This window comes from Ambystoma mexicanum, chromosome 5q, assembly GCF_040938575.1.
Source record: "Ambystoma mexicanum isolate Mex_15411 chromosome 5q, UKY_AmexF1_1, whole genome shotgun sequence".
In the NCBI taxonomy this organism is placed as follows: Eukaryota; Metazoa; Chordata; class Amphibia; order Caudata; family Ambystomatidae; genus Ambystoma; species Ambystoma mexicanum.
Genome location: NC_090933.1, coordinates 146,701,877 through 146,773,965, shown reverse-complemented (window position 1 = coordinate 146,773,965; position 72,089 = coordinate 146,701,877).

Here is a 72,089-nt window from a genome sequence, read left to right as displayed (position 1 = left end):
TAACCATATGGTCCCTTTAACAACGTTTTTTTCAGTGAATTTCATTGGCTTTTATTAGTGAAAATGTTTCATGATTGAACATCACTTTATATTAATTATTAATAATTCCTCTTTTTACATATATGAAAGAACTATATACCTCGTTTAACAAATATATGTTTTGCAAAGCATACTGATGTGTGTCATTATCAGCGCATGCTGGGTATGCAAGTCATGGTTGAATTGCCTGGGGCATGAGGCTCAACCATGATCCTAGCCCCACAAAACAACCCCCTTTTTCCATTGCACCTACCCTGCATCCTAGTTCTCTGTCCACTATACCCTCAGAATGTGAGCAATGGCCAGTGCTTCAGACATGGACAGTCTCTTAAATGCTTGGGGCATAGGCTTTGCCACCTTGCATGCCACAATAAGCAAATCAGAGTAGACATTTGTCCTTGCCGAGGGCCAAGCCCACCACCCAGATACCAATGTTATATCACTATTTTTTTGTGCTAACCTTTTGACACTTTCAAACAGGGTCGGACTGGGACATGAAATAGGCCCGGTCACACAAAAAAAGTGGCCCACCCCTATCTTCAAAAAAGTGCCCCACCCCTCGCCTCATGACACTTGACCTCTGATGACATCACTTGAAGTGATGTCATTTGACCCCACCACAAAGTGACATCCTGGGAAGCGATGAACCACGACCTTTAACCTCTTGACAATACAGAAAGTGGCATCACATAGCATTGTTCCTAAGTACACTAAATTACTGTGCATCCAAGCAGATGATCCAATGATAATATGTTATTGTATAGCACTTACGCCTAAGCTCTTTTTTATAGAACAAATATGCATACAATTCTACCAAACCTGTGAAGGTACTCATTTATCGACCTAAGAAGGTTGAAAGGCTTAAAAAAATTGGGAAAAAAATATATATTTGTTTTCAATTTTTTTTTTTCAAAACCGGACCAGGCATGTCCAGAAACTGGCCCCCTCCCCCGAGGGACGATTTCGGTCTGGCCATGGGCCGAAAGGTTGAAGGGCCAATCCGACCCTGCTTTCAAAAAAGTACAACACAAGACACTTTTGAAAAAATAAAACACAAGACAGATTTGCAAAAGCATGCTTTCAGGTCCTTGCTGATGTTCCTCAGGCAGGTTTGTTGCAATCCCGTCCACCTGTTTTGTTGTCTGTCTTGTCCCCGTGCTTCTATGCCTATGGGCTTTGGCCCAGCATGTTACAAATAAATACAAATAAATAAAAATAAAAAAAAATCTCCAGGATGTAGCCACAGGCAGAATTGTATTTATCATTCAAACATAGGGCTTCAGCCATGCCACATGCCCAAATAAGCAAATGAGAATACTCACCTGTCCTTGCTCAGAGCCAGGCTCACTGCCCAAAGCACCAACGTTTTATGACTATTTTATGTACTTACATTTTGACACTTTGGAAAAAATAAAACACAAGACAGAATTGTAAAAGCTTGCTTTCTGGTCCTTGCTGATGCTCCTCGTGCAGGTTTGCTGCAATCCCTTCCAGCACTTTGGGCTGAAGCCACCAGCAGAATTTATTTCCCCATTCAAAACTATCCTGATCTCGAAAATCTTTACCACAAAGCCTGTCTCTGGTGGCTATGCCCACTTTAGCCGCATTGGCAGTCCCTTGTGGTCATGACCAGTGGCCAGATTGCCTGTGGACAATCTCTCCACTGGCCATGGCCACAGGCTATACCTCAGTCTTCAAAGATACACCATGTTTTGTTCCTACATTATGACACTTTTCAAAAATAAAACACAGACACATTTGCAAAACCATGCTTTCGGGTGATTGCCATGCTCTTCGCACAAGTTTGCTGCAAATTCGTCCATGTTTTATTTGTTTTTAAGTGTGAAAATGTATGTGCAAACATTGTGATATAACTTAGCCCCACCTTAACAAAATTTATGCAAAATGTGCACAAACATTCAAGCTTGGGTCTATAATCTTTGTGCAAACAGTTGTGAAGATTCGTCAAACGACACCAAAGTTATAAGCCATCAAAAATGTTGATACCCCCCCTATAATTTTGCCCTCTCTTGACAAAATCCCACCAATCTTTGCAAAAACGTTCATTGTTGGTCTAAAATCTCTTTGCAAACTTGTATGCAGATTCATCAAACAGCACCAAATTTATCAGCCTTATCAATGCTGAGGGCTCATTGGACTTGTAGTCCAAAACATCTGGAGAGCCAAAGTTTGCAGACCCCTGATCTCGACTGAAGTCATTAAGGAAATGGCAGAAGATTTGGGTAAACATGAAAAAGGAGGTTAAGTGTTTTGTCAGTAGGATGAGGCTAGGAAGAATGCGGTCCAGTCTGTAGAGTCCATTTTGGCTGGCTTGGAATATAAGCATTCCATTATTGTATAGGATAATAGTTAGACTGGTACCAACAAGTGCAATATTCTTGAGTACCTAGATATTGTCTTCATTGCCAACATATCAATGATGGAGTAGGAAACCATGCGTTGGGTGCATTAGTGAGGGGTTAAGATTGTTAGTAAATAAAAATAAGTCAATCACTAAGTTCATAAAGCTCTCGGTAAAGGTTGGCTTACTTCCTCCAAAGTAACCCTGGGAATTCCACAGACTACAGAGCCAAATGTTTGGTGACTCATGAAAATTAGTGGGTCACTTTGGTGAGTGGCCCCCCCTAATACCCAAAATGCACCATATGGCCTTCATCCCACACTTTTTAGCAGCCACGCAGCATACCCCAGTACCCCATAAATAATTTTTCAATTTCCTCTTCCAGTGCCCTGGAAGTAGAAATAAAGTTGAAGATGCTTCCCTGCCCTGTAAGGGACTGCTAGGCTGCCTAACGGCATTGGGAAATATTATAGGGCCCTGTGAAACATGGCAGTAACCTGCCCTCCCTCACAGGGTCCTGATTCTGCACAGTTCAATGAAATCAAACACCTTCAGATCAACCTCCAGGGAAGTTTAAAATATTTGTGGGTGGGTTTAGTTTTGCACACACTGTTTCAATCAACCCTACTTTCGGCCACTGGAATATTTCTTTGGATAGTCAAGAGGCAATGTGTCTTACTTTTGCTTTAACTGTTGTTAGAAGTCAAAGTCAACAAGAGGGAAACATGATCTCGAAGCAATGCTAATAGGTAGTGGATTTAGTAAAGTGCATGCTACAATAGAAACTCATTTCAATAGATTTCTGGATATATGCTCTCAGGTTAACCATATGAAATGTGATGAGCTGTCCCCAACTGTGCTAGCACTCTCCGTTCTGGCTCATCCTTTAATATTACACACTCTTTTTGTAAGGTCTGGGATGGCTGATACTGGAATAGCAAGTGCATATTCTTTTCTCAACATGTCCTTCAATGACTGTGAGTGGTCCTGGAGTGACTGTGAAGTATTGGGGTCATTATTTCACAGATCATTATCTCTGCTCCTCTTTCTGCTCCGACCAGTCACTCTGTTACTGTTCGGAAGAAGTCGCTTGTCACTACTCCCTCCAACTGCACGGGCACAGCCCTGTGACACCCTTTTCCCGAAATGTGTATGCAAAATCATTTACCAGAGAACAATGTCTGGGTTTAAGTGATCTGCTCCTATTGCCAGTACCAGTTTGCCAGTCAACCTTCTGTTTCTGCTCAGGAATATATCCTCCAGCTTCTCTAGCTCTCAGTCATAAAATGTGGTTTTCCATTGTCACCATGTTCCATTTTCTTTGCAATGTGTAATTTGACGGTCATAGGTGTGCTTTCCCATTCGCACTTCATTGTCAGTGTTGTCTACTTATTATGCTATCTACATTACCACATAGGCCGTCACCACTTCCTCATCATGAATTCCCTTTTTTTCGGTCATACTGTAATAGGGACATGTTTACAGCTGGCCAAACATTTGTTGTTTATTTATTTACTCATGTTATCTGCAGCGTTATTTGTTTTTACTAAATCTTGTTCCAGAAACCAAAATGTCCCCCACAATTTTTACTAATCTACACCATTTTTCTTTCACTTTTTCCATTTCAGAAACACAATTCGTTTGCTAAAACAAGTAGCAAATCCGAGAAAACTAGCAATTTTTTAAATGAAATTCACCCTCTGATGACATAGAAAAAATGTCAATTTTGACTACATGCATCGTTTTCCCAGTAGATCTCCCCTTTCCCAAAAGTGCTCAGGTTTTCCCTGCTCCAGAAAAAGTTTGAACGCTTGAAATCTCAACAAACACTACAATGGACTGACTGAACTGAGATACACTAATAACTTACTTTAGAAAAAGACTGGGGTAAAGACTGGTGTATTTCAGAAAGCTACCTAGAAAAATAATGCAACACCAATCTGGTACCACAAAATAAAATAGAGTTGTCAAAGAAATACATTCCTTTGAAACTTCAGCTAAAGTATTTCAATTCACTGTTACCAGAGCAAGCAAAGGTTGATATCTGCAGTTTACCCAGGTCAGGAGGTTGGTCAATGTTTTTATTTTATATTCTGCTATTAAGTGTCCAAAGTGTAAAGTGAAAAGACAAGGAGTAGCACTGGATGGATTTAGCACACCTGACAATGCACGACTTTGTATTACTGACCACAGGTGAAATGCATAACGGCCTGTTCAGACGACAGGAAACCAGCTGGTGATATGTACTATGGTTTAGCAAAATATATAACACACCTTTAGAGAGGCAGATGTACACATCATCTATAGTGACCACCCTCACTCCTCCATCATATTGGAAGAACAGCAAGGGAACACTGTTCATGACACCTACCACATTGAAGGTATGAAAGACGTTATGCACTCAGACAACCATATTGAATATACCCTCAAACTGAGTCAGTAGACATGAGTCTACAGCCACCACTGGACAAAGAAGAAGTATAAGTAAAGTAACATCATGTAGAAGAGACAATATGTGGGCTCACTAAACCTGATGTATGGATGTCTGAAGAATGATGATGTAACTGAAGCAACAAAGTAAACATATATGCGAATACGAAGAAAACCATATACACTTAGAAGATGAGTAACAAGAGATGCAGTAGATGTATACACACAGAAATGCAAGGTAGATAAGGCAAAGTAGAAGCTTGCTAAAGTAGGAAATATAACACGAGTAAAGCAGCTATGTTAAGAAAATGGATGTCAGCATTGTATAATAGTAAGCGGGAGCCTTCCTGAGAAAGATCAAGACTGCACAGCTAACAGGTAATGGAATACAGATTTGCAAGAAGAGCAGGCATTTGCTTGGCTCAGGATCAAGGATGCCACAGCAAGAAGCAATTGCAAGGAACAGAAGGAGTTGAAGAGGATAAGACATGTACTTAAGAGATATTTCTCTTACATTAAATAAAGGAGTGACTCATTAAGAGTGCCAAGTATTGAAGAATAAAGGATGCAGAAAGAATATGCAGGAACCAAGTCTCCAGAGCCCAAGCGGAGTAATATCACTCAATATAATTAAATCAAATAGCACTGAAATAAAAGGACAGAATGAACAAAATCATGGTCTCTTCACACGTGGTTTAAGAACAGAAGACAAGGCCTATTTATCAAGCTCCAGATGAAGATAGCAATGCACGTTCACTCCCTTTAAAGATCAGAGGAAGAGAATGGCCAGCAAGGTCAAATACAAAGAAGAAGCCTTGGCTTAGGGCCTAACTGATGAGCGATGGTAGGCTAATTAGCTAAGAAAGGAAGCTGTCTGACGTTGTTCCCTTGCATTTGGGTTTCATTGCTTACACGCTGCTAACAAGCCAAATGTCCAAGGTTGGAAGAGAGGGCCAACCAATCATGAGGGCCTAAGTAAGGATGGACCATACATTGTTGCAGAAGCCTACCCGCTGCTGGTATTATGCTATTATCAGTATTATATGTGGTTAGAGGTTGTTCAAGGTGTTCCTACCAGATAAGGGGCAGCCAATGATGATACGAACATGTATATGAACTATATGTATATATGTTCCCTTAACCAATCCCTCCGTCCGATAGGTTTTTACTGTTTGTCTCATAGGATGATGTCATAGCTGATGTACATCGACATATAACACCTTTTGTGTAATTGAAATGCACTGAGAGTTTGTGAGATGCAATGTGTTTGTTCGCCAGGTTTCCCTACTTTATTGAACTGATAAAAAAGTTGTATTTTGCATATTTTTTTTTTTTAGTCTGTCTTGTAACTTGAGCCTGAGATCATTTATTTGGTAATCCCACTCGGTACTTAGAATGCTGCAGGTGCTACTGCACAATGGCACCATTGGCCAGTGAGTGTGGGGGTGCAAGAGCGACCTGAGAGGGTAGAGGAATTTAGTCCTTTGTGTGCCTGTTTATTTATTTATGTATTTATTTATTTATTTATTTTGAAGCTTATATAGCACACCAAGCCCAAAGGCATCTGGGCGCTTTCTTACAGAGTGTAAAAAGTGTTATTTTTTACACAGAACACATACACAAAGACATGCAGCCTGGAGGTGGCATTACAGAAGACACAAGTATGCACACAAAAGCAGTAGTTTTCAAAGTTGGAGGACAAGCAGGAGCAGGTGAGGGCAGGATGGTCTTGAAAGGGTAAGTTAGTTGCATAAGCTTTGCGAGAAAAGGTACATTTTGAGTTCCAGAGTTTGCTGGCGAACGTGGGGAAAGCTGCTACCACTTGCATTTTGCACCTCAACGTAGGTGCGTTGAGGCGGTGCAGGTAGGATGCTCTGGTGGGTCTGGTGAATTGTGTCACAGTGAGGTTATCAGCTGGGTAAGTGGGGGTCATCTGGTGAAGACACTTGTGAGTTAATGTGAGTGATTTGAACATGATACGTTTGGGTACTGGGAGCCAGTGATGCTGGTATCTGATGGCTGAAATGTGTGCTGATCTGGGGAGGTTGAGCACTGCTCTAAGGGCGTTGTTTTGGAGGACCTGTAGCTACCTGATATTCAGGATCTTAGTGCCGGCATATAAGGCGTTACAGTAGTCAAGGCGTGTAAAGACTAGAGCTCTGGCTAGAGTTAAGCAGCTGTCTGGTGAGAGGAATTTTCTACAGGCACTGATGAGTTTGCACGTGTATGAAGTAGATGAGGTGGTAGCATTGACTTGTTTGTGTAGATTGAGTGAGGAGTCTAAGTAGAAGCCAAGTGTTTTTACATTGTTGGTGGTTTTAATGTAGATGCCGTTAATGATAAATGAATTGAAGAGGTAATTTAGTTTGGAGATTCTGAGTTGGGAGCCAATGATGAGAATCTCAGTCTTTTCGTCATTGAGACAAAAGCCGTGCAGTGCCATCCAGGCTTGGAAGTTGAGGTATATGGCACTGAGGGTGGCTGTGTCGAAAGCATGGTCATGTGATGTTGGGATAAAGTTCTGGGTGTCATCTGCATAATTGGTGTAGGTGACACCCAGGTTGTATAAGTGGTCAAAGAGAGGCTTTGTGAAAATATTTTATAGGGTCAGGGTGTGTCTGGGACCAGCTACAGGCATGTATGTCCCGTGTGGACCCTAGCTTAATGCCATCCTCGCCACTAGAGGCTGCAGTGGAAGAGGGATCACAGGAAGCTGACCTGTCTTGATGATAACAAGTTAGACAATGCTTTTCTTCCATGTGCTTGTTCATTGTGGTGATCCCCAAATATAAAATATTAATTGATTAAAATGCTCTACTGGTGTGTTGGTGCAGATTGAACATCACAGTGCCTTCCTGCCCCCTCACTGTCTTCACTTCTTGCAACCTAATGTTCTCCCGGGTCCATGGTGAGGTGCCCACTCTCTGGGCCTGGGATTTCACATGTACTACCTGAGATTTGACAAGGAATACCTGTGCCTGCTTTGTGACTCTGTAGGAGCAGGCACAGGTGCCAAGGCCTCAGTATTTCCCACCTCATGACACATATGCGGGGTACCACCACTAACTCCTCCACTTCTTGCTCTTTCATCCTATCCTGCACCGTCCCCTGATTCCTTTCCTTTGTATAATTTTGAGCAGCCCAACTCCTTTATTGCACATTCTCCCTGGGTCACCAAAATCACATTGTAATATTATTTCAATGATGATCCTGCAAATGATAGGACTGTTTTTAGTATTTCCCAAAAATGTGACAAGATCAATATGCTGTCTCTCTAAAGCTGGATAAGACTGAAGTGTATATACAAAAACAGTATGCTGACATGTGTGCAACTTTATAGGCAACATAAAGTGCATGTGCAATCTTTGTATTTTATCTTCAAAGCTTTGCCTCTTTAGCTTCACTGGAATTGTTCAGTAGATACTTTGCAAAGTTAATTTGTTTTTCCTTTAAACTTGGAGATAGTCAATAGTCAACAGTTCAAATTGTGTTTAGTTCATCTGTTCTTTGTTTTGGCTCTTGGTAGCTATTCTCTTCTCTATGCATGGAACTGCTTCTCTTGCTTCACTGTCAGCGGGTGCAGGTGGGGTAAGGGTCTCTCATTTGCAAAGCTGTATGTCATTTAGGTGTAACCAAGCTCTTCTTCCCTCGATCCTCACTACTGTGGGAGTGCTCCCTCTGCTAGCTACAGTCCTTCAAAACAGGGCTTATTCCAAGCGCTGACAAAACTCTTTGCAAGCACTTGGGCACCAGGGTACAAACTAAGTTGTTTCGGCAAGTATATGGGATCAAATGTTTGGCTGTCTTCTTCAATCTTCTTTGACCCTTGCCTCCGATTTTAGATCTGTTGGGAAATAAAAGAAACACCAGCGGTCATATTTGTCAAATAATCGTGCATCTCATCCCTTAATGTATTTGCTACACTGTGGGCATCAGTTTCTATTTGAGTGGGAGGAGCAAAGAGTACTCTCATGCAGCGTCCAGTCACTAACTCATGAGGGCTCAGGTGGTGATCTGAGCCAGGCTAGTTCCACAGGGCAAATAATGCAAGGCAAAGTAGCCATCCCTTCTTCAATTCAAAGTAATTTCAATTTTAGCTATCCTCCTTTAAGGAATATGTTTAACCTCTCTCAGATACCATTCACCTGTGGGTGATAGGCAGAGGAAAATGTGTGCTTTATGCTTAATAAAAGAGTGATCTATTTGAACATTTCATTTTCAAAATGCTGCCCATTATCAGACTGCAGTACTTTGTGCACACCCTATCTAGGAAACAACTCACGTACGAGAAACTTGACAGCCCATGTGGCAACGGGGTGTGAACATGGACCTCCCTCAATCCGTCTAGAAAAGGGACATACTACCAACAACATGTATCTGTAATCATCATATGATTGTAATATAGCCACATAATCTATATGTATATGCTGAAAAGGGCCATTCTGTCTAGGGATTGCTCCTCTCACTGTTCACAAAGTGTGCCCCGCTGTGAACTTCGGACATACAATGCAGTTAAAAATAAACTGGGCCACATGTTCTTACAAATTTGGAAAAAAAAACAGCAATCTGTTATCATGGCAGCAAGACTCTTTCCTGTTGTGTGCGCGGGGTAGTGAAAGTACTCTGGCACCACTTAAAATTATGCTAGAGGCATAACTGGCTTTCCAGTGATATCATGTGTCCATATAGCCTATGTGGGGGATAAAAAACACCTGTGTATCTTCCATAAATCCTACTCTTCTTGTGGGGCTCAACCTTGTAGCTCAATTAACTGTACAATGTATAACATAATACAACCCTCCTTCACCATCATACATCGCTTTGACATTTGCTTAACACGTTCCTTTTCAAAATAAGAAATATTTGGAAAATATGCGCCCTTTTTCCTTTTACTTCCACAGCTTTGTTGCCGTGAGAAATCACATCTGTCCTTGTAGGCTGTGCATTTCACCACGGCGATAGCCAATGGGAGCTTTAGCACCTTAATGAGCTTGTCCAATAGAGACGCATATTACACTGGTGTGCCATCTGCATGGAGGAAGCCCCTTCTTTTCCAGCATGACAATCCTGCGTGTATGGTTGACGTCACATAGATAGAGTCAGAGTACACTCACACTTCCTCATCCTCATACCTTTTGAGTGTGGTGATAAGAACCACCAATTCTGCAGCCTGTGCTGAACAATATGAAGGCAATCTCACACTTGTCACTACTTCTCATTCATCATTCTTTTTTAGCTTCACTACTGGCGATCCCGAATTTCTCTCTCCTGTCATTTGGTCAATTTCTGAACAACCACCAATGAATAGAATTCCTCCCGAGAGCATTTTCTCTAACATGGGGAATAGCGTCATAAAATTCACTATACATTTTGCATTCATGTGCATAGTCATGCTTCCCTACTGGTTCTGCTATTAATGTTGCAGAATTCCCTACTCTACATCTAACAATTTTGATGGCTGGGTTCGAAATTATCACCTCATATCCTGATGCTATTTGTGTAGTCAATGTGCTATTGGGTTTCTCTAAAATGGAGAATAAGGAATGCTCGACGAATATCCTCCCTGAGCACTCCATGTAATACTCTGTGATTTTTCAGTCACGAAAGCAGCAGCAGCTAAAGCTTGTTCGCAAGGATAATATCCTTCTAATACTGGGTCTAAAATCCCACTATAGCCATCTAATGGTTTATGTCCATGTCCTAATGTTGCCTTCTGCATGAGGACTGCTGTCATCACTTCTCCATTTGAATGTTAGAATAAATAAATATCTTTGCTACAGTCTGGAATTCACAACACAGGGGCTGTACACATCACCCTTTTTTAATTCTTCAAATCCTTCAGTCATCTCATCTGTCCATATTATGTCATTTTTATCTATCTATGTTTCCTTGAGTCCTTTTCAATGTGGTTGTATGTATGTACTGTAATAAAAAAAAAATAGGCTCTTCAATAATTACATAGGCCTAAAAAGTGTTGAATTTCCCTTACTGGCTCATGTTTTTGAATATTCATGATGCCTTCTGTTCTCTCAGGTGTCACTTTTCTTCCTTCTTGAGAAATTAGCTGACCTATATACATGACCTCTTCCTGGCAATATTGTAATTTCTCGTTGTCTACTTTGTAAAATTTCACAGCTATTATGGTCATTAGTTGAACTGAATCTTTTCTGCTTTTTTCTTCTGTCTCACTGCACACTAATATATCATCTATGTACTGAATTATTGCACTCTCAAGTTGTATGTTTTCTAGGTCCATCTGAAGGACCCTATTAAAGGTCGATTGGGACTCAAAGTACCCCAGAAGTAATATTGTATGTTTCCAGTGCTGATTTCTACATACAAAAATGAGGTCAAATCTTGGGAGTACTCATGAGGGGGAATTGAAAATAAGGCATGTATAACTGTGAAATATTTGGCTTAGCTGGGATGTTACATAATATTGTAGCTGTATTTGGAACGAGAGGAAACTCTGCTTCAACAATATTGTTTAGGGGACTTAGATCCTGAATAAATCTTCACAAGTATACAGCCATGTTACTAAAGTGGAAATGGTTTCAAATATACATTCATCTGCTCTCTGGACACGGGATACTGCTTTGATCAATGCAAAATTGCTATGGCTTGAGATTAATTTCACCTGCTATTGCTCCACTCAATAGACCCACTTCATATGGACTGCTGGTCCATATGATGCTTGCCACCATTTCTAAATCTTCCTGGAAAAATGTGGGTTTCATTTTTACCAATACAGTTCTCTGTGGTATTTCTTTATTCTCAACTTTTATCCTATAAGTGAGACTTGTGAAAAATACAAATTTATCAGCTCCTCATCTGTCAAGTCTGTTTGTCTGTATCCTTCATCAAGGGCTGTTACTGTTCTCAATGCTCTTCCCTCATCATCTGTCCCATTAATAATCACCCTTTCATCTTTCACTATCATTTCCTCCAACTCTATTGGGATATTCTGTCCTTCCTCATCATTCTGTCCTTCCTCATCATCCTAAACAAAACATCATCAGGTATTCTCAGCAGTTTACCTGTCAATCCAGGAAGCCATGTCAACAAAATATTTACTCCATAAAAAAATATTTCTGGGTCTAAAGGAACTCCTCATCAGCCCTTTTGGACTGTAAAAGCTAATAGAAATTCTCTTACATTTACATAATGGTTCCCTGGAGTAGAACACACTATCCCTTTGTCAGTGAAATATATCCTTATGTTAAGTGTTGTCATCAAGTCATGTCCTAATATGTTAACTGGAGTCTGCTGAAAGTACATTAGTGGCATAGACATATCTTGATCTCCTATAGAGATTGGTAATTCGGCAGTAAAAGGAACTACGCTCATAGCCCCAGAGAATCCTTGTGCATACATGGTAATGGCAGACATTGAGTACTTTCCCTCCATAATACAGGAACAAGTAACTCCAGTGTCTACAAGAAACAAAATGTCCTGCCTCCTATCATTACCCTGACCCTTGGTTCCTCTTGCGGGCCTGGTGTCACTGATAGTACTGAACACATCAGGTCACTCGGTGGGCTTTCCTATTGTGGCTATAAATACATCCCTGTTCCTGTAAAAGTATTCCCTCCCACTACTGCCACACTCCTAATCCTGGCAGTGGATTGTTGATGGCTCCTATATTGGCATTCCATTTTGGCACCATTGCCTGTGTCTGTGCTTGCTGGATCTATATTTGTTGTGTTTGCATAGGCACTTGCTAAGGTTGCCCTTGTGGCGACTGTGTTTGTAACAGAACTTGCTGTGTTTTATTGAGGAGAATAGCCCTTCCTCTCTCTTGGAGCTTGCTAGTTCTGCTGCATGCCCCTTCTACTTCTACACATTTGGGCCATATGTCCTATCCTCCCACAGTTCTAGCATCGTTGCAGCTGTCCTCCATTAAATCCACCTCCCCCTTGAGGGTTTTGAAATCCACCTCCTCATCCTCTATGCCCATTCCCTCTACCTCATTGCCACAAATTATAACCACCTGATGTATAGGGTACCCTACATTGGATGGCTGCACTGGCTGTAACTCTTGTGTGGCCAAGCCTTCACCACTCGGCAATACTGCTCTTTCTATGACACATTTTGAAACACAATTCTGAACTAACTTTGCTTCCTCCTGCTTTCTATTCTCAGCTTTTTTCTTATTGTTCTCTTGTAATAATTGTCAATGATGTACAATAGTCAAGTGTATTTCTGGCCATGGCTTTGCTTCCATTCCTACCTGTTTCTTCATCTGCAGTTGCACAGGCTCGGACAATCGCAGACATAAAATATGATGGAATAATGTTACTGTTTTACTCCATCCTTTCCCTCGTCTCAATATTCTTGAATCTCCTAAAAAAAGCAACAGGATCTTCGTCCTCAGCTATTTTACTTGTCATAATCACACCATGTCCAATGTATAAGGGTATTGTACTCTGAGCGCCCTCCATATGTCTGCTCTACAATTATTATATGGCGCTCTCTGTCAAGTGTCATGTTTTGTGCTGTCACACTGGAATATCCTGCTCATCTCCAAATGTCGTCAGCTCTCTCCCCTAAAATAGCTGCTAGTAGGCCTTTTATGTCACCCACTGTGAACGTCATTCCTGCTCTCATTTTCTCTAACTCATAAATCAATTTCCCTGCACCTGCAGTTAGACGAGGCCATTTACATTTCAAGTTATTTGTGTCCATTTGTGGCCACGGTATATATTGTGGTCATCTTCCCCCTTTCTCTAATAATAATGGGAATTGTGTGAATCCTGGTCTATAATCATACCCACCTACACATCTTGTATTTCAGTTGGGGCTAGGATCACCCGTTAGTCTTCGACCTGAAAATGACTATAATCTACTTACATAAGGTGGGTATTTATATACCTGGCTTGTGGTTGCTCAGAATACGGTGTAGGTTCTGGTGTTTTTTTTTTCTTTTGGGTCTTCTAAATCTGACCACTTTACCCCTTTTTCTATATTTGAATCTATCGATAAACTGCACACGCCTTCTCTTCACGCTCTTTTGTTTTCTTCCCTTTCTTCATCTGACATCATTATATCCCAGTTGGTATAGCTGTTGTTGCTTTCCTCATCATCAAGATTGAGTCTACTTAGGGACAGCATTCTATGCTCATACATCATTATGTCATCCAATCTTCCTCCTGTTTCTTTCAGTGGAGATCCTTTGATGTTCCCTTTGGCCTTATAACCATCTTTCTCCCTCATTTACCTATGTAAATCCCCAATCCTTTTCCCTATGACTTCTGCCTCATACTCATTAGCCCATGTATTTATTCTCGGTATCCCTTGCTGCTCCCTGCGGGGCTGTTGTGACCCTGTCTCTTCTTCCCATCGTTTTTGTGCTTCAATTGGTATTATATATCTATTAACAATGTGATCTAGTTCATCATCCCTTTGTGCCCTATCTCTTCTCATTTCTTCTTCGCTTCTTCTCATCTCCCTTGTCTTTTCTTCCTCTCGCCTTCTTTGCAACCTACCTTCTTTCAATCTTTGTGTTTCTATTTCGTCACGTTTCTTCCCTATTCTCTTTCTCTTTTTTCTGTTCTACATACTTCCTTCGTTCTTCCTTTTGCTTACTCTCTTTTTCCTTCTCCTCTTTGTATACCCACTCTTGTTCCTTTTCCTCTAAAAACGTCAATACCCTTCCGGTCAAATTTGATTTATATCTGTCCTCCCATCCACTTGTTCTGTACTATTGTTACTTCATTGGCTTTGACCTTCTCTCCTTTTTGTCTCTTAGCTTCTTCTTCTATCTCTGTCTGTCTGTTCATCACAATCTTTATGTTCATCGCTTGGTTCTTTAATCTTGCTCTCTTCTATATTGTGCTCACCATTATAAACGGGGGGCATGTATGTCAGATAAACATACCCTGCTGCTTTTAAATCCTTTTCAGTATAAAATCCCTGCTTGTCCTCAGTTGTACTATCATTTTTAGGAGGAGAGAGAGGAGCCAAGGGTGTTACAAATCCCCTTTATGCTGATTAATTTTATTTTATTCTATTTTTTCTCAACTTCTAGTCTCCTACACCAATCGCTTGTTTTTTAAGATCTAGTAACTAGTTGAATTATTTACTATCATTCTATAGTTTTAGCCTACAACCTATATAATCACAATCTAATACAAAACACGTCAACTTTTAACACTGGTATTTTTCACAACCCCAAACAAATGTGCGCAACAATTTCTACAATCGTCTTCTTTACTGTCTCTACTAAAAGTATCTAATCTCTTATTATACTCCATTTTGGAGTCTGTTGCACATTCTTCCTTGGCCTTTCTGCAGGAATCCCTTAAAAAAAAGTCTGTTCCGGAGTTTAATGTGGTCCCTTCTATCTTCTTAAGAACAGGAAATTAGATATCTCTCCTTAATCAAATCCTGTTTTGTTCCCCTATTATTTATATATACATGCAATACAAACCCTCCCTTTTTATTTGCAACTTTCAATGTTTTTACTTATGTCCATTGTTCAATTTAAGCCCCACGGTATCGACTCTTCCCCAGCCGACCACTTCACCTTTGGTCCGAGTGGGGACCGGACAGAATTTCTTCAAAGAGGCACCCGTCGACCATCCTGGTTTAAATGTGTTTTTCTCCCACTCTCCACAGGAAACTCTGCAGTCTTCAGGCTGATGATGGAATGTGTCAAGAATCTGTGAGTCTGGATCTGGCCCATGCGCACTGCTTCCAAAATGTGCAGTACCACCTGGAGCATTACAAGTGCCAGATGGGATTACCAATGAATGATCTCAGACCCAAATACCGGACAGACTCGAAAAATATGGCAAACTACTCCTTTATTATCAGTAGGTAAACCTGGTGAACAAACAGATTGCAGCTCGCCCACACTCAAATACATATCCATTTCACAAAGATGTTATAACTCAATGTATGTTAGCTACAACGTCATGCTATGTGGCAAACAGTAAAAACCTATCGAAAGGAGGGATTGGTTAAGGGAACATATATGCCTATGGCTTATTTAGGTGATAGCAACCTCATTGTGAGAGACCAAAGAAATATCGATGGTTAGTACCATCAAATGGAAATACGCCATTCACGGGTTCAAAGATACAAGTATCTTTATTTCTGTACAGATTCAAAGGCAGAATCAGATAGTTATTTGGGCTCCCAACACCTCGCAGTGTGTACCAGCAGACACCATGAGGGGAGTGAGTGCTGGACACCACGAAGCTCACATTATTTATACTCTTTTCCCCAGTCCCGACTACATTGTCCTGCCCCTCTCCAAGTTACTTAGTTGCTAGAGTTCATGCCCAGCTCACATGACAAATACAGCAATGTTGTTGCTTCTTGCTGCAGCATCCTTCATCCTAAACCAAGCAAATATACTTTGTTATTGCACAGAGCTGTATTTCAGCACCTGGAAGCTTTGCAGCCTTGGTCTCACTCCTTCAGGCTTGTTGCATACTATATATACAGAGTCAACATCCATTTTCTCATCATGGCTGCTTTATCCGTGTTATATGTTCTACTGGAGCAAGCTTCGATATATCTTTTCCACCTTGCATTTCTGAGTATATACATCTACTACATCTCTTCTCACTTATCTTCTTAGTGTATATGATTTCTTTGTACTTGCATAAATATTAACATTGTCACTTCAGTCACATTTAAGTATTTGCATATCGTTTCAGTGTGTCCCTGAATCTTCTTTTCATGGCATCATATTACACTTGTCAGACTTCACTTATGTTCACACATGTTCACTTATGTCAGACTTCACTTCTATGTTCAGTGGTGTCTGCAGACATCCTTCTACCACGTCAGTTGGACAGTACATTTGATATGGTTCTCTGAGTGCATATCGCCTCTCATATTTTGATGTGGGCTTGGGATGATACCTGGTGTCATGCACAGTGTCTTCTTCTTGTTCTTACAATATGCCGGTGGTGAGGTGGCAGGCACTATAGATGACGTGTACATCTTCCTCTCTACACCATCCATCTGCTGTGTCTTGTACCAAGAGCAACAACACCACCACCACAACTATTGCAGCTTTTTGTTGTTGGCATCCGTTTGGATGTGCCAATATTTGCAAAGGCACAGAGGCACAGAATGTCCCTCTGTTTGCAGGTGCCCATCAATCATGGAGAGCTGAACCCCAAGGCAGTGGTGGATGCTCTGGAGGGCCATATACCCCACCATACCTTGAACCTCTTCTAGGTAACTGAAGGAACATTGGGTAATAGGGTAAGAAATAGCATGTGAAGTGATTGAAGTGACTACAAGGGTATTTCCCAAATATTGTAGACTTGTCTGTCGGAGTATGCGAGAGGGTAGCAAATATTTGCATAGACCCTGGGTGCTTATTTCATTTTGCAAATTTTTTGGGTTGTCAGGATGAGAGCCATCTCAAAACTCACTCTACATTTGCCCACCATGACAACAAACAGATTGTGTCTGGTATGCATCAGTCAATCAGGACAGGCTCCAGAATCCAATTTGAATTCCCCAAAGGGCCCCTGAAAGCTGTCAGCACTTTCCTTTAGTTAATAAGGAGTTGCAAATGGTGCATACATGTGAAGAGAAACATTATGACAGCGAAAAGAGAATTTTAGGGGTTGGTGGGGTGGTTGTCTGGGGTATAAAATGGGCAGTGCAAGAACCTTGCAAAGTCAAAAGTGTAATACCTCTGGCTCCTTATTAAGTACGGATCTCTGCCAGAGTTCCTTCGAGTGTTCTGTTCAAGAGCTAAAGATTGAACTTTGGCAAGGAACATAGGCAGAAGGCATCTGATTTTCGATCCTGTCCTACCAGGTGCAGTGAGGGGCTGTCAGCACACAAGGCATGAACTGTGTGCTGGACATGACTTCCCATATCCACTAAATTTCAAGGGTTTTGTTGCGTTCAATCTGCACAACTTAACTGCAGCATACGAAGGTTTTTTTCAGTAACCTTCAAGGGTTATGTTAAAACATAGTTTTTTTACAGGCCACTTGCCATGGCTTTTGACCGTGTCCACTGTACATGTTCTCCAACATATTTGTTTTTGACCCACTAGGGGGCCACAGCCGGGCCCACTAGCCAGCCCCTTCAGTCCTTACCAGTGAGTAGAGTCTTCGGCCGTGCTCTCTGTATCTTTTAGAACACTACCTTTCTTTCCTGCTGACTAGTCATGGCCTTTACCCAAGAACATTGGCCCTGGTCTTCGGCATAGACCCTTTACATCTTGCCCCAATTGCTTCAATAGGTATCATAAATGGGCCCACTAGCCATGGCCTTTGGACATGGCCAGTGGAAATTGCCTTTCGTGTGGTGCCTTGAGTTGTTGCCCCAATGGTTTTCGTTGTGGCCAACTAGCCATGGCCTTTGGCAATCTCCACTTTACGTATTGCACCATTCCGTTCCTTAAAATAACCCAGTCGCCATAGTCTTCAGCAACATCCATTACCCCCACCTTACTATAGCTGTACAATTCCACTTTTTAGTATTAATCTAATTTCTTTACCTTTTTTTAATAAAAAAATGTTACCCAATAAATACAGTTCGTATAACTCTGATAATAGTAATGTACTAAAAACAACCACAGTTGTTTGTAAAATAACCCCTGATACTCATAAAATTACCCAAGTTATTTGTGTGACACACTTTCATTCCTGATCCCGTTTTCTATAATTATCTCGGTTATGCGAAAATGATCCTAGTTATGCAAAAACATTCACGCTCTTGGCCCTCCTACTCTCCAAGTTCACATATTGTCCTCTTTCCCTCTCCCCACCTCTAGCATGGTGCCAGTTCCTCCTTTTTCCTCCACCAAATGGCATTTCTTTTACTTTTCATTTTCGGCTAACCCTGGTTATTACTGTGATCACCCTGGTTAACTGATGCCTCAAACAAAAAAAAAGAAATGCCAGCTTTTTCATTTCTGAAAAGCATTGCTGGGACACATACGTAGCCACCATTTTGTGAGAAGAGGACAGCGCCTCCTCCATCAAATTCTTAACAACTACTTTGATGTGCGCTGTGCAGAAATGTTGACTTTTTCTCTATAGGGAAATAAGACCTAGTCATGCTGAAAACAGCAGTTTTTTGCTTTCTTAATAGCATTTTCTTTTCTTAACAAATCTTTCCTAAAATGTCCAGTCTGGGAGGAGGAGGGTGTGGGGTCAAAGGGTGTGACAAACATTTTGTTTAAGTTATAAGCAATTACATTTTCAGGTTTCCTATGGAGCCTGATGCTCAGTTTAACTATATGCGGTGACCACCAAACTATAATACATTTATAAATATGGCTGCATCTCATATCAAACACATTCAAGGGAAACAGTAGCAGCCTCAATGTCTGGCTTGTGGGCGGCTGTTGACATTGGTTTGTAAGAGACCGATCCTAATGCACGGTGCTCATCAAAATTTATATCAATACTAATTTAGTGCTATCAATAATGATCTGTTTCTCACTGGATCATCTTTCCCATTCGGTGCCTGAGCGCTGCTCAGAGCTCCCTAAGCACCTCAATGTAAGTGTCAATAAGGCTGACCGCTTCACTGGGGCTATTGGCAGTTATTAAAATTGACCTTGATGTAATTTCATGCCTATCAAAACAAGGGCCATATGTTAAGGATTATGAAAAGCTGCAGCGCAGGGAGGCAGTGACAGGCTCCAACTAGGGCTCGGCGTTTGATATGATAATTTTCGTTCGCTCAACAAGCGCTGGGCCATCCTCATGACAGGGATCTCGCCTGCTAAAGGCATAATTGGAACAATTTAGAGCTCAGGGGCTATATTTAAGAGCCGCCGGTTTATCATCTCGAAAGCTAATGTGGTATAAAATATCATGAGCACTGCTGAGGGCCCTTGAACACAGCCAGCACGTGTGAAATCAATGAGCGTGCCTGTACAGCGTCTTCAGCCAGATACATGTCGGGCTCGGTGCGATTTCATTACTGTGCGTTCATTTTTCATTGAGTACTTTTTATCTCAAAATGATGCCAGAACGGAAAGGGAAAAACAGCGCTTCCAATTAATCGCACGAAAGAAAATAACATTGTAATACAAATGTAACCAAATTTAAACGATGTCGAAAATAAAAACAGTCTGGAACAAATGTGTTTGGCAATGCCCCCCATTGGGGGAATAACTTGTACTTCTCTGTAGTCACTCACCCGTCCATTCCGCAAGCCACCCTCGACTTCAGTCTCCTTTTCAATCACTACTTTCAAAATGCCCAGTTTAATATTTCTAGAGACAGGAGATTTGCACTCCTGCATCAGCCCTCTCAAATCGGCTTTCCTCACTCCCCAAATCTCCCGCCTGAAAATACTTCCTGACCCCCAGGGCTGAAACCCTGTTTCTCTACATTGTGGTGATAAACCTTTGTTCCTCAGTTTACATGCACTAATCTCTTCTAACACACCATGGGCTTCATTACAAGTATGGCGGCAAGGCAACAACAGCTGCGGTATTGCTGCAGGCACTGTTTCTACCGTACCACCATACTAGGAGTTCTGCTCGCGGGTGCCCTTGCAGCCATCAGGTTTTACTGGGTGGCCGTACCGGCACCTGCGAGCAGAACTTGATGGTAGCAATGGTACCGTTAATAACAGTACTATTACTACGACCCTCCCCATTCCCATTGAGCCGTATGGGGCTCAATGGGAATGGGGAATAATTTTTACCATTGCCCAGAAAAGGGCAATTACCGGGTCCACCAGGGCGTAATGATCCGGTAATTGCCCTTTTATGGGCACCGGAGAGAAATGGATACCGGCGGCAGCCGTGCCTTTACTACAGGCACGGCTACCACCAGCCTCGTAATGAGGCCCCTTCTCTTTTGTAAGCTTGGCAGTCCCCGTAAAATGAGTGATGCAATTTGTTTGAGATGTCATCCGCATCACCAAATGTGTCTGAAATTGAAGTCTGGCTATTAAATGTGCATTCTGTAATTCCTGGAAATTGTAACTGTTTTGGGTATGTCTTTTCATGGTTTGGTACATCTATGTTTATAAAAAGGGTGCGCTCTCAAAACTGAGCAAATGGCCACCAAACAGGAATAGGGGAATGCACAGTACACAAAGGGTCAGTTCTGACTCTTCTTTACATTGGTCCTCATTCAGAGTTTGGTGCTACCAATACCGATACCGCCACCGACGTGGTGGTATGGGGACTTACCGGTCCATACCGCCCTTTGCGGGACCGGTTAGTCCCCATTTGAAATGCCATTCCCCATTCCCATTTGAGCCCCCATAGGGCTCAATGGGAAGGGGGAAGGCGGCAATAACGGTACCGCAAATTGCGGTACTGTTATTGACCCTGGTATCCCTTTGCGGGTCCCGTCTTTAACCCTGCTAAAACCAGGCGTTAAGGAAGGACCCGCAAAGGGACCTCGGAATTGGGGGCAAAGGGATTACCGGCACCGGTGTCATTACCGGTGCCCGGTATCCCTTTGCGCCTGGGTCGTAATGACCCCCATTGGTTTCAGCGTGTTGCTGCTGACACAAATACAATGCTCTACCTTTTCCACATTTGGAATGTCAATGTACCCATGTGTTTATTTATAGCACATCAGAGCATCAATCTGAACATGACTCCTTAAACTTGAAAACCTTCAAAGTACTTGATTCTGCTACTTGTTCTGTGATCATGTGACCACTTTTCTCCAGTGAACTCTTTACAGATTCCACTGAGGTCACAAATCTTATATGTTTGAGGCACTGTGGGCATCCTTAGGACGCCAAAGATGGGGGATACTGGCACGATGATCCGTGGTCTGCCTGGATCCGTAACCTTATTCCAGACAGTGGTAGTAATTCTGGCTGATGGCAGTGTCAATTTAAATGAGTTGCAGCCATTTTGATTCACTGCAAGCCTCTTTCTTCCAGATCCCTCTAAAAATTGAGTCTCTATTTGTTGTGACATCAAGGAACCAGGCACCAGAATTTGTTGGCCCTTGTGTGATTGAATGGAGACTGGGAATGACCACTTAGGGTCATGTTCATAAAGAAGTGCATGTGTGTTTCTGTGTGTGCCTGTATTTGGTGGCTGTCTGTAAATTCTATGGAATTCACAACCCATGATTTTGGGCAGAATCATTCCAGTGAACATTGGTTTGTGGTGCCCAGAACTAATTAATTGACATCCAAAGGTTGTAATGGCATATGAGTGTGTAATTGGAGTTTAGTGTCACCCTTTACCATTTAGTGAGAACCTAAAAGCTGTCATTCTGCACCAGAGCTTTGTCAACTGCTTAGATTTCATCTTGAAGCATCCAGAGACAACAACTCACCCAATGATAATGATGAAAACTGTGCAACAGAATGTTTTGGGAACCAAGAAATCCAATGGGCCAACTCTTCATCTCTGATGACCAGAAGAAATGTTGTATGTCCCTCCTTTCCCATCATCTGGTGGGGACAACCGGATCTATTGTGCTGAATTTATTTTCACATCTCTCAACATCTAGGGCTCACCAGTGCTCTTAACTCTCGAACCAGAGCACCAAATTCTTCTGGTATCCTTGCGTGGTTATGGCCTATGATCATATATTTATCTGAAAGTCACAGGGGACCTCACACTCTGGGTCAGGGTATTAGTATACTACTAATCTCGGAAAAAAGGATCCAGAGGATAGAATTTTGAAAATAAGGGAATCAAGGAATTTAATTAGACCTGATCCATTATTTAAATATCAGAATTTTAATCATGAATTAATCATAGCACTCATAACAATTTTACATCGCAGGAAAGAATTTAAGAACACATGATTTTACATAAAATTCATCTCATTCATACACAAGCATCCATTAGCCATTCATACATACACAACAATAACAAATATAAGCTAAAACTTTATCCTAAAAAAGTCATAACAATCGATTACTTATTGTCTTCATTAAAAAGAAGAAAAGAAAAATATAATCAATATATAAGAGACCACAATAAATTGCCCAGGTGGTCTTGGGTTGGGATGGGTCACGTCGGTGTCCAAAATCGACCTCATCTCTGGTTTCTCAACCGGTTTCGACGTATTTAACTTTAATTGATTTACGTCTTCATCAGGAGATAAACAATGATACTCTTCGAAGAGAAGAAAAACAGCTGGAAGTTCCTGATATAAGTAACAGGAAGAACTGCTGCACCAGTAGGCGGTGTCTCGAAAAATCTGGGCTGCATGGCTGTCAGCCAAATTATGGTGACTGTCCAATCCTACAGTGGCTGATTCGCTGCAGAATAGAGAGAATTTTTGAAGGAAGATATCAGTCCTCCAATGGTTCTGTTCATTCACACGATGGTCTTTTGGGGTTCGAAAAAGCCACCACAACTCTCACGTTCTTATTCTAAAAGGAGCTGTCCTGCTCGGGTACAGCCGCTCACAGGAAAACCTGAGTCCGCCAGACAACAGGAACAGTTGGGTGGCCTATGATCAGCCTTTTGCTCAATGCTTTGAATATGCACCGGGATAGTGGTTCTCTTCTTCCATCTTGAAGACCTCCAGTAGAGTGATCTGCTGCGCTTCATGCAAAGCATGGCCAGCGACCCCTGGTTAGGCCTACTATGTGTTTTGGGTGTTGCCCAGGAGCAGAGAGGTGCGATGAAGGGCAGTGCATAAGTGTTGTGAAATATAATAAAACAATGAATAGTCTAATCCTGTTAAACCTTGGTGTGCACCTAATGGAAAGAAAGAAACATGTTACTACATTTAAAATCAAACCTCTGTAAATCTGCTATGCAAATTAGGCTAGAGGGCAGTTATTGAGCACAGGTCGAGCTACAGATGCGACTACATGTTCTTAGCAATATGCTTGCCCACCTAGTACGTATTTCCGCTTGACACCTCTAAGTGAAAATTAATTCACTGCATTACTCAAGCTCCACAGGATTAGGTTATTTATTTGGACTTCACCTTTATAATGAATCCGGTCAGAACTGGATGACTTAGCTTTTGTAGTCAACGCAAGATAATCTCTCTATGATGAACCAGAGCTGTGTATGTCCTTGCAGTCTCCTTACACAGAAGCAGTGAGGCTGAGAGAAAGCTGGGTCTTCTTGAAGTTTGTGAGATTATCAGGCAGGTGTAAATGTACTCCTTATGTAGTGGTGGATGGAAGGAGGTGGATACTGATCAGTTAGTAGCCCTGGATCCCAAAAAGTTGTCTTCTTTGAGGGAAAATAAAATGATCTTTACAGTGGAGGAAATTCTGACAGCTATAAAATGTCAAGCTAGGAATACGGCCCCTGACACAGATAATGTCCCTGACAATCTGTTTTTGGAGGAACCAGTCCTTTGGGCACCTATTTTGGCTGTGGGGTTCAATGCTATTTGTGAAGGTGGTACCCGACCCGCATCATGATCCGCGCCGTGATTAATACAATTTTAAAAAAGGGGCCTGGGGCCCTTCCAGCGTTGTATAGACTAATTTCTCTCTTAGTGTCTGTCTTTAAGATTTTGGAGAGGGCTCTCTTGCGAAGGTTGGATGTCTGGTTGGAGAGCACTAACATTCTCTACCCTATCCTGCTAGATTTTTAACCAGGGCTCACAATGGCAGAGCAAGTCCTGAACTTTAATTTGGTTGCTGCACATTCTTTATTTATTGAGGAGGAGCCTATTCTTTTGGCCTTCATGGATATGAGCACTGCCTTTGACAAGGTAAATCGCAGAAAGTTGTGGAGTGTGTTCAGATCCATGAACTGCCCTGGTACCCTGGTGGACCTCATGGAGAACTTCATCTCTCGACAGTGGCTTGTGTATGGAGTAGGGCCCTTGGGCACTGGACACCATGTTTCAATGTAGAAGGTGGGCTATGTCAAGGCTGTGAACTGGCGCCTTTGCTTTTTTGTTTGTACATATATGGTCTATATGACCATTTATTTAAATCCACCCCAGGCACTTCTAGGCTGGGCAATAGGCGTTTGCCTTTACTGGCCTATGCAGATGATACGGTTTTGTTAGCCCGAACCCCTAGAGCCCTACAGTGTCTTGAGATGATTATTCTCAATTTATGGACGCACAGGGGCTAAAAATAAATGTCAAGAGATCAACTGTTATGGTCTGCTCTAGGGGGATTGCTGGGGTTAACAGAGCACTGGGCTTGTTTAATCAAAGCCAGTTGCGCTTAAGGTCTACAAGTCTAAAGCCACTTCTGCGGCTATGTATGAGCTGACGCTGTTTTGTTTTGGCAATAATGGCGCTATACGGGTGGTTGAGAACATGGTTTTAAGAGTATATTGGGTTTGCCAAGGTCAACCCCTAACTTTGAAGTCCACCAAGAATTGGGCAGTTCATTTCTGGGTGACCTTGTTGCTTCTCAGCCTGTTGGTCACTGGCTTAGAGTTTGGAGGAATAGAAATAATGTGTTTGCCCAGGACCTAATTAGTTATCTGATCACAAGAGACCGCAACCTGAGGATTCCATGGCTCAAGTACATAAAGGCTGTGTTGATGGCTACAGGAGTGCCCAGTTTTTTATTCAACAGACCTTATACCATTTACAGTTGTTCAAATCTTGAAAACCAGTGTTCTCCAGTTTATTAGAGTGAAGAGAGAGTCGCTGGAGACCACGAGGGCAGCAAATAGAAAACATTTGATGATCATGGCCCCTGGTCTCCAAAAGTAACAGAGTTGGGCTCAGAATCCCTCACATCAGATTCTTGTTACTAGGGCCCGTTTGAATTGCATTCATGTGAGAACAGGGGGGGCGTTTTGGTCCAAGGGGGTGGTGGATCAATCACATTTATTTTGTGATGCGCCGAAAGAAGACTTGGCACATTTATTTCTGTTTTTCCCGCATTCTCATTAATAGTAAAGCGTTCATTGAAAACAGCTTGGCAGGGTCAAGTTGTCGATGTTATAAGGAGGCCTTTTATTATCTGTTATGGGCAGAGTCAGTCCATGTGTGGTGTGGGTGGTCAGAATGTTTTTAAAGTGTCTTTGAGAACGGTTATACTAAGCTCGGTTTAAATCTGTACATGGCAATGTTTTTAGGGGGTGTCAAGTTTGTGCCACTAATTGATTTCTTTTTTTAATGATTGTTTTTAATATTGCTGTTGACTGCTTATTGCTGTGTTTTCATGGTTTGCTTTGCTTACTGAAAATAAACTTTCTTTCAATTCAATTCACTCCTTAAGTTTGTCTTAATGAGCACGTTTAGCACGCCGCTCCCAAAGGATACAATGTATGTGAAAGGTATAACAACTGCTGTGTTTTGGGGAGGGGCAAGCTCATTTAGGGTTTGTTTGTGATGACCTGTCCTGTTAGAATGAATGTCACATGAATGAACGTGATTACAAATATATTGGATGCAAGAGTTGTAATCTGTCTACTCTTAATGACCTAACATAAATGTACAGTCATAGACATGTTTCTTGCATTCAATACTTTGACCACTAACTTTGGTTTTCATCCCTCCCTTTCCTAGAAACGAAATTGATCAGGCTTTTATTATGGCCTCATGTGTAATTTCTTTCCATACTTGTCTCTGGACCATTGTCTAAATCAGGCTAATTAATAGGGGCACATGAACTGTGTAGAAGTGTCATAAGCATGTATAGGGCTTTAAGTGGGGCAAGAAATCGAGGGGGGGCTCATTTGTAAGCATGGCTTGTGGGATGGGTGTGGCCTAAAACAAAGTACACAAACCATAGTGATGTACGCAAACACATATATAAATGCATCCAAGCACGTATATATTTGTATGCATACCTTACTATGGTTTGTGTACTATGCAAGCCATCTTTTATAAATATAGAAATATAATTATAAAAGATGGCATTAAAAAGTACACAAACCATAGTAAGGTACGCACACAAATATATAACATTTATATGTGTGTGCATAGCTTATGGTTTGCGTACTTTTCAAGCCATCTTTTTTAAACATGTCTCTGTTTATAAAAGATGGCTTGAAAAGTACAGAATTCAATCCATCTTTTATAAAGCTTTGCCGACGGACAAAGCCTGAAGCTTTATAAAAGATGGTTTGAATTGTGCACTTTTCAAGCCATCATTTATAAACCTCAAAATATGTCGAGGAGTCGCCAGGTGCGCCGAGGGTTAAAGGCACTTCAGCGATCTGGGGAAACAAAGGGACAGTAACTGCCTCTGGTAATCCCTCCTAAGAGGGGTAATCAGAGGAATTCACAGTGACTGACAGAAGTGCTAGCAAGTGATAGTGTCGCTATCTGCCTGACTTAATGGCGGGTGCATCCCCCGTCGCGGCAGCAGCCGCTGCGGGATAATGTGTCCCGCCAATGTTGTGGTGGGACCGGTCCACTTAAAGCACTGGGCATATAGCATGGCAAGAGGAATACTGGAGAAATACCAAGCGAAGACGGACTGTAACGGGGAGAAACGGCACTCATGCACCACTGCACAGGGCCCTGAAATTGAAGGTGGTCCCCATGAGTTGTGTCAACTCCACCAGTCAGCAAGGGCGGTAGGAGAGTGGCACAGACTTTCTGTAATCAGGCAGCCCTTGTGTTCCCCTGTGAGAATGGGTGCAGGTCGGTCTAGAGATATGCCAGTCCCTCCTAAAGGAAGTCGAGTTGAGTTTATGTTTACACATTGTTCTGTAAAAACGTCCAGGTTCCCGGACAAATGGCATTATTTTACTCACAATGACCCAGCAAAACAGTTCCCTGAAATAGGCACTTTTAAGCTCGACCAAGTGGTCCACTTACAAGAAGCCAAATGTGCAAAGGTGCACCAGCAACAACGGGAATCTTTTTTTTTTACTTTTATGCGGAAGCCACAAAGAGACAGTCTAAGTCCAAGTCTTGTGCAACTGAATGTACTAATCTGTGAGTCCCTAAACACAGAAAAGATTATAAGGGACTGTATCCAGTCCTGCAAGGGGTAGCCCCACCAAAGTAAGCTCATAAAGATATACTGGATTTATACAATCCTACCTTTTAGAGTGTTGTACCCGAACAGAGAACCAAACAAATTCAGAGCTCCGCATTGGCTCCAACTTTGCATCAAGATGAGTAGAGCCTGACCCCAAGCCCAGACTCAACCTTAAGTTAACCACCAGCATGAATCACTCCGAACTTAACAATCACTAGCAAGCTCTGCACAATTGCTGTTGGGTATTGATGCCATTCACGACCGTTGGCAACTCTCTGATATTTTAGGTTGCCTGTCCTCAGGGGCCTCTGTGAATTTCGAATGGTTTCTAAGTACACCACCAGAAAATGGTGCCAAAGCATTTTCTTTAAGGCAGTTACTGGGGAGAGGAAATGCATTAGTTACTGTGCACGCACCATGGAGCTCTACTGACTTGATTGTAATTTACTTAGACCAAGACATCTGTCACAGGACCACATTAAGGTGAGCCGTCAGCTACCTAGGCCCAAACATAGAAACAAGTGAGGGGATTGCTTGGGATCGCCAGTTTATGCAGGCAATGGGTTCTGATATATGCTTCACTTGTTAAACCACTCCAAAACCTAGCCCTTGATTCAGTTACTGAGCCCTTTCATGAGTCCATGGAAGCATAAGAAGCCTTTGTCAAAATTAAGCAGGAACTGTCAAAAGTCACATCTCTCAGTTTGCTCATTGCCAAAAGCTCTTCACACTGTTTTGTGATGAACGTGAGGAGTTTGCACAGGAAAGATTGACTTAATTTCATGGCGATGAACATTGTCCAATCCCATATTACAGCATGGCTCTGGATTCCCTGGCTGCAGGTTTACCCTCATGATTACGAACAGTTGCCACCATCGCTTTATTGGTTTAGGAAGCTGGTGTGTTGGTTCTGGGACACACCATGAATGTAGCTGTCCCACATGCAGTACTTGTTTTATTGCTGAAAAGGAAAAACACAACACATTTCCAACTCCAGTCTCACCCAGTATGAGAAGCTCCTCATCACAGCTTCAAATGATGAACTCAGCTGATGTTATATTTGTTAAATTATAAATCCTGCCTCTCTGCTCCCAATCCTATCTGATGGTGAACCCCATGATTGTCTTGTTGAAAATCCTATGACCCCCACAGCTGACTTGAAAAGATTTACCTTTGAGAAATCCTGAAATTAGTCTGTTTGCTGTATTCGGTGTGTACTCTCCACAAGCTGCTGGAAGCCTATCAATAGCCAATGTAAAATCTGCCCAAGTATCCATACTGGTTGCGCTCACCTGTGCTTCTACTTGTCTGTGAATAAGTCAGCAACCATTTGCACACACTCTAGATACACTCACAGGGTAGTTCATGATTTCAGTGTCCTCCGGCAACAAAGAGTTTATTTGACGCCAGCTGGTACATCCATCTCTGCTCATCGTGCTGTGGATGTATAGGCGCCTATGATCTTACTGGAGTCTGCTAAATCAAATATCTATTATAACTGTTTCCCGAACTGATTACATTTATTGATTCTATACACACCCTTTCCAAACTAATTCTGAAGAAAACTGAATCTTTTAACTTTTGTCTGTGAATTCTCTCCTCTACAATAGGGATCTTTCATGATCTAGCCTCCGAACTTTCCCTGTTGAGTTTCGTCTAGTGTTAAGATACAGATGTGTCACCTTTTAGTGATTGTCTCATGAACATGGGCGTACCAATGCTAATGTTATCTTTCACCTCTACCATTGTTACATTTACTACAACCTGCCACGAATCACGGGGTTCTGATGCACACCCCTGGCATAAGTACTTACCTCAATGTAACCTGGCATTACACCTGCATTTGGAAAGGTTCTGGTTGCTGGATCTTTGCTCACTTACCGAAAGATTTAGCCTCTGGATTGCCTATAGCCCCAGTTCCCTTTAAATGGGGGGATGTATGCATTAATCTTAGATTGGTTTCCTGTTACCATGGTCACGGACCCTGTATTGGACATCATTCCCAGATGGGGTTTACTGGCCCTCCAAATGTTCTCTCCTCTCATCAGCTTCCACGAAACCTGCTTCGATTCAACTTTCTGCTCCAGCTACAGATCTCCTGTGCTACACCAGCAATGAGTCAATATTCAGGGGAATTAGTAAATGCTGATATTTTCTTTCCACAAGCACCAGTGTGATCATTAACAATGTTAGCTTTTCTTTTGACAAAATATTCACCGTTTTTGAAGCTGTGTAGGCTCTATACTGGGGAACGAATTCCATATGTGATGTCAATGCTGATTTATGTTTTCCTATGGACTGGAGTGGTATTTGCTACATGGGCAGCTGTCATTCTTCCGAGTTTCCTTCAGCCCCCTGGTGGAAGAGACACTCTGGGGGGAGAACCCAATTGATGGTATGGAGTATCATGCCCAGACTGGGCGTCAAGCTGACCTGGGATAGACTCTCTAAACTGTGCTTGCTGCTGAAAAAGTAGGGATGCATTCTAGCATGTTTCTCTTCCTGATACAAAGAAACAGGTAGCCATGTGTACTACTGCAAAACCGAATGGCATTGGACACCATCTTGTCTTCAGAAGTGGCGTGTGCACAATCATCATATCCGAATGCTGTACATCTATAACTCACTACGGTAACAACATTACTGACATCATATCTCACATATGAAATACTTTGGTGGCTCTGCATGTGGACAATACTTCTGGGTGCCCTTAAGGTCCTGGTTTAAAAGCTCTTTTGGTTCTCTAGAGTAAATATGTTCCTCAAAGAAAACAAAAGTGATTTGAAAAACCCTGATAGAATAAATGCCTAGCTATGCCCATAATTGTAATATTATTTCACTTCAATTTGTATTGCTTGTGTAAGGAATACGAGTACAGTACACATAACAGCATGGCCTGGCATACATTGTAAATATAAAAAGGATTGTCTCTACTCGACCCCGAAAGCCTCAGTAATGGTGAACTCCCAATTTTCGCGCTGGTTCCTACTAACCAGGGGAACGAGGCAAGGATGCCCCCTCTCGGCGATACTTTTCGCACTGTCCCTAGAACCACTTGCCAGAGCCCTCCGGGCGGACTCCACCGTGGAAGGTATCCGAGTGAATGGTAGGGAATACAAGTTGGCCCTGTATGCAGATGACATCCTGCTGCACGTACTCAACCCCCTGTCGTCAGTCCCGCGGGCGATTCATCTCATCGAAGAATACGGAACACTCTCCGGCTTCAAAATCAATAGAACTAAGTCCATCCTCTTCCCGCTCCACGTACCCTCCCCTGAACAACAAATAGATTTGGCACACCTCGGCCTAACCATACAGGACTCCACACTACGCTATCTGGGGATTAATATAACGAGAGATCTTACACAGCTCTACGAGGCGAACTTCCCCCAGCTCCTAGCTGCCCTAAAGGCTGATCTACTGAAATGGAAGCCACGCACAATCTCCTGGATGGGACGCTTGAACGCAATCAAGATGGTGACCCTCCCACGCTTCCTGTATCCATTTCAGGTCCTCCCCGTCATGATCCCAGAATACTTCTTTAGACAGGTCAAGAAAGCTATACTCGATTTCCTCTGGGATGGAAGAAAACCACGCATAGCATATGATATCCTGATACTACCGAAGGAGCTGGGAGGAGTAGGCCTTCCAGATATAGAAATATATTATCAGGCAACACAATTGAGGATCCTGGTCCCACACCTACGAGACAGGAAGGACCTTCAGTGGGTCCAGCTCGACAATGACTTCCTTGTCAACGTGACCCTCGCAGAATGGCTATGGGTTCCTAGATCGAAGCTTGTAAAACCACTGCGCGAACACCCGATATTGGGCACCATGTGGAACATTTGGAAGAAGGGAAAGGGTATGACAGGAGTTACAACATGGCCCTCACCCCTGAGCCACCTCTGGTCACCTGGCATCCGTGAGAGAATCCCCGAACACGCCAGGTATCAAACCTGGTTTGATGCAGGTCTAGAAAGAGTCGGTCAGCTGTGGAGGAAGGAGAAATTTATATCAATCTCGGAACTGGAAGATGCCCTCCAAATCCACCCGATCTTCCTATATCTACGGCTGAAAGAGGTACTGTCAAGAGAGGAATGGAAAGCCGCCACGCGCAGAGAACTAACGCCCTTCGAAATGATTCTTGACACGACCAACGCGACCAAAGGGTTGATATCCCGGATGTATAAAGCTTTGATCACCAAAGACCATTCCCCGATCCTCTGCCTCAAAGGAAAATGGGAAAAAGATTTCGACAGGGAATTTGACCAGCAGGCCTGGGACCGAATATGCGGAACGCCCGCCAGAGTGTCTATTGCTGCCCAATACAAATTGCACGCTGTAAAGCTACTCCACCGTTGGCAGTATGATCCGCATAGACTTTCAAAGATGTTCCAAACCTCCAGCCCCAGATGCTGGCGCCATTGCGGAGCGGACGCCAACTACTGGCACATGTGGTGGGGGTGCCCCAAAGTGCGCATTTATTGGCAGGAGGTCCTAGGGTGGATCAAGCGACTAGATGGCATAGACAGAGAATCCTCTCCCCTTCTGATGTTGTTCGGTCTTGAAGATGATGATGACGAGTTGGTGCGTGTGAGAGGACTGCTATCCCCCCTCCTATTAGCGGCCAGAGCAGCCCTAGTTACAAAATGGAAATCCCCACGGCTGCCAAACGAAAAAGACTGGCTGAAAGTCGCCACCAATATCTACACAATGGAGAAAATAACGGCAGCCCTGCACGACAAGGCTGCGAAACACGAAGAAGCGTGGAGTGACTTCGCAAGCCATTACATGTCAAGACCGAACGCCCACCCAACATCTAGTCAGTAAAAGCATTCACCAACTGCCTTCCATGATGTACGAAAATTGAGATCCTTATCACTTAAACGCCTGTGCCTGTCACACACCCGATCACACTATTAATGATTCACGATTCACAATGACAACGACCATCGGAAGTTGCCGCGTCGCAAGTTTCATCAGACTATAGCAATCATCATGCCACGGAAGTGTTATGAGCAGTAAAAGGGGAGGGAGGGAGGGAGGGAAGGGGAGTTATATAGTTCACTCGTCAGGAGTGGACCCACGCTTGACTGTACTGTCATTATAGTTATGCTATTTGAATCAGAGTTGGGAAAAGAGGCAGAAGCGATATTTGGTTTCTATGTATGTTCGACTGTGCTTCTAGCTCATGATTCACTTTTGCTGTTTAAAACCAATAAAATTGAATTTGAAAAAAAAAAAGGATTGTCTGCTATGTGTAAAACCACTTGACCTCAATAGTGCAAAAATAGTTGATGACCAAATTCTACCCTGACGAAATGCGTGGGGGAGGGGGCTGCTTTTATTTCAGACGGTATGGGCAAACCGAGATGTCATCCTTTCATTTGGACCAGGTAGCTGTAGTACTCCTTTCTTTTGTGGACTAGGCTGAACCTAATAATTTCCCAGACAGAGGCATTGGGATCTAACTTAACTAAAATGCGGTCATGCCTTCATTAGTAAGCATTACATGCATTCTATTAGTTTCTTTCTTCAGTTGAACAATGTTCTGCTCTTCTGAAAAATGCATCCAATCCAATCTAATCTATCAACTCTATGTTCAGTAATTATACTCTATGGTTGATCAAACCACTGACAACAATACATAGGAACAAGTAATCCCTCTGTGCCAAATGAATCTCATCATATCATGCTCTTGATCACGCTCTTGATCTAATAACAGAGAGAATTCACTGAGACAGCTCGGGTGTATCATTGCTCCATAGATAGAGTCAGGTCATAGATGCTTCATCTTAAAACCATCAATACAATATGCCCATGATTTAATTTGCCATGAGCTGGGAAATTCCAGAATACTCTCCTGCCTTTTGAAGTTGATCTTAATCTGCCCAACACTGCAAGTTAGAGTCATAGAGAAAGACTTCACACACTCTCATGATCACCCCCAATGCATTGCTGTACTGCAAATCGAGTAAACTGAATAACTGCCCCATTTGCTTGTCTTGATTCATGTTATGAAATGCACATGACTGGTTAGATTTTCAGTGAACAAACGCCCGAATATTCCAATGCCTTTCCCCTCGCCAGATGACCCAGATGATTACTGGTCAAGCACAAGATACGAGAAGACATAGGGAGTTACATTTATATAATGTCTGCCAGGGGAGTTGCTAGGTCTGGAAAAGATCCGGGGCTAAGCTAATGTCCAGGCTGTCAGGACTCGGGGCTAGCGAGTCTTTTGGCTGTAGCTCCTGAACTTCTATCCGGGGCTACAGTCAAAAGATCCGGGGCTATAGCCCCCTCACCCCCCCCCAGCAACGCCCCTGTTGTCTGCTAATTTATTGCTGGTTCTGCACCAATGTTGTCACTTTCAAAAACATGATTGCGTCTTGTGATTTGGTTCCCATTTCTAATGCCATCCATTCCTTGTCTGCCCAAGTCTGTTTAGCAATATTGCAAGCAGCTTTATAGACCCACATTCCAGTGGAGATTAATGGCAGGTGTTTCTTATTAACCCTGGGGACTGATAATGCATTCTTTGTTACGTCCCTGAAAAGGCAATTGAACCAACCATTCTTACCAATTATGCCATTACTGGCAAAAGAGAAAAGCACATTTTATTTTCCTTGCTACCTTATTATAAACTAACATAACAGCTTGGGGTGAGCTAAGGATGTTGTCATGTGATGTTGCATGTCATCTAATATTGTTACCTTTTTGCATTCTTAAATCCAAATTAGAAGTTCTTTGAACAGATTAGGCCTCCTTATTTGGCTCAAAATAACAGAAATACAAAGATGCAACAGGTTATGAACACTGTCCACCCTATGTTATTCACTATGGGCAAATGTGAACCTCAAATCATGAAATAATCACTGGTGGAGTACAATCTACTGAAATTGAAGGTCGTCCGTATGGGGGGTATCACAAGGTGATCTTCCATTAATCAATTACAGCCCCCTTTCTATTTACCACAAATGAAATGTCAACTCGCCTGTATAACAGTGCAGGGCATGCATATTTACCTTTGGCATTCACTAAGCCTGGGCTTGGTTAGAATCATATAGTCCCGATGGGCATCAATTTCCGAAGTATAATTTGAAATCTCCCTCCCCGCAGTGAAGATATCCTTAAAATGCATGCTATTCTCACAAAAGAAAAACAACTTGTTCAATTTATCTGGTAAAGTCAGTAACAACAGAGTGGAAGGCTGTTTGGGTGGAGCACTATACAAGTTAAATAGTAGAATATTATATTTTATTAAAATGGATTCTTATGGTTAATTGAATATTCAGACTGTCAATATCAATGTTTTCATGATAATAATGCAAGTCTGTAGCCGTCCAAGTACACAGCCCCTAAGTCGTCCTCCCTCTTTACATTATGGATGAAATCCATAATGAACTACACCATCCTTTACATTTGTAAGTGCTATATAATCTATCCTCATTTCCTAACAGTCCATATGATTAAGGGGAACTTTACCATTCCTCCAAGCCATTACTGTATCCCTCTTAAGTTGCTAGGACAGTCAAGAAATCAATATCTTAATATTTGCAGATACACCAGGATGGCTAATGCAATCAACTGTAAATGCATAGCTTCACCTATGTATTTTGGAGATGTGCAGCTTAGGCTTTTCAAGTTCTACTCCATCGGCAGTGGCAACGAATATTTAAATATTGTTGTTTTATTATTAACTATTCCATACAACTCATGTCTGTTCATTAAAGGAATTAAATTACTGTATCCGACATCCTTGTAGTGTTGTCTTTATCATTTACTGTAGAAGACTATTAGCGATCAGCTTAGTTGGACCCGCCAACACAGACTTTGCACTATTCTGATACATCTGTGTCTTGTAAATGTGGGAAATATATGTTATCATTAAACAGATTATTGATTTCATATTATGGTTGGAAATCCCTTGATCACAATAACTGGTTATAATTTATCAGTTAAGGCAAGTTTTTCCACACAGGGAAAAACTAACCTTCATGAAAAACAAAATGTAAAATAATTTCTGGTAGCTTTAACTGGCTAAAAACAAAAACAAAAATGAACATAGAAATCAATGTTCACACAAGCAATCAAGACCATTGGAACACCTTTCAAAATAAATTCCCAACCACATTAATACCCCTGTTGTGATGTCCCAATTTGAAAGGCATAGAAGGGGAAACAAGAGGCTCTGGGCCAGTGGAAGTCACCTGCTACTCGATGTGTCCAGCAGAGGATGTAAACAAGGGTTCCAGAGAGCTTATCTCCTGTCCATGCTCTGCGGAAATATTGTGGGTCAGGATTAAGTAAGATACAGAAAGAGAAGAAGGAAAGTTCAAGGGAAATATCGGAGCTTAAGGAGGCAATAAAGGAGAAAAAGAAGGAAGCAATAGGAAGGTGTGTGCAAATGTTTAGGGATGCGGGAGGGAAAGATGAAGAGGAAGGGGGAGAAGAGAAAAGCTAAGCAGTGAAAAGGCAGAAAAATAGGAGCAGGTGGACATTGAAGGATGTTCACAGTTGAAGAAGGCTGGGGACTGGAGAGCAGAGGAAGGATCAGAGATCCAGTGTGATGGAATACAGTGGGGAATTGGCAGCAATTGAGAGCAGGAGGAGGTGATGTGAGCTTTGCAGAGAGGATGAGGGTGGTCACATCAGAGGTAGAAAGCTAGCAGGATGACATTGTGTGCTACTTAGAAGAGAGAGGCGGTGGTAACAACTGAGAGGGACCAAGAGTGGACAGAAAGAGGTGGTGAGAGCTATGAATGTATAGGAGGAGTTGGTAATATCAGATGGAGAAGGGATAGGAGGAGGTTGTGAGAGTTAATCAATTAAATAGGTTATGGTAACATAGAAGGAGAATAGTTACAAAAATGGCGGTATCTTAAAGAGAATGGAATGAAGATTAGAGAAGGTGGTAGGAATTAGGGTGCAGGAGAAGGAAGTGAAACCCCAGCAAAAGGAGGTGATGACAACATCAGAGTACCAGAAAGAATTTACAGCCGGGGGAATTAAATATATGATGAGGTAAAGGAAGGAAGACAGCAAGGTTGAGGTTGTATCAACGTTGATATGGAAAAGTTTGGAAGTGAAACATCAAGGAGGAAGGGGATATCACAGAGGTGGCAAGGCCTACAGGGGGATTGGGGTTAAATCTAGTGACATCTGGCAGAGAGACGAAAGCAGATCAAAGAGCAACAACCAGAGCAGTGGAAAAACGAATTAAGACTATCAAGGGATGGGGGAAGGACTAATATGAAGAGAAAAAGACACCTGATAGATAGCCAAAGCTGGGTTTCTGCCAGTACAGTCTGTTTTAGGAAGCACCAGAAGGTGGAGGGGGAATGAGATAGGATCAAAAGACCCTTGTGAAATCAGAGAGTTTGGTAAGGTGGAACTAGGAGGAAGCCCAGGCAAGGTGAAAGCCCAAGTACCCCTCTTAAACTCTCCTTGATGAGACTGTATGCAAGAGTGAGTGTTAGTAAAGGTCGCTGAAAAGCCTGCCTCTATGTCAGACCATGAAGAAGGGTTAATGTTGCCATAAAGTCAACCCCACTTGAACTTTATAAAATGGGACACTTGCTCCAGAGTCCAGAAAGGTCTTGGGACAAGCATCCGGCAGGTGAGACATTTTAAAAGGGGAGAATCTCTGAAGGAAAAGGGACCCAATCCCATGTAGGAGAGAGCAAACCTGACTATTCTTTTGCTTTGTAATATCCCATGTTCATTAAAGTTGGACTTTCTTGTAACACATTCCCTAATGAAGATACTGAAGTACAACATATGGTCTTGACATCCACCTTAGTCCTGGTGGATCCAGGAGTTGGACTGGGAACGAAAAGAGGCCCTGCAAATAATTTTCAAAGTGGAGCGATATATTATACATTTTCAGCAAGCTCAACCCTTTTCCTATGAGTACATTTGGAAATAAAATAGGTGGCCTACCACAAAATCTCCAGTGTTCCCTAAAGGCAAACCACCCCATGGTGAAACACTAATCACTGACTCCTGCCATGCGTAGAGCAATAAACATAGCTGGATGTATCCTTGATCGTTCCAGACCATTTAAATTCCTCGGCATAGACATAATAGTGAGTCTACCTCCTCAAATGAGAATGGCATAAGCATAGCAGAAATCGCCTATATGTATAGCATATATATAGCAAAACATAATCCATTTTGCATGTTTACTCCCAGCGATTTTACCAGCCTATCTCTAATGTTTCTGTATTGCTGGAGAAGAAGTGTGCCTATGTGGAGTCGGAGATGGGAAAGGGTTGAATCATTATAAGAAATAAAGAGGCTGATTCATGGAATAATTAGCGCGGCGCAAGTGGGCAAAAACGTGCGAATCGCAGTGGAATTGCGAAAATCGCAGTGCAAGTGCGAAAATCGCACGAAAAGCAGCGCACATCGATTCATGGAAGGGCGTGCGTGAAAAAACCATCTGATGTGCGCTAAAAAAGTGCGCGGCGCACGTTGGCGCACAGGCCATCTAACGGCGTGCGCCAGGTCACAGCGAAAATCGCACAGGCCACAGCGAAAATCGCACATAGCGCGGCGCACACAACAAAAGTAGGCAGAACATGGGGCGTAACACTCGGAATGGGGAACAACTTGCCAAAATGTGGGTGTCACGGGGGAAGTACAGGGTGCAAGTGCGTGGAACGCCCACACGCTCGCCTACAACACGTATTCATGGAATCGAATAGGGCAAAGCAGCGCATGGTCAAACCAGCGCACAGGCACAAACACGACCGCCACAAGAAAGCAGGCGGTAGCGTCCCTGCACCTGTAAAAAATGTGCGCCATAAGGTGCGCCAACAAATAGCACCTATATACAGCTATGATGAATGTCCTATACTGTGGCCCTCCAGGACAAATGACATGCAAAGGGGTACCCACAAACACGGACACCCGTTGACTGACAAATAATGTGTGCGTGTATTTCGGGGTGCGCGGGAAGTTTCACACGCGAATTGGCTGGGTCCGTGGATTCCAGGGGTGCGCGGGAAGTTTCACACGCGATTTGGCTGGGTACGGGGATTTCGGGGGAGCGGGGAGTTCCACATGCGATTTGGCCGGGTACGTGGATTTCAGGGGTGCGCGGGAAGTTCCACACGTGATTTGGCCGGGTACGTGGATTTCAGGGGTGCGCGGGAAGTTCAACACGCGATTTGGCTGGGTACGTGGATTTCAGGGGTGCGCGCGAAGTTTCACACACGATTTGGCTGGTTACGTGGATTCCAGGGGTGCGCGGGAAGTCTCACACGCGATTTGACTGGGTACGTGCATTTCGGTGGTGCGGGGAATGCTACACATGATTTGGCCATATGGTTCCCCCCAGGTGTTCCCTCTACACCCTCCACGGCCCCTGCAGGCAGCCCACATCACAGGGTAACACCCTGCACCCCTGCTCATGTCCCACAGGAAACCCATCCACCATGGCCATGCCCACCAGCCAACCCACATGTCACCTTGCACCACTGATCACCAACACATGTCTCCCACCACCCCCACCCCCCAGCAGTGCAGGGGCAGCCTCCACCAGGCCCCCACTCATGTCCCCTATTACCCCCACCCCCCGCAGTGCAGGGGCAGCCTCCACCAGGCCCCCACTCATGTCTCCCACCACCCCCACCCCCCAGCCACCAGGGGCACCCTCCACCAGGCCCCCACCCATGTCTCCCACCACCCCCTGCCCCCCAGCAGTCAGGGGCAGCCTCCACCAGGCCCCCACGCATGTCACCCACCACCCCCACCCCCCAGCAGTGCAGGGGCAGCCTCCACCAGGCCCCCACTCATGTCACCCACCACCCCCACCCCCCAGCCACCAGGGGCAGCCTCCACCAGGCCTCCACTCATGTCTCCCACCACCCCCACCCCCAAGCCACCAGGGGCACCCTCCACCAGGCCCCCACCCATGTCAACACCACCCCCTAACCCCCCCACCAGGGGCACCCTCCACCAGGCCCCCACCCATGTCTCCCACCACCCCCTACCCCCCAGCAGTCAGGGGCAGCCTCCACCAGGCCCCCAATCATGTCACCCACCAACCCCACCCCCCAGCAGTACAGGGGCAGCCTACACCAGGCACCCACTCATGTCACCCACCACCCCCACCCCCAGCAGTGCAGGGGCAGCCTCCACCAGGCCCCCACTCATGTCACCCACCACCCGCACCACCCAGCAGTGCAGGGGCAGCCTCCACCAGGCCCCCACCCATGTCTACCACCACCCCCAGCCGTGCAATTTGCCTGGGTACGTGTACTTCGGGGTGCGCGTGAACTTCCACACGCGATTTGCCTGGGTACGTGTACTACGGGGTGCGCGTGAAGTTCCACACGCGATTGTACGTGTACTTCGGGGTGCGCGTGAACTTCCACACGCGACTTGCCTGGGTACGTGTACTTCGGGCTGCGTGTGAACTTCCACATGCGATTGGGCCTGTGAGAGTGGGTTACATGTATTCCAGGGGTGGGCGGGAATATTTACCCGCGACTGTGCCTGTGAGAGCGTGCTACGTGTATTCCTGGTGTGGGCGGGAAGATTCACACGTTCGCCTACGACGTGCTGAAAAAGGGTCCAATCCTGACACACGTACGCCAGCATGAAGCAGGCGTACGTCGACCCGCGCAGCATAAAAGTGCGCGCAAACAACAAACAAGCTCATACGCCAGGATGAATATACCTTTTCTAGCAGCAGTGGCCGTGGGTTACCAAAGGAGGAGGAGGAGGATAGTGAGGGCCCGAATTTTCACTCCCAGAACCAGCCTTTTTGGGATGCCTGATGACCAGGTGTATAGGAGGTACAGGTTTCCCCCACACATAATTCTGGACCTGGTCAGTGAGTGGGAGGATGACCTCACATCACCCACCATGTGCTCCCAAGCACTCAGCCCCCTGGAGAAGGTCCTCAATGTACTGCACTTCTTGGCCACAGGATCATTTCAGCGGACAAGTGCCATAGTGGGTGGGGTGTCACAGGCCACGCAGTCACGCTGCCTACACCAGGTCTTGAACATCATCACTGCACGCCCATCAGTCCGTAGGCACATATACCTGCAAAGGACACCTGCAGAAAGGCAGGCTGCCACCCTCGATTTCTACGGTGTGGCACAATTTCCAAAAGTGCTAGGTGCCATTGACTGCACCCATGTGGCACTATGTCCCCCCAGGGCATCTGAGCACATCTATAGGAACCGCAAGCACTGGCATTCCATCAACGTGAAGGTAGTATGTAATGCTAAGGGAATCATCACCTCAGTATATGCCAACTATCCAGGGTCCACCCACGACAGCTTCATTTACCGAATGTCTACCCTAAACCGGGACCTAGAAGCTGGCCGGCATGGTGATACATGGCTGCTTGGTGAGTATGAATGCTACTGCACATGCATGCATGTCAGATGCAGAGTTATGTCACTACCCCACTAATGATACCCATCACCTCCTCACCAGGGGACAGTGCCTACCCTCTGAGCACCCACATGATGACGCCAATTCGGAACCCCATCATGCCTCCAGAGGTAAGATACAACACAGCCCATATTGCAACACGGGGCATAGTGGATTGCACATTCAGAGTGCTCAAGTCACGCTTTCGCTCCCTTGACCGTTCTGCCGGGCAACTGTAATATGCGCCCCCAGTAGTGTGTAGGATCATAATGGCAGCATGTGTCCTGCACAATGTTGCAACATGCCAGGGCGAGGCCGTGGACATGGTGGTGCCCCCACATCCCAACCACATACACGCCCGCTGCTCATGGGAGGGGAGAGGGCACAGGGTGAGGCAGCCCATACGCAGCTGGTGGCTAATTACTTCACATAGAAATCACACCCTAGTGGAGTGCACACAGGCCTGGCACATATCATCTGATAAGCAATGATGACTCGACCTGACAATAAAGACGAACAAAGGGACTGTCAACTGTCAGAACCATAGCAGCCTGAGATTGTTCATGTGGAAGTGTCACAATGTGTTCATCCCTACCTACACAAACACCACCAATGCAGTGTCATGAGAATACCCACTTGCAAAATACTACATGAAAACAGTGCCATGTCACCCACCCCCTCCCCGGCACGGCCACACAACACACCATGGCATGTCATGCAATGTGAGAGGAAAGAAATGAATCCCCACAACATGCCCCAAGTGTCAGCAGCTACAGTGTCCCTAATGGAAACATGTCCACACATGAAATGCTCACAGTAATGCAGGACCTACAACCCACATTACCAAATACTTACCAAGAATACCAATCACCTACACAACCTCCAACCTACCTTAAACATGACATTACAGACTTAAAAATTAGCTAGCCTCACCACCTGATGATGACAGCCCTCCGAACACTTGCAAGTATACAGTGTTAGCGCCACGCAAGAGTGTAGGTGCACTGCTTACAACATGGACCGCATTATGAAGACATGAGGAATGGACCTGCAAATATGGAGGATGAGATGGATGCAGAGGCACATATCAATACACCACGCAGTGTACACTACAACAACAATATGCACTATGAATGTATACACAGTATTGACTACAGACTGCCCACACAGCTCATGGGAGTCCAATGTCACCATGTACGTCAATGTCACTTGGGCACACCCTTTGCAAGCCCATGGAAACGGGAAGCAGGAGGGGTGTGTGTGAAAAAAACCCAAGCATCTGAACCAAATCCATGACAAGACTGCATGTGCCGAGCCACAATGCAGCGTATGCCCACAGGAGACACACAAGGCAACACACTGTCCCAAAAAACAAATAGAAAAATAAAAAATAAAAAAAATAAAAAATAAAAAATGGCCATTAATGGACCCGGGGGGGTTGGGGAGGCCACCCAGGAGGTCCGAGGACAGGGTGCACACCAAAACCCACCTGTGTGGATCTTGCGGGAAAAAACACCTCCATGGGCTCATGGCCTACACGGCTACCCTATTGTGGGAGTATCACTGCTGTCGCTATTCTCACCCTCTGCAGCTGCATCCGGAGGAGGTGGCACTATGGGAGGCAGCCCACGCAAAGCCCTAGTGTGTTCCTCCATGGCTGCAAGCATGCGGGTGTGGTAGGTCTCGTTCTGTAGGATGAGTGTGCGGAGGTCCCCATGCAACAACTCACGGGATGCCCGGACCTCCGCCCTAGTTGCCTGCATCTCAGCTGAGAGCGTACGGGTGAGACGCTCCAGCTGCTGTTCTGTCCTTCAGTTTGTTGAAGCCTCAAGCTCAACAAGAGTCGTCCTGAGGTGAAGGAGTTCCAGCCTCAGGGCTTCCCTGTGGCCCTGGGACTCTATGGAGATGACTTCCTGCAGAGTCGCCAGTGCCGCCCGCCTGTCCCTGTCGGACGCCAACATGTCCTCCCTGTGTGACTGGCAGATGGAGTCGGTTGCCTGCTGTAGTCGCTCCATCAGCCTTTCGGGGGGGAAATTGGAAGTGGCCACCCTATCCATGGCCTGAGCCATCATCTCTGATGATGCTGCCTGTTGGGTTGCCATACCATAAATGGATTTCTCCCATGCGGTATTGCCAGTTGGCGTACGGCCACCATGTCGGCGGGCACCACACCTGTCTGGGGCAAGGCGAACTGCGCCTTGCTGTGCCGGCACTGCCTGAGGCTGCAGGACTGCATTCCCCCTCTGATCTGCTGGCCCAGGAACAGGATCCGATGTCACGGAGTGTGACCCTGCATCCGTAACCACCAAAGGCGTACCTGCCAACACTGACATCCCCATTGAGGGTTCTAACCCTGGTGCAGGTGGGTCGGACAGAACAGAATCCCTCCCAGGAATACTCACCTGCGACGGCAGGTAGGTCTCATCATCCGAATCAACACCTGAGTACAGCTCGGGGGAGGTGCAGCCAGAGACACCCCTTGAGAGCACGACCTGCAGCAGTTGTGGGTTCTCACCCACCACCACACCACGTCCCTCACTGGTGGTCGGTCGGCCCTCAGACCCCTCCTGGGTCTGCACCATCTCCACAACCCCAGCAGTATCAGGTGCGTCTTCCCCTGCAAAGACATAAAAGAAAACAAATGGAAACAGGCATTAGCACTATGGCACACAATGAGGGCTGAGAGGCTACAGAAACAGTACTTGATTGACACATGTCCCACATGACTAAAACACTACCATGCATGCACCGTCACTGCATGTGATGGGGAGGCAGATGCCACACATTGATGACACCAAGATGGAAGATGAACACATTTGCTGCATGCTGCCTAGCAGTGCCATCACACATTGGCCAGTGATTGGCAGGTCAAATACACATGCCATCACACAGATGGCATGTACCCTAGCCATGAAGTGAAGAGGGAGAGGAGGTCACCAATTGTTCATTCAGTCCAGTTTGTTCATATGATTGATTATTTTCATTGTAATGGTTCAAATGTTTAACATGCAGCTGCCAGCCAAAAATGGTCCTATAGCACAGGGACATGTCCAAACTAATCATGTCCACGAAACTGAGCCAGTCCACTGTACCAGAGCCATGTCAGACATGTGACAATAGGACTGAGAAATCCTGAGTAAAAGTGGTGATATGCAAACAATCTGCTTGAATAAACAGGGGTAAATAAGCAACAGTGTAGTGGCAAGATGACACTCCAAGGGCAACTGGCGTGGTGTTCTGCTGGATGTCTAATGTTGGCCGAAGGGATGCTGCTATACCCAAATGCTGGTGCCAAGAATGTTTAGGAAGAGGCACATGGGTGAGCCGAACCACTCAGGCACACACACCCTCCCCTGGCACCCAAACAGAAGCCCTCCCACACGCAACATACACATGGATGACACACACATGCATGTGCACTCACCGGACAATGCCTCGTAATCTGCCACTACTCCCACGCCTTGGATCTGTTCCTCCGTGACGTAGGTCCCAGCAACCTGCTCATGTGGAGTGAGTTCTATGTCATCTGCTGGAGACCCACCTCCAGTCACTAGAGTTGCGGCATGACTTGAGGCCAGCTTATTCTTTGCCCTGCGCTTCAGGTCATTCCAGCGCTTGTAGCAATCATTAGCCTTGCGCCTCATGATTCCAAGGGCACTTATGATGTCCGCAATGGTCTGCCATTGTGCCTGACGTTGTGCAGGTGTGGTCTTGGATCCTGCAACAATCACCATTTCGCGGTCATGTGCAGACACATACTCTACAAGTGCATTCAGTTCGGCCTCATTGAAGCTGGGCTTCCTTGACGGGCCGGACTGTGTAGCCGTGTCTGGGGCATCAGCCTCTACTGGACGAGCACTCTTCCTCTTCCGCTTGGAAGGTGGTGGGGATCCGGAGTGTCCTGCGCCGCTCTGGACACTAGGGGCAGGAGCGTGGGATTGCACACTCAGCATGAGAGTTGGTGCAGGCATTATCTCAAGTGTGATGATGTCAAGGGGAATGTCAGCATGATGGACTTGGACCGACACTGTTCTGGATGGGTGTGTGAGAGGTGGGGTGGATGGAGCCGCAGCTGCCCCTGCAGCCTCCCCAGCCTGCCCACGTGGGGCAGCAGATGACCTAGCTGCCCCTGATCCACGTGGCCTGATGACACCAACGTTCACCGGCGCACGTGGCCTAGACCTGCTGACCTGGAAGTCAGCCATGGAGTCACCCTGTGCCAGGTCTGGTTCCACAGTGGGCTGGTCCAACAAGGGCTGAGCATGGATGGTGTCAGCCACGGTAACCTCAACCAGGGGGGGGGGGGGGCATGGGTGTCCCTGACTGCTCCTCCATACATGGGGGGCTAGGGGCACCTTGCAAGCCACGGCCACGTCCCCTACCGGATCCACCACGGCCACCACTTGGGGCTCGGCCACCTTTGCCACCCTTACGGCTTGTTCGCCTCCCAGCCATGGCACTGATGTTATTGTGTGTATGGGAGTCGATGTGAACTATTGTCCTGGGCAATTGGTGGTCAAAGGGGTTGGGTACCAGATGGTAATCGTACCCTAGTGCTCTAGCAAGGCTGTATGTCACCCCTGGGGAAAGATGACGGGTCACGCAACGCACAGGCACCCCAAAAAAGCGAAGTAAGGTGCACGCAACCCCTCCTAGACTACGTGCGTGGAAAAATAAACCTGCACTACGCTGTGGCACCCAGGAACACAAGAATGAACGTATGCGTGTCACACGCAGCCTAGAATGACCTCTGAAGGGGTACGCGACACACGGGGCAAGCACAGATGTTAGATACGTGTGCGACTCACCGTCTGCCAGGAACAAAAGCGTGAAAAATATGCGTGTGTGCGCGTTGACAACACCCCCGCCAAAAGAAGAATTGTACGCCGTCTGAGGAGACAGGACAACAGTAGTAGGGAAGCTGTTTGAGGAAACAGGCCCAGGAAAAAGAGGAAAAGAGAAAAAGCTGTCAGAGGTAACAGGGAGTACGAACTGGAAACGCTGTGAAGTAAATCGCGTGTGAACCCACAAGAAGTACAGATTTCACCCACTCGCTCTCCACGAAAAGCACGTACAAGGAAATGGGGTTCTACACGTACCTTTTATACACACGTCACAGAAGCGCATACGCAATGAGGCCATTTCCACCAATTACGCGCTTTGACACTCGGACGTGTATCTCTTTATTTTTACATGCGCCATTCTCTACGGCCATGCGCGTGATGTCACAGCTGCGCATGGTGGCCTTTGGGCCAATGGAATCGCATATGCGAGCACACGTGGTAAAACTGCACGTCCGAGTCTCATCGCGTGTAATCGGCGGGAAGTGAGCGTACACGCGATTGGCCTGGGTACATGTGTTTCTGGGGTGCGCAGGAAGTTCCACATGCGATTGGTGGAAATCCACGTGTGCTCTGTCATCACGTGTAATGAGGGAAACACCCGTGGGCCTCACGTCACAGACGCACTCATGCGCTAAGGGCCTTTGGTCCAATGAAATCGCATATGCGTGCTGATGTGCATACGCGCTAAGGGCCTTTCCTCGATTTACACGCAGACGTGCAGGATTTTCACGTGCCAAAACACTCCGTATCAAGCTGGCCATGCGTAAGCACACGGAAGACCATGCTCCTGCCCAGAAGGCCGAACTACTGCCCCCCAGTGCCCCGAGCACGCTCCCACCTGCCATCTGCTGCTGCCTGACTGCCTGCTGCCCACGTGCCCTGCCATTTGCTGCCTGCACATCAGCCAGGGGTGCTGTTGCTGTGACCACCCCTGCTGGAACCGAAGACTCCCGACTGGGATTCCATTGCTCCCTGCCCAGCCCCAGGACCCAGTTGCCCACCCACTCCTGCCTCTGGGGTTGTCATGTCGGGGCAAACACCATCTGAGACCACTGACAACCCCCGGCCAGAGAGGCAGAGGGGCACCAGCTTCAGTGCCACTGAAGTTGGTGTCCTGGTGGAGCAAGTCCTGGGGCAGTATGATGCCCTCTTCGGAAGTTCCCACGCCGACAAGGAATGACGGACTCGGATCTGTACGGACATCGTGACTGCCATCAACGCGGAGGGGGTGGCAGTCCGCGACTTACAACATGTCAAGAAGCGCTGGGAGGACTTCAGGTCCAGGACCCTGAACAAGGCCCGGCGCCTCTTGAAGGCAGCGGATGCCAAGGGGCGCCGGGCCGACTTGTCGGAAGAACAGATGAGGGTCCTGGAACGCACATCCCCAGCGCTCCACGTCCAGGTCCTTGAGAGGCAGACCCGTCTGGAGTCGAGCGGTAAGTGCACATGCATCCTGATTGTGAGCTGTGCGTGTGTTGATTTTTCAGTAGTGTGCAGGTTGCACATCTGTTTGTATGGGGTCGAGTATGGGTGGGGGTGTACAGGGCCGTGGGGCTAACACATGCGAGGGCTGGAATGTGTGAGACATGGATGGTGCTTGTGTGTGTAGGCTTGCATGCCAAATGCAGTTGTGTGGGCACACATGTTTGGATGAATGTGTATGTAAGTAGACATGTCCGTGATGTGACGCATGTATGTTGTTTTCAGCTGCATGTATCAGCACTGTGTACATGTGCATGTGTGTGTATTTGACAAGGGTGCAACAGTGATGCAACATGGATGCATGTGACAGCGGTATGTGGAAGCCTGATGGGCATATGTGACATGGATGCCCATCTGAACACTGCGACACTTGGCAGAGGTGTACACATGCATGCAAGTGTGGTGGTGTGTGTACATGTGTGGTGCACTTCCTGTGTTGCATGTGATGTCTGGCTCACCTTTGCCTGCTCATGCTATTGTATGTGTATGGATGGTGCTGCCAGTTGCGATATGGCTGTGGTATGGCTCATGTGTGCGAGTTGAAATGACATGTGTGTTGGGGATTGTGATGATTGTGATGATGTCTGAGGTTTGCCAATGCCACTCATGTACAACTGTCATGTGTGTATGTGTCCATTGTACAGTGCCATGATGCCTGTGTTTTATTTCTCCCTGTCTGCAGCGTCAACTGATGAAGAGGGCGGAGAAGGTGCTGTGGAGCACAGCGGCGGGGATCCCACCGCCTGCCGGAGACGCAAGGCCCGGCTCCCCTCCCATGTTGTCATCTCGTCGGGGAGTGAGGAGTTCGGTGCCGCGTCCCAGGCCGCAGCTGCCAGGGGGAGGTCCAAGAGGCAGAGGTTGGAGTTGGACTCCTCGGCAGCAGAAGGGGCAGCTGGGACCCCACAGGGCCCAACGGGGGAAGATGGCACAGAGTCATCCAGGTTGGTGGGGGGTTTGGTGGAGGAGGAGGCTGTGCAAGCAACAGAGACGGGGTCTGGAGGTGGGGATCCCACTGGTGCTAGTGGTGCAGTGCAGGACCAGGGACAGGAGGCAGCACAGGCCGCCGCGGAGGTGCCTGTGTGCAATCCTGTCCCTGATCCTGTCCCTGCATCATCTTGCACCAGCAGGGATGCCTACGTCCAGACCCGTTTTCAGGCAGGGGATGAGCTCACGTCAACTGGTCTTCCTCTGCCTGCGGATGTGGCTATCCGGGTCCGGGTTGAGCCTGTCCTGACTGGTGTGGCGTTGTGTCAACGGGCCATGCGAGGTGACCTGAAGTCTTTTCAGGAGGCAGCGCACGGGCAGAGGCACAGCAGCAGCAGCAACGTGGTGGGAGCCATAAAGGCTCGGGACCTTCAACATCGGAGGGGCAGGCATCGGCCAGAGGGCAGGAGGACCCAGGACAGAGAGTGTCTTCCGTGTGGCAGCGGTTGGGCCACGCCATAGATGCGGAGCGGTAGCGGGCGGAAGAGGCACGGCTCACAATGGTCAGGGCCGAGAACTCCATGCGGAGGGCCCTGAGGCGGGCCGAATGCCTCGAGGCAATCCGCAGGGGTTTGGAGGTGGACACGGCGACGGCCCGGCGGACCCTCGGGGCCATGGAGGAGGACCGCCTCCGGGACATTGAGCAGGAGTTTGATGATGCCCTGGCCCGGGACATCCACAAGTGAGCTGTCAAACTAGCCCGCTGCCCTTGTACATAGTTATGTAGGTAGTGTTAGGTTTCATTTTTTTTTGGATTTATTTTGGACCTTTAGGACATTGGCCACATTTTTGTATATAGTTTATTTTATTAGTTAGTGTAGTTAGATAGGTTTCCTTTCTTTTGTTGGGATAATGGACTCTGGCGTGTTCCCATGTGCATAGTTCACTGTTGGATTGTATTTTTCTTTCACATTTTAACCATGGAGCAATGGCTTTCTTTTTTATTTCCCATTGGATTTTGTTTGTGGACAGTGACTTTGGACACCATTACTTTGGAATTTGATTTTTGGTTTTGCTTTTTTTCACAGACATGCTTCTTTTCATTTTTGTACATTCACATTTCTGTTTCTTTATTTTTGATTTTAGTTATGTTTCCTTTAATACATATTTTTTTAGTGAACTTCAATGTGTGGTATCTCATTGGTTTCATGCATTTCATGATATGGGTTTTGAGATTCACTGACACCCATTGGGTGTATGTGAGGGAAATGTGTTTGTTTCGGAACTTGCAATTGGTGTTCTGTGATGTAATTGCCAATTATGAGTGGGTGGATGCAATACTCAGGTGGGTGTTTTGCATTTGGAGGCTGACCATAGGGACCAGGGATCTAGATTGTGATGACATGTTGGCTGGGGAACATGAGTTGTCCATGGGTGGGGGCCTGCTGGCAGGTGCCCCACAGTGCTGAGGGGTGGGGGTGCAGGGGGACATGAGTGGGGGCCTGGTGGAGGCTGCCCCTGCACTGCTGGGGGGTGGGGGTGGTGGTAGACATCGGTGGGGGCCTGGTGGAGGGTGCCCGTGCACTGCTGGTGGGTGGGGGTGATGGGAGACATGGGTGGGGGCCTGGTGGAGGCTGCCCCTGGTGGCTGGGGGGTGGGGGTGGTGGCAGACATGGATGGGGGCCTGGTGGAGGATGCCCCTGCACTGCTGGGGTGGTGGGGGTGCAGGGGGACATGAGTGGGGGCCTGGTTGAGGCTGCCCCTGCACTGCTGGGGGGTGAGGGGGGTGGGGAACATGAGTTGGACATGGGTGGGGGCCTGCTGGCAGGTGCCCCATAGTGCTGTGGGGTGGGGGTGGTGGGGAACATGAGTTGGACATGGGTGGGGGCCTGCTGGCAGGTGCCCCACAGTGCTGGGGGTGGGGGGAGTGGGGAACATGAGTTGGACATGGGTGGGGGCCTGCTGGCAGGTGCCACACAGTGCTGGGGGGTGGGGGTGGTGGGGAACATGAGTTGGACATGGGTGTGGGCCTGCTGGCAGGTGCCCCATAGTGCTGGGGGGTGGGGAACATGAGTTGGACATGGGTGGGGGCCTGCTGGCAGGTGCCCCACAGTGCTGGGGGGTGGGGGGTGGGAGACATGGGTGGGGGCCTGCTGGCAGGTGCCCCACAGTGCTGGGGGGTGGGGGGTGGGAGACATGGGTGGGGGCCTGCTGGCAGGTGCCCCACAGTGGTGGGGGGTGGGGAACATGAGTTGGACATGGGTGGGGGCCTGCTGGCAGGTGCCACACAGTGCTGGGGGGTGGGGGTGGTGGGGAACATGAGTTGGACATGGGTGGGGGCCTGCTGGCAGATGCCCCACAGTGCTGGGGGGTGGGGGTGCAGGGGGACATGAGTGGGGGCCTGGTGGAGGCTGCCCCTGCACTGCTGGGGGTGGGGGTGCAGGGGGACATGAGTGGGGGCCTGGTGGAGGCTGCCCCTGCACTGCTGGGGGGTGGTGGTGCAGGGGGACATGAGTGGGGGCCTGGTGGAGGCTGCCCCTGCACTGCTGGGGGGTGGGGGTGCAGGGGGACATGAGTGGGGGCCTGGTGGAGGCTGCCCCTGCACTGCTGGAGGGTGGGGGTGCAGGGGGACATGAGGGGGGGCCTGGTGGAGACTGCTCCTGCACTGCTGGGGGTTGGAGGTGCAGGGAGACATGGGTGGGGGCCTGGTGGAGGGTGCCCCTTCACTGCTGGGGGGCGGGGGTGGTGGGAGACATGGGTGGGGGCCTGGTGGAGGGTACCCCTGCACTGCTGGGAGGTGGGGGGGTGGGAGACATGGGTGGGGGCCTGGTGGAGGGTGCCCCTGCACTGCTGGGGGGTGGGGGTGGTGGGAGACATGAGTGGGGGCCTGGTGGAATCTGCCCCTGGTGGCTGGGGGATGGGGGTGGTGGGAGACATGAGTGGGGGCCTGGTGGAGGGTGCCCCTGACTGCTGGGGGGTAGGGGGTGGTGGGAGACATGGGTGGGGGCCTGGTGGAGGCTGCCCCTGGTGGCTGGGGGGTGGGGGTGGTCGTAGACATGGGTGGGGGCCCGGTGGACGCTGCCCCTGCACTGCTGGGGGGTGGGGGTGCAGGAGGACATGAGTGGGGGCCTGGTGGAGGCTGCCCCTGCACTGCTGGGGGTTGGGGGTGCAGGGGGACATGAGTGGGGGCCTGGTGGAGGCTGCCCCTGCACTGCTGGGGGGTGGGGGTGGTGGGAGACATGAGTGGGGGCCTGGTGGAATCTGCCCCTGGTGGCTGGGGGATGGGGGTGGTGGTAGACATGTGTGGGGGCCTGGTGGAGGGTGCCCCTGACTGCTGGGGGGTGGGGGCGGTGGGAGACATGCATTGTTGATCAGTAGTGCAAGGTGACATGTGGGTTGGCTGGGGGGCATGCCCATGGTGGATGGGCTGCCTGCGGGACATGAGCAGGGGTGCAGGGTAGTCCCCCGTGGTGTGGGCTGCCTGCAGGGGCCGTGGAGGTTGTAGAGCGAACACCTGGGAGGACCCACACGGGCAATTCACGTTTAGTACTACTCGCATGTGGAACTTCCCGCGCACCCCTGAAATACATGTACCCTGCTCGCACGGGGCCAATCGCGTGTGGGACTTCCAGCGCACCCCTGAAATACACGTAGCCTGATGGAATCGCGTGTGGAACTTCCCGCGCACCCCTGATGCACACGTACACAGGACAATTGCGTGTGGAACTTTCCGCGAACCACTGAAATACACGTTCCCCGCTTGGCGTTTGCTGTTTGCCAGCCCTGTGAACTGGTCCAGGGTTAGCGCAACCCTTTGCGATTATTTGGGGATTTTGAAGGCTTTTCCTTGCGCGAGGGCGTTCTTGGGGGCGTAACTGGCGCTGCTGCAGGGTCGCTGCGCCACGCTGCGCCACGGCTGGTTTTAGATGCGAAAATCCATGAATACGCTGTGCGCGGAAATCGATTTTAGCGCACGCGGCTGGCGCAGACATTCGCACGAGCATGCTGTGCGCCAGTCGCGTGCGTCACTTTTGTGCGAATTTCTATGAATTACCCTGAAAATGTTGCATTGTCTTGTGGAGTCTGCACTGGCCAAAAAGATCATTTGAAATGTAATTTCAAAAAACTCAAATCACCTCCCCAAACCTGGAAAATGCATGGGAACCTCCTGAATCACAAATCAACACAAAATATTTTTGAGGCGCGATTTGAGCAACTACATTTACCTAGGATTACCCTGCAGACGTATGGGAACTATAAGTGATATTTTGTGCAACATCCACTGTGATAAATGATACTATGCTCAACAGAAAATGTTTACTAAGAAATGTGTTCTCAGGATACGCTCTGCACTGTTACATTGAGACATATCCCTGTTGTGGTATAGCTTCACCATGTTAGATAATTTAAACCTTACTCCAACCCCAGGGTGTTTATGTCATTTATAACGTGCCTGTACACACGTGTTTCTAGGTGCAACAAAACAAGCGAGGGAAGGCAGAGGGAGGACAAGACAAACGATTTTACTAGGCCTTGTGTCATTCAGATCGTGCAAGAGAGAAGAGAGGGTAGAACAGGCAGCAATGCTCTGAATAAGTGTAGCCAGGGCAGCAAGAATCTGTGTAGTGCAAGGAGAACAAGGGACTGTAGGGACTGTAGGGTTATAGTTACAGCCCCTAAGTGCCTGGTAGGCCCAGAGGCAGTGCAGGGGTGACTGATCCAGAAAGAGCCTGGTACCCAGTGAAAGTCTGAGGGTAGCCAGGCAACCAGTCAGTACAGCGGACAGGTAGGTCACGTAGGTCAACAGGGGTGGGAGAGAGAGAAAGCAGACAAGAAAAGGAATGTTTTGAGCTGCTTCCAGAACTTCAGGTGGTCCGGCTCAAGTTTGAGGGGGACCAGGAGGCCATTGCTGAGGGAGGCACCTGCAGAGGAGAGAAATCTTTATGAGAAAATACCAAAGAATAAACCACAGTTGTAAACAATCTGTTTGGTTGCTTATTTTCTTATATCTCTCTGGCATTTTACATCACTTACAATGCAGCCAGACACTTATTTTGATAGCTAAAGGCACACAATTCCCTGATAATCACACATACATTTCAATGAACCAACATTATTCAAGAAGGAAAAGGTCCTTTTAACTGTGTGATAAACTCCTTCCCCAATTAAAAGCTGCCTAGCCATTTAAAACAGACACTTACTGACTGGCATATGATTGAAATGTAGACCAGAACGCCAACAATGCTAGAATATCACCTCACTGCCCATTCATTTGAATCCCTCCCTACTGGGGATCCAATACAAATCCATTAAACCTGCAAATAATGACAACAATGAGGACTCGTTATCTCCTACAGAAGTTCCAATCCTAATCCTGAACAACAACACAGAAGTTAGAATCAGCCCTTTGTATGTACAAGCTTCTTCTGGAATGATAGAGCATAAAAACAGAATTGTCTACCATACCCCAAGCAACTCAAAGAACCAAATCTAAACTACCAAAGAAATATATGAAAATAAGCACAATAATATCAGATATGAAAATAGAAATGGAGTAAAAATAAATAGACTGATCGTAGAACCCTTTTTGGAGCTATTAGAAATCTGAGGTTTACAAACAGCTTTGCCATTCTTCTTGACTACATCCTCCCAGCAGGTTTCTTTGCAAGAAACAGATCAAGCACATCTAGTGAAATGACACCTAATCTGCTCGCCTAACTCATGTAACCATCATTTAATTTATGAGGAATTAGAAATCAAGTGTAATATAAATTCAAATACCACCATTACTGTCCTACATGCTTACTACTCTCCTAGCCAAAATGCTTCCTTCAGGAATGGTTTGCTAGAATTCCTCTCCATTTTACAATGTACAACATATAAAATCATTATTATAAGGCAACAAATACTTGAGGTTGTATAGGGATGAGAATACAACCAATTGTGTTTATTCCTAATATGGATGCATGATATGATATGGTATGAGATGGTATTCATAACGTGCCTATACATAAGTGTTTCAAGGCACAGTGAGGCAAGGGAGGGGAAACAAGTGGAGGACAAGACAACGATGTTACTAGGCCAGGTGACATTGAGATCATGCAAGTGCAGGGGAGAAGGAAGGGGAAAGATGCAAAGGGGAGGGGAGGAGGAGAAGTGCAAGCCACAGAATTAAAACATCAAAGAACAAGTAGTGCAGCCAGCAGGTGGCACTGCAAGATTAGGTGCAGACAACAAGTGTCTGATAAGGGCAGGAATTGCAATTTTTTCTGGAATATCCTCTTAACTCAATCTGAATTATTACAAAAACCCTCAAAAACCACAGAATTTAAAGACTAACAAGCAACTAGATGGAGACCCATCAGAAATGTTGGTAACAAAACGTCTACAAAAGCCTTTAAGACACCCAGATTTCCATCTCAGAATTTACACAGCCTTCTCACCATTCTGATGAGTTTAAACACAGATATGTCTCAATGCTGATCCCCTAGTCCTGAAACAAATATGAAATCACAACTGAAATTTGGTAATCAATAGTGCTAATCAACGGTGTAATTAACTCAGTGGGGTTGAAAGGGGCCAAACAGAATTCATACTTTACAAAAAGATTTTTTTTTAACACGGCTGGGTGAAGTTGAAAACATAAGGTGTTAGGATTGTTTCTTCTCGACAGTTCCAGCAGTGGTAATTTTTCCTTTCAAAGTTTACAAGGTTTGGACCACTTCACTCATAGGGTACTCTCTCTCTCTGAACTGCTTCCTACTTGCCCCTGCATGTTGGTGGGATATGAACATCTCTGAATCAACTTGCAGTTCATGTAGATGATGCTGTGACTCCGCCATGAGCTGTAGGTAGTAGTAGAGCTTCTCTTTTGCTTTAAGGCAGAGTCTACTGGTTTGCCTTCCCTTGTTTCTAGAGGCAATTATAAGAGTGATATGTCACCTCTACCTCCTGTGATCTGGACCTCCTTCTTCAGCAAAATGATATTCCTTTTCTTTTCCTGCTCCTCTTGAATGCCAACCTGTTTGTCTGTTCCTATTACCACTGTAAGCTTGACCCGTACAGAACAAAACTCACACCACTACCCCTCTACCTTGGGCCAAGCATGCTATTGAATACCTTTCTGCTTTTGGCTCTTATGGTTATGCAAGCCTTATTTACTTCCTCCTGATCCTTTCCTCCAACCACTTCCTGACATCTCCAACAAACATACTCCTGACATCTCAAATTGCTATCCTGCTAATGTTTCCTGACAACCTTTTACTAATGTCTGATTTCTTAAAGAACACACCTCCTGATGTTTGTTTTCACCCAATATCCTCCAATCTTACTCTTATCTCTCCAACCACCCTTCTCCTGATCTCTTTAGCCATACTCCCCCATACTTACCTCTGTGTCTTGTCTTCAACTTCCCACTCTCTCCACTCTACTCCAAAATTCATTCCTCTTTCATTCCTCTTTCTCCAGCTTGCTCCAAATATTTGCCACTAGCTACTCAAAGCACCCACACTGCCTGCCTAAACTATGAGTTTAAATAGCCTGCTGACCTCTCCCCTGGTTTGGGCTTCCTGAGAGAGAGTTCACCTTTGAATGGAATGAGTGAATGGATTTGGTTGGATGCACTTAACGGATTCACTTGTGTTCATGTTGGAACTTTGGGGATGGACCAAACCTTTAAAAGGCTAGTACACTATCTTGGATTTTACTTTCATCAGGTGTGGAGATGTAACATTCAAGGCTCTACCAGAGTGTTCCTTGTGTCTGCCAGTTGCCCAGACCCTGTGCTAATGCCCAATGGAGACTTTACACATAGTGAGCACAGTAAAAGCATTTTGAATGTGGGGTTACTGTTACCTGTACCAAAGGAATTAATTCCTTAGCTACATGTTTTCATTTAATCCCACCGTACACTTCCCTTGAAGCAACAGTGTTTATACTTTCCTCTGCTTCAGTAATTCATAAAGTATTTCTATTTTTGAATGGGGAGAACATTACATTGTTCAATCCATATTATTATAGCTCCCTTTTGTAGGAGCTGTGCAACTTAAGGGCAAAGTGTATTTAAATGGTGTCATGTGATGATCCTCTGTTTTAGGGTGGGGTGTAAGTGTGGGTGACCAGGGAATCCTCCACATACAACTCATGGGCAGATCATCCACTAATTTGGGGATGTCACCTGAGTTAGCGGGATGGCTTTGGTCAACAAATGGATTTCTCCATGATACACAATCAAGATTCAAACCCAAAAGGAGTCTTGAAAGAACCCTCATGGACATAACAGATGCCATATTACAATCTCAAGAAACCAACCAATAGTGAGTCTGGCTCATTCTGAGTATATGTCATGCGGAAACGCCATGATTTCTCACTAGCCCCCTAATTTGAGACTGGGTGATCTACTCTCCCCTGTTTCCTCCCACTGTTGCTTGTATATCCCTTGCAGCCTAATTGCCTGCATTCTACCTCCCCCATGGTTAGCTCCGGCCCCCTTGTATTGACCCTTTGCAAACTGCTTTCTTGGTCCTGTACATCCCTCAATTACTTTTAAAGCACTGCTTTGCTTCTGGAAACTAAGTATTCATAAATTGCATAATGATAATAATAATAGCAGTTATTGTTATTATTATTATTATTAAAATTATTATTATTATTATTATTATTATTATAAAATGATGATTCATTGATTGTTGCTGAAAGTGATAAAAGAAAAGTAGAAGCACTGCTCGCCAATAAAGAACAAGACTTTAGAGAAGATAGTGAGCTCAAGAACAAGAAACATATTTTGCAGTATACTGTGAACATGAATGGGCTCAACAAAGATTACCTGTTGTGGATCCCTGCAGCCTAAACGAGGAGGTGGCTTATGCATTTTAGATCCAAAGTTCTCCCCGTTGGTAGAACTTTGGCTCTGTGGCATCACTCCAGTTAGAATATATGCCCTTTCAACTCACATCGGGAGGAGCCTGTGATTGGGCCCCAAATATGTAGTAATTCCCCCCGCCATTGATGCAACTGCTTGTCATGAGTGTTTACATTAAGCTATTCAGTTGTTTTACATCTCAAATCAATTCCGACCAATATATCGTTTTGTAAGATGTTTTAATCAGACAACGTCTAATTCGGGGGATTTTCCACCCACCCCAAACCAGGCGCATACAATTTATATTTATTGAATACATTTCTTTTCATGAACCTGGGACCCCCAATTTATCAGTATTGATTCCCTTCAGCCACCCTCCCCTCTTGAGAAAAGAAAGATACTGGATTACAAAGACAGTATATTTATTAACAAATAGAAATAATTGTACCAGTTTAAATATAAACAATATTAGGCATCTGGGAAATTAAAACTTCAATGAAGCAGGATCAATATACTGGTTGTATCACTTTCCTATGCTACATTTACTTGAATAGACTTTTGCAAACACACATATCACCATCTATACATTTGGTTTACCCTGAATACCCATGCAATATGGATTGAAAAATGAATGAGGACTCTGGATGAAGCTTTCATTTGATAAAACAAAATTGAATTAAAATATCCCTGCCCATCTAAGTTCCCCTTTATTGAAAATGTATACTGCCCTCCTTAATCAATGGACATGTCAGAATTTCTAATAGTGATTCCAAAACCCCAATCGTAAGATAAGCTACTTATTATTAGGGGTGTACCGAAATAGTAAATGTACTATTTGGCCGAATATCGAATAGTTGGTGTAAGTATTCGGCACGAGACAAATAGTGAGTCAAATAGTAGTTGACTCCTAGAAAGGTGTCAATATATGCATAGAGATGTTCCTTTTGGAATAAAAACATAGTTGAATTGCATCAATCGGTCCTGCAAAATAAAACAGATGGAAGGAACTCCATATTAAGACGTAAGGGGGCAGTGTGGGTGGGGATACAACTAAAGCTAGATATATGGCATACACTAATCTCTAATATTTTTGCCCTGTTGCTTATGGCTGAGAGGAATAACACGTGTTTATTTTAGACTAATCGTTTGTGAATGCTCCATTTATTCTATATAGGTGTACTATATTACAAAAACTCTCATTCAGTGTGCCACCCATCAATTAGCTGTTCAGCAGTAATTTTAAACATATTTATAAACAGCATTACAAAAGTGTCTAGGAAGATGCACACTGCCGCTGGAAGCAACACATGTCTTCTGATATATTTTAACCATTGATGTTAATGTTTATACTAGAGTTGAAACCCTTTAGGTTTGTACCTGGGTTTGTAAATTCCTGTATTGTGTGTTTGAGGAGGTCAGTCTTTTTTCCTGTGTTGGTTGTGGGGGTGCACCCAGGCTTAAAATTCAGGGGTGGGGGGGCTAACTGTTCAAATGTTGGGAAAGGCATTAACTTTGGAGATTGTTGGGAAGGGGCACATTTACTTGTGTGGGGGGCACCTAACTTCTTTACACATTCTAATAAGACCACTCTGGTGCAGCCTCTTCAGCAGTTAACTTTCTCCTTCATGTCTGAAACCACACACTTAAGAACAGAGGTGAGTATGAGCTGTCTCTACATAGGAACGACTCCCCAAGGGCTCACATGCTGTGAGAGGCAAGGCAAATGGTGGCAAAAGAAGGAAAACGAGAGAGGATAGCAAGAGAGTGAGGCCCGCCCTTCCATTGAGTTCACTGCTTGCCTGGGCAAACAGTGGTGTATGGTATGCGCAGGCACGTAGGGCTCACTGGCTGCCAGCCCTGCAATATACACCCCTGCTCTTGAAGCACTGATATCTCCCTTTGGGTTCTTATACTAACTCTTTGAAGATGACACCCAAATCTTCTTCTCTTTTCCTGAATGCTCCACTAAACTCTCTATCACAATTTCCAACTTGCTCTCTGCCATGAAATATTGGATGGCTTTGCACAATTTTATGTTAGATTTTCCCAAAACAGAGACACTCTTCTTCCCTGCCAAATGCTCTCTCTCATCTTTTCCTCTGCCAATTCAGTTCTGACCTGACAATCTCCGCTACTCTTCTTCAGCTAGAAGCCTTGGCGTCATCTATGACTCTTCTCACACCTTATCTACTTTCATCTATAAACCTGCAACAGCTGCTGACCTCATTATTCTTGACATTAGGATAATGTTAGAAAGCAGGTTCCAGGCTCTTTAAGTTAGCCATTGTTAGAAAGCAGGTTCCAGGCTCTTTAAGTTAACTTCATGTAAGTTTATTTCCAGCTTAATGGTTACAGTTCCACATGAAGACATAAAGGACATTAAGGACATAAGCTTAGAAGACACCGGCTCCCATCACCCAGGGCCAGCCAGCAGTAACTGTCACTGAATCGAACACTCACTAAGAAGATTCTATCATCCAGACACAAACATTCCACACGACATCACCAGCTGCATCACCAGAGACAGGCACAATACAACAGATAAAAATCAGACACCTCCTTCCATTCAACACCACCAAGAATCTTTTAACTGCTCTTGTCTTCTCCAAACTGGAGTGCTGTGCAGGTGTCATGATTCCTATCCCTGACCCCCTCATTTGCAACAGCCCCCTGGCAGCAGTCAGGTTGCAGCCCCCCACAGTGACTCCAATAGTCCAAAAGACCCATCAACAGCAGACATGGAGACAGTCCTGGCGCCTTTGGCGCCAGGCTCATTATCCAGTATAAGGCAAGCCTATTCTGGGCCTAAATCCAACATGGAGGCACTTCCTGTAGCTCAGTTCCATGAACTGAAGCATGCAGACTAGTCTTTTGGGTATGGTCGAATCTTCAGGTGTGGCTGGCTATATAAGCCACGCCCGAACTGGGATTCATGCTTTGCGTTACTCTGCACGCCTGCAGCGTAACGCTCACCGTGTCCAGCTCCAGCTCATCTGCTACTCCCAGTGACTGATTCTGCAGCATCACTCCTGGATTCCACCGGCAACCTGCAACAACAAGGACAACATTATCAAGAACGCTTACCTGTGAGTAGTGGCTCCAACTTCCATCTGCTCATCAGTCCGCGCTCAGTGGTTCACCTGTTTCCGGAGCGCTCTGCAACCTGCAAGAACAAGAACAGCGTTAGCGGGGAACAATTACCTGTGAGTAAAAGCCTCTTTCTCCATTCGCGCTCAGTGGCTTTGCCCTCTCCGGAGTGCTCAGCGACCTGCAAGATAAAAGACAACATTAGCAGCAGGTTTTGACATTGTGCTACACTAAGCTGCAACGGCGATGGAACGACACGCAAAACCCATTAACCACTTACCTGAATACCCAGCCACCGAACTACCTGCATTCCGGATGGTCAGCGCACGGTCTCCTGCGTGAAGGAGAGAAAGGAATACAGGTTAGCAAACTGGCCTATGTTGTGCAGCCAGGCGCTTCACGTTAAATTACTTACCTCAGGGTTAATCATCTGGCGTTATAGCTCCACAACAGCAACAATTACTTGGAAAGGCAGAAAGAGACATTAAGAGCCAACAAAGGGAAGAAAACATTGAAAAGCACAGGGAACGAAAGACTAAAAGACACTCACCTGCACTTTAAATAAGTCGGTGTCACAGCCAGATTGTATCCGACGCACAGGCAGAAGACCAGTGAAGTAATTAGGCCTTCAGAACGCCCTCAACTATGCGCGCCCCTGCACTGAGACGCAGGAGAGAGCTTCACGCACAAGAAAATAAGGTGAGGCATAACCCTAAGGGAAGGGACTTGGTCAGTGGGAGGTGGGAACCACCATTAAAGGCTTAGTGTCGTGACTTGCCACATAGTGAAGAGAGTATGGACTTCCGTTCCCAAGTTCCCCAGAGAGAGGTAGAATGAACTCTCTGTGCGAGCCTTGGAACCACAGGTGGATGGTGTTTCACAGGATCCGCAGTGTCGAGAAACCCAAAGCTGTTGGAAGGAAGGCAAGGTTAACACAAGCAATAACAATACCTTGAGTCAGTGATAAGTACTAGAATAAGGCTTACCTAAACTCAAAATCAAGGGCTGTGGTGTTCAGAGCTGTGGTGCGAGGGAATGCCAGCGATCCTGAAAGCCAGATGAAGAAACACCAACTCTGGAGGAATCACCTGAGAGACTAGAGTCTTTCGTAGTATTGTGACAAAACGTAGTTCAAGGAATCCAAAAGCAGAAAGCAACAAAAGCTCAGAAGATCAAGATCCAGGTTTAACAAATCAGAAAGGGAAGATCCAAAACCAGTCTGTTTCCGTTTAGCCAAAGTTCAAGTATCAAAGTTCGAGTAAATCCAAGGAAAAGTTCGAAGAGCAATAAAACCAGTCCAAGTGTCGTGAGCCGAGGTCTTGAACAAGAATATCCGTAACGCATACGCTTAACAGTGTAGAAAACAGCTGTGAAGCGAGGAGCATTTGAATCGCCCAGCTTTTATGTCCGTCGACATCCGATCACGTGATTTGGTTTTGTGACACGTCGATCACGTGATTTGGTTTCATGACACATGATCGGGATGCCGACGCGAAACCAGGAAGCGGGCGCGATTGGCTGCCCCAGCCCGTTCGTATCCTCCATGGCAGCTGCCAGCGAAAACAAGGAAAACGAGGAAACAAACCAAGCCGCTTCCTGTGGCTGACACTAGACCACGGAGGCTGACGTTTCCTACGCACCACAGGTAACAGGGCATAATGAGGAGGCGATTGTGTAGAGGGCATTTGGGCTATGCTAGGTGTCTGGGCGTCCCTATGTGTCTGGGCGTCCCTATCTACAGAAGGGGCATGCAAAGCTATAAGTCAGGAAGGATTCTTCCCGGAGTGTATGACAGAGCCCCTCCTCAATGGTCCACGACCACGTGGGCAGGCGGGATGGTCCCGATGAAATCGAGAAACGAGCCTCGGGGCATGTACATCCTCTGCAGGGACCCAGCTCCGCTCCTCCGGACCAAAACCCGCCCAATCCACGAGGTACTGGAGACCCCCCCTGACCAAACGTGAACCCAAGATGTCAGAAACCTCGTATTCAATGGAATCACCCACAGAAACGGGACCAGGGGCAGAACGGAGGCGGGTAGAAGGAGGGCAAGGCTTCAGGAGAGCAGTATGGAACACCAGGTGGATGCACCAAGACACAGGGACTGAAAGGCGATAGGCCACTGGGTTAATGACTCCAGAAATCCTATAGGGACCCACAAAACGGGGAAGCAGTTCACGACAACCTGGCAGCCAGAGATGTCGAGTAGAAAGCCAGACCCTGTCACCTGTCACATAATATGGTGCCACGCTTCTCCGTCGATCAGCCGCTGCGCTGCTTTAGCAGATATCTGGGCCTCACGAAGGTGAAGAGTGTCTGAGCATGAACTGCCGACAAATCACGTGCACAGGCGGCCGCTGCTGGGTTGTCAGAAAGCGTGATATCAGGAATAGGAAGGGTTCGAGGGTGCTGACCATACAAGACATAAAATGGAGAAAAGCCCGTGGAAGCATGGACTGTGTTGTTGTATGCGAACTCAGCAAGGTGTAAGACTTTTAACCATGTTTGTTGGTGCTGTAAAATGAGACAACGCAAGTATTGCTCCATGGCCTGGTTCACCCTTTCCGTTTGGCCATCCGTCTCCGGATGGTAGGCAGAAGAAAAACGGGAATCAATGTCCAAGAGTTTTGTGAGTGCTCGCCAGAAACGAGAAGTGAACTGCGATCCCCTGTCCGAAATGATAATCGTGGGTAACCCAAATAGACAAAAGACTGACTTGAAGAAGAGACTGGCCAAAGCAGGGGCCGAGGGGATGCCAGAACATGGGATGAATCGGGCTACTTTAGAGAAGGAATCGACCACCACCCACACAGTGTTGAAACCTCCGGTCTGGGGTAAATCTGTCACAAAATCCATGGAGATCGTGTGCCAAGGGCGAGGTGGAATAGGCAAGGGCTGCAAAAGACCCACGGGGCGTCCCCGACGATGTTTACATTGGGCACATATTGCACACGAGTTAACATATCCTTCCACATCCCGTTTCATAGAGGGCCACCAACACCAGCGCCTTAGAAGGTCCAAAGTGCGTCCTTGCCCGGGATGTCCATTGATAGCATTGTCGTGGGACCATTCCAAGGCAAGATTGCGGGCTTCCCTTGTCGGTAACCACAACCTATTCTGGATGAACGGTAAACCGTTATGAAATACCGGACTCCAATCGGAGACCAGCTCGGATGTAAGGAAACCCACGTCCTTATAGATTGTACTAGTGACATAGGGGGCGTACAAAGGCAGATGACATGTTGGTCCAACAATCTTTCAGGGTAGACAGGCAAGGAGATCCCACCAGGAAAGCGAGATAAGGCATCTGCCTTTCCATGGGAAAGGCCTGACCGGTGTTTTATCTGGAAGTCGAAGGCAGAAAAGAACAAATGCCAACGCACCTGACGACTGTTTAAACACTTAAGCGAAGCCAAATCTTGAATGTTACGATGACCAGTGTATACTGTGATAGTGTGTTTGGCCCCCAAAATGTGGTGCCGCCAGGTTTGAAAAGCATCCTTGATGGCCAACAACTCCTTTTCAGTGACTGTGTAATGGTTTTCAGTGGAAGAGAACTTTCGTGAATGGAATGCCACCAGATGTAGGTGGCCTGTAATTGGACAGTTTTGGGACAACACTGCCCCGAGAGCAAAAGAAGAAGCATCTGCTTCCACGATGAAGGGAAGTTCGGGATCTGGATGTTTTACTACTGGAGCAGTGGTAAACGCTGTTTTAGGGTGTCAAAAGCATCCTGGTGAATATCTGACCACAAAAAGGGTACTTTGGATTTACTCGAACTTTGATACTTGAACTTTGGCTAAACGGAAACGGACTGGTTTTGGATCTTCCCTTTCTGATTTGTTAAACCTGGATCTTGATCTTCGGAGCTTTTGTTGCTTTCTGCTTTTGGATTCCTTGAACTACGTTTTGTCACAGTACTACGAAAGACTCTAGTCTCTCAGGTGATTCCTCCAGAGTTGGTGTTTCTTCATCTGGCTTTCAGGATCGCTGGCGTTCCCTCGCACCACAGCTCTGAACACCACAGCCCTTGATTTTGAGTTTAGGTAAGCCTTATTCTAGTACTTATCACTACTCAAGGTATTGTTATTGCTTGTGTTAACCTTGCCTTCCTTCCAACAGCTTTGGGTTTCTCGACGCTGCGGATCCTGTGAAACACCATCCACCTGTGGTTCCAAGGCTCGCACAGAGAGTTCATTCTACCTCTCTGTGGGGAACTTGGGAACGGAGGTCCATAGTCTCTTCACTACGTGGCAAGACACGACAGACTGTGAAGCCATCGAATTACAGAGAGTATGGAGGGCGTACTCGATGAACCCATGGCTGCATTGGTACAGGAAATAACAACACTTAGGGCTGATATGACAGCTGCTAATGCCACCATACATCAGTGATTAGACCTTATCCAAAGCACCCAACATCCTCTACCCGCTGATGCTGAGTTAGGTGATGTCCCTGCACCACCTCCCATAGCACAACCTGCTCTGTCTCCTCAGGTTCCAGTGTTTCTGCCTACGCCCCTTCCTTTGGCCACTCCTGAGAGATTCCATGGAGACCCTAAGAAATTCCGGACATTCATAAATCATTGTAAATTGCATTTCCTCTGCAAACCCCAGGCTTTCCCGGACTCTACCACCAAGGCGGCTTTTACTCTGTCTCATTTAGCTGGCACTGCCGCTGCCTGGGCCAACCCCCTACTAGAAAACAATAGTCCTGTTCTCTATGATTTTGATTTGTTAGTTACTGAAATGTCTCATGTGTTTGACACCCGACACAAGACCCAATCTCGGGATCTCGAGTTATTAGATTATTAGACCGCCCAACTGCTTTTAAAATTGTTGAATATTGGTCGTCCTTAATCTATGAATGTCCACTTATATATTGTCCCCGGTGACTGTTCCATTTAATCCACTCCACAACCTGGTGTGAATGTCCCTCAAACTCACCCCATTGTAAGAAGCTCACTGCTTCCCGTCATATCGTATTTCTTATCTATAGTACATTCTTTTGTGATTAAAAGAGCATTGTTCTTCCCTGTATATAAATAAATAACTAAATACATAGTGCAACCCCTTTTAGTGACATGTGCTAATAGTAGACAATGCGATTTCTATCAACAGTCTGGAACATATGATGTGGTTGGATATGGCCCTCAAAGAGATGGACACCTTCTTTAAAGTCGGTTCAACACACGGAGCACTTCCTGTCAATAACGTACACTTCCCCTTACAAAGGTCCTAAGGTATTATTCCCTTTCCTATTGCAGTGGTCCTACCATTTGCTCCTCTGCAGTTGATTCCTAAAACTGTCTCTTGTTTTCCTTTTAAAACACATTTTTTATTTGTTCTTGTATCATGCAATGTGCTATTTCTCTAAACCCGCCTTATTATACTTGCACGAGTAGTGATGCAATCTTATTTGTAATACTTGGCTTGCATTTACTCCAAAGCGCACTCAATGTTTGACTATAATGCATCGTTCACTTACTGCTTGGACTTCAGCGATGTCCTGTGGGAATCACTTTCCCTAAGGGCAGTGATTCCCTAAGGGCAGTGAAATGGGCCATTCAACGACTTTAACTGCATTCTTATTGTGTTTCTCAAGCTTTTGCACTGCCCCTGCAAATGTAATCAAAAATGCCTGCATTGTTTAATTTTGAACCGGCATTTCCTCTCCCGGTGCTTTTGGCCACTTACCTCCATGTAGTCATTCTCCGATCACGGTGTACGTTGCTGACCCTCCTGTGCACATCCTTTTGGAGGCAAGCAGCCCATTCACACAGATCTTACCCGCAAAAGAACTCTATCCCGGTCAACTCGCGTTGAGCTCTGCTTCTCTCTCTCTCTTCTATTTCCGCCTCCCTCTTTCCACTGTTCCGTCTCCTCACCACCGAAGAGAATCCCCCTAACGTCCAACCCTCGTGCACAAAAATACTCTTCACATTAAATATTGTACTTGTCTTCCTATATCTGTAAGCCTAGAATTTTACCTATCCAAATCCTGCCCAACGTTTTGAAACATACCAATTCTGTAGCTGAGTGTTTTTGAAGTGCAAAATGTAAAATGTAATTATCTATTGTTTGACTATTGTTGCTCGAATTGCAGCTCCATGACTTAACCATGGGTTTAGGGATCCCTCCATTATTTGGTTCCATGTCATTTCATCACAGGATGTTTTTTCACGTTTTTTGTACAGCAAATGTTTTTATGAAAAAAACCAATCACATTTTTTTTTACATTTATTTTTAGGGGTCCCACCCGAACCCACATTCCATCTCAGTTTTGGTCTATTCCCAAACATCCACATCCCATATATATAATTTTCTAACCCCCGCCAAAAAAAATCAATGGGTTTTTCTGTTAAAGAATTCGCTGTAAAAAACCCGCGAAAATATGTCCCGCAATGAAAGGACGTTGTGCCCATTATTTATGGGAGCTTCGTTTTCGTAGCCGCTGATGTGATTGTTATGTCAACTGTATAGTACTAAATCATTAAAAAAAACTGTTATTATTAATATATATATATATATATATATATATATATATATATATATATATATATATATATATATATATATATGTCCATTCGGCTGTTATCTTAAAAGTCATTCGAGGAGCACTTTCCAGTCCAAAAAATGTGCAGGAAACCAGATGCATCATAATCTTCTGTACTTAATAATGCTGTATATTCTCATGGCAGACAAAAATAAAAAACACGCACATTGTGGTTCACCCAAAGTGCCTGGCGCATGGTAGACAAAAATCGCAGAAGAACTTTTTGCAAGTGCCAGATAATACAAAACATAAATATAGATGCTGTACAAAAGGCAGATTAAAATGAGAAATGAGCAATACATTGGATTCCAACTGAAAACCCCAAAATGTAATATCAAAATGACTGTCGTAAAGCGTTGGGAATTTGAGTGACCTCTAAATAGATCAAATGTAAATGCCCACTGCAGGTGTGGTGAATGACCCCGTTTGAAATTGGCTCCATTGAATCCCCGAAAGCGTAGGCCTTTGGCGTGCTGGCGAGTTAGTAAGAGCGACTCACTTTGAAAAGTGAAATGCACGAGGTCTCTTTAAAACACAGCTGCTTCCTGTGTCTGCATGCACCACACGCTTCTCCAATGCCCAATCTGTTCTAATGAAAATTATAAGAGAAGGGTCCCCTGGCGCCGAAACAAGATTTATAATAAAACAGTATAGGAATAAGTTTTGACACGTTCAATCGCAGACACATTTCTCTTTCCCCGTGTCCATAGTTTAATCAGGGCCCCTTTGTTGCGCTATGAATGATGGGAAAAGCGCGCTCTTTTGTAGGCATGTGCACATCGCGATCCCTCATAATATTAGTTAAAATCAATGCGCTGCTTTTTTAATTATTGCTCATGGTACAAAGCAGGGAAGGCTCATTTAGGCGCGGGTCGATATCGAAAAGGGATTGGTGGATGGCAGAGCAGTACATCACGCTGCTTGATGTGAAAATCATTGGGCCTGTGCTGTGGTGGTTTGGGGTTATCAGCGTGGTTAGCCTCCAGCTGGCTGGAGGGCACTGTAATGGGTGAACCTTACGTGAACCAGTGTTCCTTGCTGTGATGTTCCCAAAGAAGCTATTACCCGGCATACTGCATCATACACATCTTTTAAAAAAGAAATGATTAAGATAACGCATCCCTGTCTGCTAGGTATTGATCAGCGCTAACTAAGTTTTGACTGTAGTGGATGAGTGGTGTATGTGCTCTTCAGCCATTAACGAAAGCCATTGGCAATGGGTAACTGCTTTATCATAAGAGTGCGGCGTTAAGCACACGTTATTGGAGTCTAGAGGCTTTAATATTCGCACCTGCAGAGACACGGGGAATCAATCAGGCTCGTTTTTTAAACGATTAGTGAAGGTTTGCAGAGAAACCAATGAGAAGAAAGCGCTCAGTACGGCGTGGGAGTTGCAGAAGATAACACGCTTACATTGGTATCTCTCCATAGTCTTTCATAGCTAGGATTTCCACCATGGCCTAGAGTTGGGATATGCCGGTGCTGTGCTGCCCCAGTGCTGCGCTGCCCCAGTGCTGTGTTGTCCCAGTGCTGTGTTGTCGCTCACCCTGATTGTATTCATCGGATCAATCTCATTTTGTCATAGCATGCACAATATGGGAACACACTGCACACGCATACTTTTGTGCATATCTAAGGGTTTGTGCTGCCCTTGGCAAACTTACATGTTGCCAGTGCCACCCACGCCCATGGCAGCAGGTGACCTTTGATGATTGCAGGGGAAATTTAGTGCCTATCATATCGTAGGTGGCGCACAACAGGGCTGCCCCCTGTTCTCAACCCAACTACATTTTCCTGGCGGTGGGAGGGTGAATCTCATCTCGGGGGTTCATAGAAGGCTAAACTGCATGCTTGACCTTGCACATGTCTTTATCCATATGTGCAGAGGTCTGAGAGCCCCTCTGCCAAAAGGAAACACAGAAAAATAACCTGTTCTCTGGGAAGGTGCCCACTCGGGAGGGTCTACAACCATGTTTTAGCTCTCTGTACCTTCGACGGAGGAGAAATACCTGTTTGCATATCTGTCTGGTGCCACCCACATGGCCAGTCCAGAACCAAAATGTTAAGACATGTTTTTCTCAACAGGAGCACCAACCGCAACCCACACACCTGTTTCAGCCTTGTTGGTCCTCATCAGTGAGGTGAAGCTGTGCCTCTCTAAACACCGGGAGCAAGGGATCCACCCTGCATTACCCAGGGCAATTTAGGGTGAAACCCAGAGTCCCTAAATATTTATACAAAGGTCTGGGAGCCCCTCTACTGAGAACGAACATGGCCAATTAACTTGCTCTACGGACAGGTTCCCACTTGAAGGGTCTACAACATCTTTTAGCTCATTGTACCTTTCACACAGAGGAGGAATACCCGTTTGCATATCAGTCTGGTCCCACCCACATGGGCAATCCAGAACCAAAATGTTAAGACATGTTTTTCTCAACAGGAGCACCAACAGCAACCCACACACCTGTGTCAGCCTTGTTAGTCCACATCAGTGAGGTGAAGCTGTGCCTCTCTAAACACAGTGAGCAAGGGATCCACTCTCATTTCCCAGGGTAAATTATGGTGAAACCCCAAGTCCCTAAACATTTATAAAAAGGTCTGGGGGCCCCTCTACCGAGAACGAACGTGGTCAATTAACTTGATCTATGGGCAGGTTACCACTTGCAGGGTCTACAACACCTTTTAGCTCATTGTACCTTTCACACAGAGAAGAAATAGCCATTTGCATATCAGTCTGGTCCCCAGGGGCGTAGTTGACACATATAATCTGGGGGGGACAGGGGACACCTTGGGGACTTTGCTACAGACACAAACCACAGTAAAATAATCTGCCAATTTGTTTGTAGTGACTGATGATAACGCACATTTGTTCAAAAACAAAAAAACAAATATGTTTTGCGGCATTCCATACGCATGATACATTCTGTTGCTATTGTTTTTATGTCAACCCGATACATTATATCCTTGTGTATATTGCACACACAAACAAGATTGAGTCTTTTTTGGTCATAGTTGTCGCAAAGCACTAAACCTTCTCTCTGTCTCACAGGAAGATAATGCAACAGTTAGGAGGATCCGCAGTAGCTTCTCCACCTGTGCAAAGAAAGATCTTTCTGTGGGAGGCATAAGTCGAAAGATGTCTACCAATTCTGAGATGGAAGAATACTTATGGATGCTTAATAATGATTTCAATTGTGCAGAGAGGAAGATGTATTCAATTTCTGGGTATTTAACAATATTTTCACCACTTCTGCCTTTTAGAAGCAGCTGTTCAATGTGTTCATACATCTGTATGCCTTCCTGGTCAAAACACTGCTTAAGTTGAACAGAAACTGTATGTAAAAGTTCAACATACTGTGGTCTATAATCATCGTTAATGGTGCTTGGATGAACATTTTCAGCGAATCCTTCATCAATACGTTTTGTAATTCAACGTCACCTTGACAGTTCTATCTCCTTAAGTTGATATCTTGCCATCATATGATTATTGTACATGGGTAGACTGTCAAAAGGCTGTTCGTTGTGAAGCTTTAGGATGGCACTATGTGTGTGATTCACAGCTTCAAGTAATCCGGATACTGTTTGTTGGTGCCCTTGCATGGCAATATTCAAGCACTCAAGGAGCTGCATGACTAGAGCAAAGAAAGTTATTCCCTCTTGAAGGAAGCTGCAATTTCTTCTGTTTCCAGAATAGCTTCATAATTATCCATTACATTTGTACAGCTTTTACTCGAACCCTATAGCGTGTGGGAAACAATGTCTTGATTTTGACAACCTTGACTGGACCTTCAGGTGAATGCTGGACAATATCTGCAAAGTTTGTGCGGCATACAATAGATTGCCCAAACAGATGACCAAGCTCTTGAACATTGCATCTTCCATTATGGGACATTGTTGTGCTGCAGCCTGCATGACTAAATGTGTACAGTGAGCTCCAGAATGGACATGCAATGCAAGTGGTTGTTGTTGCCCTATTATTGCCTGTGCACCATGGTACTTCCCTGCCATATTTGCTGCACCATCATGGGTTTGTGCTCTGAGCATTGATAAAGGCAGGCCCTGACAACATAAAACATCCTTTCAATGTTATCAATCGATGCTCCGCTTGTATCATATACTTGGTACAGTCCAATAAAATCTTCATGTGGCCAAAGATCTTGCTCAACATATCGGATACAAAAGCATTATTGTTCTTGACCCGATATATCTTGTGTGCCATCAATTATAACAATTATAACACCAATACTGTTAAGGTTTATACAAAAAATTGCATGACACAATAACTGCAGAACTTCATTTTGGATGTCTGGACTCAAGTATTCAGCTCTGCCTGATCATTTGATCCATTGTTTCAGACAAGACACATCATGCCCGTGCATCGAGAACTTGCCTAAAATTCCCATCTTTGTCACCATGCTCTCATAGGGCAAGACCTTGTTTTGCCAGAAGAGCAATCACATGCATTATCTTGTTAAGGCACAACAAAAAATCTTGTATCTGTTGCCAAAGTTGTGAATCAATTTGTTTAATTCCTTTATGTTGTGTCAATTGCTTTACAGAGTATGCATGAGCAAAACTATTTTGATGCTTCTTGACATTTTTTAGAGCCTTTTTCCAATTATTAAAACCAATAATAACAAACGCTTGCTCAGCGTTCTTTGAGAGATCAACCAGTTTTAATGCAGCAGACTTTGCACAGGGGAAGAAATTGACTCCTTCCAGGTTGGTACTGTTGTGCAACCATGGAACATTTTTTAACTGTTTTTCCTGAAAATGCAATATGTGCTTCTTCTGATTCTGTGACTGCACTACAATGGTTTGAACTGGTATACATTTCTCAGATGTGTGATATGGACCTATTGCATTTAGACTAGCTCCCTTGTCGCTATCTGAAAGACCGGTTGATTTTTGTTGAACAAAGATTTCACAGTTGTTTTGGTCATCTTTCGCATTGCCAGTTATTGCCCCAACAATATGTTCTGCTCCATAGATCCTTTCGTTAAATTCATTTGTGGGCGTGGCTGGGACACCGTCATGTGAAGTCATTGCAATGTATTCAATTGGAACCTCATCTGCACATTCAACTTCCGATCCTCTTACCTGTTGGTCAGTAGTCTGCAACACTGGCATGTTCTCTGCTTCACAGGATTGTTTTGTTACAAAGCATTACAAGTGTCCATTCTGAAAAAGAAAAAAGGAAACTATTCAACAATTGCAAATCCAAGATACCCACTCCTGTGACTTTCTCACAGATAAGTTAAGTTGATGCCCAGGGTGGAAGGCACACTGAATGCCA